The 61787-nt window shown below is 49.3% G+C and overlaps 1 protein-coding gene across 1 annotated transcript; it reads left to right on the top strand.

Annotated features, from left to right (window-relative positions):
- Positions 1–38149: 38149 nt before the first annotated feature.
- LOC129843514 (uncharacterized) lies at positions 38150–60345 on the top strand. The gene is made up of 2 exons (XM_055912273.1): positions 38150–38595; positions 59541–60345. The coding sequence occupies exons 1-2, from the start codon at positions 38150–38152 to the stop codon at positions 60343–60345; spliced, it is 1251 nt and encodes a 416-aa protein (XP_055768248.1).
- Positions 60346–61787: the final 1442 nt, after the last annotated feature.

Consider the following 61787-nt stretch of genomic DNA (forward strand, 5'->3'; position numbering starts at 1 on the left):
CTGCTGGAGCGCGTGCTACGGGTAGGTGCTGCTATGGTGACCAGCGAGCTGAGATAAGGGGGGACTTTACCTAGCAGGGTCTTGTAGATGACCTGGAACCAATGGGTTTGGCGACGAGTATGAAGCGAGCATTGTGCCCACTACACTACCTTGTGCCCACTACATTGTGCCCACTATCTTGTGCCCACTACCTTGTGCCCACTACCTTGTGCCCACTACACTACATTGTGCCCACTACACTACCTTGTGCCCACTACATTGTGCCCACTACCTTGTGCCCACTACATTGTGCCCACTACCTTGTGCCCACTACATTGTGCCCACTACATTGTGCCCACTACCTTGTGCCCACTACCTTGTGCCCACTACATTGTGCCCACTACACTACATTGTGCCCACTACACTACATTGTGCCCACTACACTACCTTGTGCCCACTACCTTGTGCCCACTACCTTGTGCCCACTACATTGTGCCCACTACGTTGTGCCCACTACCTTGTGCCCACTACATTGTGCCCACTACACTACCTTGTGCCCACTACATTGTGCCCACTACACTACCTTGTGCCCACTACACTACCTTGTGCCCACTACACTACCTTGTGCCCACTACACTACATTGTGCCCACTACACTACATTGTGCCCACTACACTACCTTGTGCCCACTACACTACCTTGTGCCCACTACCTTGTGCCCACTACACTACCTTGTGCCCACTACACTACCTTGTGCCCACTACATTGTGCCCACTACACTACCTTGTGCCCACTACATTGTGCCCACTACACTACCTTGTGCCCACTACCTTGTGCCCACTACATTGTGCCCACTACACTACCTTGTGCAAACTACATTGTGCCCACTACACTACCTTGTGCCCACTACACTACCTTGTGCCCACTACACTACCTTGTGCCCACTACATTGTGCCCACTACACTACCTTGTGCCCACTACCTTGTGCCCACTACACTACATTGTGCCCACTACACTACCTTGTGCCCACTACCTTGTGCCCACTACCTTGTGCCCACTACACTACCTTGTGCCCACTACACTACCTTGTGCCCACTACATTGTGCCAACTACACTACCTTGTGCCCACTACACTACATTGTGCCCACTACACTACCTTGTGCCCACTACACTACCTTGTGCCCACTACACTACCTTGTGCCCACTACACTACCTTGTGCCCACTACACTACATTGTGCCCACTACACTACATTGTGCCCACTACACTACCTTGTGCCCACTACCTTGTGCCCACTACACTACATTGTGCCCACTACACTACCTTGTGCCCACTACACTACCTTGTGCCCACTACACTACCTTGTGCCCACTACACTACCTTGTGCCCACTACACTACATTGTGCCCACTACACTACATTGTGCCCACTACACTACCTTGTGCCCACTACCTTGTGCCCACTACACTACATTGTGCCCACTACACTACATTGTGCCCACTACACTACATTGTGCCCACTACCTTGTGCCCACTACACTACATTGTGCCCACTACACTACCTTGTGCCCACTACCTTGTGCCCACTACACTACGTTGTGCCCACTACACTACCTTGTGCCCACTACACTACCTTGTGCCCACTACACTACCTTGTGCCCACTACACTACCTTGTGCCCACTACACTACCTTGTGCCCACTACCTTGTGCCCACTACCTTGTGCCCACTACACTACCTTGTGCCCACTACACTACCTTGTGCCCACTACACTACCTTGTGCCCACTACACTACCTTGTGCCCACTACACTACATTGTGCCCACTACACTACATTGTGCCCACTACACTACCTTGTGCCCACTACCTTGTGCCCACTACACTACATTGTGCCCACTACACTACCTTGTGCCCACTACACTACCTTGTGCCCACTACACTACCTTGTGCCCACTACACTACCTTGTGCCCACTACACTACATTGTGCCCACTACACTACATTGTGCCCACTACACTACCTTGTGCCCACTACCTTGTGCCCACTACACTACATTGTGCCCACTACACTACATTGTGCCCACTACACTACATTGTGCCCACTACCTTGTGCCCACTACACTACATTGTGCCCACTACACTACCTTGTGCCCACTACCTTGTGCCCACTACACTACATTGTGCCCACTACACTACCTTGTGCCCACTACACTACATTGTGCCCACTACACTACATTGTGCCCACTACACTACATTGTGCCCACTACACTACATTGTGCCCACTACACTACATTGTGCCCACTACACTACCTTGTGCCCACTACCTTGTGCCCACTACACTACCTTGTGCCCACTACATTGTGCCCACTACACTACCTTGTGCCCACTACACTACCTTGTGCCCACTACACTACCTTGTGCCCACTACATTGTGCCCACTACACTACCTTGTGCCCACTACACTACCTTGTGCCCACTACATTGTGCCCACTACACTACCTTGTGCCCACTACACTACCTTGTGCCCACTACATTGTGCCCACTACCTTGAGCCCAATACCTTGTGCCCACTACACTACATTGTGCCCACTACACTACCTTGTGCCCACTACACTACCTTGTGCCCACTACCTTGTGCCCACTACCTTGTGCCCACTACCTTGTGCCCACTACACTACCTTGTGCCCACTACACTACCTTGTGCCCACTACACTACCTTGTGCCCACTACACTACCTTGTGCCCACTACACTACATTGTGCCCACTACACTACATTGTGCCCACTACACTACCTTGTGCCCACTACCTTGTGCCCACTACACTACATTGTGCCCACTACACTACCTTGTGCCCACTACACTACCTTGTGCCCACTACACTACCTTGTGCCCACTACACTACCTTGTGCCCACTACACTACATTGTGCCCACTACACTACATTGTGCCCACTACACTACCTTGTGCCCACTACCTTGTGCCCACTACACTACATTGTGCCCACTACACTACATTGTGCCCACTACACTACATTGTGCCCACTACCTTGTGCCCACTACACTACATTGTGCCCACTACACTACCTTGTGCCCACTACCTTGTGCCCACTACACTACATTGTGCCCACTACACTACCTTGTGCCCACTACACTACATTGTGCCCACTACACTACATTGTGCCCACTACACTACATTGTGCCCACTACACTACATTGTGCCCACTACACTACATTGTGTCCACTACACTACCTTGTGCCTACTACCTTGTGCCCACTACACTACCTTGTGCCCACTACCTTGTGCCCACTACCTTGTGCCCACTACACTACCTTGTGCCCACTACACTACCTTGTGCCCACTACACTACCTTGTGCCCACTACATTGTGCCCACTACACTACCTTGTGCCCACTACACTACCTTGTGCCCACTACCTTGTGCCCACTACACTACCTTGTGCCCACTACATTGTGCCCACTACACTACCTTGTGCCCACTACACTACCTTGTGCCCACTACATTGTGCCCACTACACTACCTTGTGCCCACTACATTGTGCCCACTACACCACCTTGTGCCCACTACACTACCTTGTGCCCACTACATTGTGCCCACTACACTACATTGTGCCCACTACACTACCTTGTGCCCACTACATTGTGCCCACTACACTACCTTGTGCCCACTACCTTGAGCCCACTACATTGTGCCCACTACACTACCTTGTGCCCACTACCTTGTGCCCACTACATTGTGCCCACTACACTACCTTGTGCCCACTACCTTGTGCCCACTACACTACATTGTGCCCACTACACTACCTTGTGCCCACCACACTACATTGTGCCCACTACACTACATTGTGCCCACTACACTACATTGTGCCCACTACACTACATTGTGCCCACTACACTACATTGTGCCCACTACACTACATTGTGCCCACTACACTACCTTGTGCCCACTACACTACCTTGTGCCCACTACATTGTGCCCACTACACTACATTGTGCCCACTACACTACCTTGTGCCCACTACATTGTGCCCACTACACTACCTTGTGCCCACTACACTACCTTGTGCCCACTACATTGTGCCCACTACACTACCTTGTGCCCACTACACTACCTTGTGCCCACTACACTACCTTGTGCCCACTACATTGTGCCCACTACACTACCTTGTGCCCACTACACTACCTTGTGCCCACTACATTGTGCCCACTACACTACCTTGTGCCCACTACACTACCTTGTGCCCACTACATTGTGCCCACTACCTTGAGCCCACTACCTTGTGCCCACTACCTTGTGCCCACTACCTTGTGCCCACTATCTTGTGCCCACTACCTTGTGCCCACTACCTTGTGCCCACTACACTACATTGTGCCCACTATCTTGTGCCCACTACCTTGTGCCCACTACATTGTGCCCACTACACTACCTTGTGCCCACTACCTTGTGCCCACTACACTACATTGTGCCCACTACACTACCTTGTGCCCACTACACTACATTGTGCCCACTACACTACCTTGTGCCCACTACACTACCTTGTGCCCACTACACTACCTTGTGCCCACTACACTACCTTGTGCCCACTACACTACATTGTGCCCACTACACTACATTGTGCCCACTACACTACCTTGTGCCCACTACCTTGTGCCCACTACACTACATTGTGCCCACTACACTACATTGTGCCCACTACACTACATTGTGCCCACTACCTTGTGCCCACTACACTACATTGTGCCCACTACACTACCTTGTGCCCACTACCTTGTGCCCACTACACTACGTTGTGCCCACTACACTACCTTGTGCCCACTACACTACCTTGTGCCCACTACACTACCTTGTGCCCACTACACTACCTTGTGCCCACTACACTACCTTGTGCCCACTACCTTGTGCCCACTACCTTGTGCCCACTACACTACCTTGTGCCCACTACACTACCTTGTGCCCACTACACTACCTTGTGCCCACTACACTACCTTGTGCCCACTACACTACATTGTGCCCACTACACTACATTGTGCCCACTACACTACCTTGTGCCCACTACCTTGTGCCCACTACACTACATTGTGCCCACTACACTACCTTGTGCCCACTACACTACCTTGTGCCCACTACACTACCTTGTGCCCACTACACTACCTTGTGCCCACTACACTACATTGTGCCCACTACACTACATTGTGCCCACTACACTACCTTGTGCCCACTACCTTGTGCCCACTACACTACATTGTGCCCACTACACTACATTGTGCCCACTACACTACATTGTGCCCACTACCTTGTGCCCACTACACTACATTGTGCCCACTACACTACCTTGTGCCCACTACCTTGTGCCCACTACACTACATTGTGCCCACTACACTACCTTGTGCCCACTACACTACATTGTGCCCACTACACTACATTGTGCCCACTACACTACATTGTGCCCACTACACTACATTGTGCCCACTACACTACATTGTGCCCACTACACTACCTTGTGCCCACTACACTACATTGTGCCCACTACACTACATTGTGCCCACTACACTACATTGTGCCCACTACACTACATTGTGCCCACTACACTACATTGTGCCCACTACACTACCTTGTGCCCACTACACTACCTTGTGCCCACTACATTGTGCCCACTACACTACATTGTGCCCACTACACTACCTTGTGCCCACTACATTGTGCCCACTACACTACCTTGTGCCCACTACACTACCTTGTGCCCACTACATTGTGCCCACTACACTACCTTGTGCCCACTACACTACCTTGTGCCCACTACACTACCTTGTGCCCACTACATTGTGCCCACTACACCACCTTGTGCCCACTACACTACCTTGTGCCCACTACATTGTGCCCACTACACTACATTGTGCCCACTACACTACCTTGTGCCCACTACATTGTGCCCACTACACTACCTTGTGCCCACTACCTTGAGCCCACTACATTGTGCCCACTACACTACCTTGTGCCCACTACCTTGTGCCCACTACATTGTGCCCACTACACTACCTTGTGCCCACTACCTTGAGCCCACTACATTGTGCCCACTACACTACCTTGTGCCCACTACCTTGTGCCCACTACCTTGTGCCCACTACACTACCTTGTGCCCACTACACTACCTTGTGCCCACTACACTACCTTGTGCCCACTACACTACCTTGTGCCCACTACACTACATTGTGCCCACTACACTACATTGTGCCCACTACACTACCTTGTGCCCACTACCTTGTGCCCACTACACTACATTGTGCCCACTACACTACCTTGTGCCCACTACACTACCTTGTGCCCACTACACTACCTTGTGCCCACTACACTACCTTGTGCCCACTACACTACATTGTGCCCACTACACTACATTGTGCCCACTACACTACCTTGTGCCCACTACCTTGTGCCCACTACACTACATTGTGCCCACTACACTACATTGTGCCCACTACACTACATTGTGCCCACTACCTTGTGCCCACTACACTACATTGTGCCCACTACACTACCTTGTGCCCACTACCTTGTGCCCACTACACTACATTGTGCCCACTACACTACCTTGTGCCCACTACACTACATTGTGCCCACTACACTACATTGTGCCCACTACACTACATTGTGCCCACTACACTACATTGTGCCCACTACACTACATTGTGTCCACTACACTACCTTGTGCCTACTACCTTGTGCCCACTACACTACCTTGTGCCCACTACCTTGTGCCCACTACCTTGTGCCCACTACACTACCTTGTGCCCACTACACTACCTTGTGCCCACTACACTACCTTGTGCCCACTACATTGTGCCCACTACACTACCTTGTGCCCACTACACTACCTTGTGCCCACTACCTTGTGCCCACTACACTACCTTGTGCCCACTACATTGTGCCCACTACACTACCTTGTGCCCACTACACTACCTTGTGCCCACTACATTGTGCCCACTACACTACCTTGTGCCCACTACATTGTGCCCACTACACCACCTTGTGCCCACTACACTACCTTGTGCCCACTACATTGTGCCCACTACACTACATTGTGCCCACTACACTACCTTGTGCCCACTACATTGTGCCCACTACACTACCTTGTGCCCACTACCTTGAGCCCACTACATTGTGCCCACTACACTACCTTGTGCCCACTACCTTGTGCCCACTACATTGTGCCCACTACACTACCTTGTGCCCACTACCTTGTGCCCACTACACTACATTGTGCCCACTACACTACCTTGTGCCCACTACACTACATTGTGCCCACTACACTACATTGTGCCCACTACACTACATTGTGCCCACTACACTACATTGTGCCCACTACACTACATTGTGCCCACTACACTACATTGTGCCCACTACACTACCTTGTGCCCACTACACTACCTTGTGCCCACTACATTGTGCCCACTACACTACATTGTGCCCACTACACTACCTTGTGCCCACTACATTGTGCCCACTACACTACCTTGTGCCCACTACACTACCTTGTGCCCACTACATTGTGCCCACTACACTACCTTGTGCCCACTACACTACCTTGTGCCCACTACACTACCTTGTGCCCACTACACTACATTGTGCCCACTACCTTGTGCCCACTACACTACATTGTGCCCACTACACTACCTTGTGCCCACTACCTTGTGCCCACTACACTACATTGTGCCCACTACACTACCTTGTGCCCACTACACTACATTGTGCCCACTACACTACATTGTGCCCACTACACTACATTGTGCCCACTACACTACATTGTGCCCACTACACTACATTGTGTCCACTACACTACCTTGTGCCTACTACCTTGTGCCCACTACACTACCTTGTGCCCACTACCTTGTGCCCACTACCTTGTGCCCACTACACTACCTTGTGCCCACTACACTACCTTGTGCCCACTACACTACCTTGTGCCCACTACATTGTGCCCACTACACTACCTTGTGCCCACTACACTACCTTGTGCCCACTACCTTGTGCCCACTACACTACCTTGTGCCCACTACATTGTGCCCACTACACTACCTTGTGCCCACTACACTACCTTGTGCCCACTACATTGTGCCCACTACACTACCTTGTGCCCACTACATTGTGCCCACTACACCACCTTGTGCCCACTACACTACCTTGTGCCCACTACATTGTGCCCACTACACTACATTGTGCCCACTACACTACCTTGTGCCCACTACATTGTGCCCACTACACTACCTTGTGCCCACTACCTTGAGCCCACTACATTGTGCCCACTACACTACCTTGTGCCCACTACCTTGTGCCCACTACATTGTGCCCACTACACTACCTTGTGCCCACTACCTTGTGCCCACTACACTACATTGTGCCCACTACACTACCTTGTGCCCACCACACTACATTGTGCCCACTACACTACATTGTGCCCACTACACTACATTGTGCCCACTACACTACATTGTGCCCACTACACTACATTGTGCCCACTACACTACATTGTGCCCACTACACTACCTTGTGCCCACTACACTACCTTGTGCCCACTACATTGTGCCCACTACACTACATTGTGCCCACTACACTACCTTGTGCCCACTACATTGTGCCCACTACACTACCTTGTGCCCACTACACTACCTTGTGCCCACTACATTGTGCCCACTACACTACCTTGTGCCCACTACACTACCTTGTGCCCACTACACTACCTTGTGCCCACTACATTGTGCCCACTACACTACCTTGTGCCCACTACACTACCTTGTGCCCACTACATTGTGCCCACTACACTACCTTGTGCCCACTACACTACCTTGTGCCCACTACATTGTGCCCACTACCTTGAGCCCACTACCTTGTGCCCACTACCTTGTGCCCACTACCTTGTGCCCACTATCTTGTGCCCACTACCTTGTGCCCACTACCTTGTGCCCACTACACTACATTGTGCCCACTATCTTGTGCCCACTACCTTGTGCCCACTACATTGTGCCCACTACACTACCTTGTGCCCACTACCTTGTGCCCACTACACTACATTGTGCCCACTACACTACCTTGTGCCCACTACACTACATTGTGCCCACTACACTACCTTGTGCCCACTACACTACCTTGTGCCCACTACACTACCTTGTGCCCACTACACTACCTTGTGCCCACTACACTACATTGTGCCCACTACACTACATTGTGCCCACTACACTACCTTGTGCCCACTACCTTGTGCCCACTACACTACATTGTGCCCACTACACTACATTGTGCCCACTACACTACATTGTGCCCACTACCTTGTGCCCACTACACTACATTGTGCCCACTACACTACCTTGTGCCCACTACATTGTGCCCACTACACTACCTTGTGCCCACTACACTACCTTGTGCCCACTACATTGTGCCCACTACACTACCTTGTGCCCACTACACTACCTTGTGCCCACTACACTACCTTGTGCCCACTACATTGTGCCCACTACACTACCTTGTGCCCACTACACTACCTTGTGCCCACTACATTGTGCCCACTACACTACCTTGTGCCCACTACACTACCTTGTGCCCACTACACTACCTTGTGCCCACTACATTGTGCCCACTACACTACCTTGTGCCCACTACACTACCTTGTGCCCACTACATTGTGCCCACTACACTACCTTGTGCCCACTACACTACATTGTGCCCACTACCTTGTGCCCACTACACTACATTGTGCCCACTACACTACCTTGTGCCCACTACCTTGTGCCCACTACACTACATTGTGCCCACTACACTACCTTGTGCCCACTACACTACATTGTGCCCACTACACTACATTGTGCCCACTACACTACATTGTGCCCACTACACTACATTGTGCCCACTACACTACATTGTGTCCACTACACTACCTTGTGCCTACTACCTTGTGCCCACTACACTACCTTGTGCCCACTACCTTGTGCCCACTACCTTGTGCCCACTACACTACCTTGTGCCCACTACACTACCTTGTGCCCACTACACTACCTTGTGCCCACTACATTGTGCCCACTACACTACCTTGTGCCCACTACACTACCTTGTGCCCACTACCTTGTGCCCACTACACTACCTTGTGCCCACTACATTGTGCCCACTACACTACCTTGTGCCCACTACACTACCTTGTGCCCACTACATTGTGCCCACTACACTACCTTGTGCCCACTACATTGTGCCCACTACACCACCTTGTGCCCACTACACTACCTTGTGCCCACTACATTGTGCCCACTACACTACATTGTGCCCACTACACTACCTTGTGCCCACTACATTGTGCCCACTACACTACCTTGTGCCCACTACCTTGAGCCCACTACATTGTGCCCACTACACTACCTTGTGCCCACTACCTTGTGCCCACTACATTGTGCCCACTACACTACCTTGTGCCCACTACCTTGTGCCCACTACACTACATTGTGCCCACTACACTACCTTGTGCCCACCACACTACATTGTGCCCACTACACTACATTGTGCCCACTACACTACATTGTGCCCACTACACTACATTGTGCCCACTACACTACATTGTGCCCACTACACTACATTGTGCCCACTACACTACCTTGTGCCCACTACACTACCTTGTGCCCACTACATTGTGCCCACTACACTACATTGTGCCCACTACACTACCTTGTGCCCACTACATTGTGCCCACTACACTACCTTGTGCCCACTACACTACCTTGTGCCCACTACATTGTGCCCACTACACTACCTTGTGCCCACTACACTACCTTGTGCCCACTACACTACCTTGTGCCCACTACATTGTGCCCACTACACTACCTTGTGCCCACTACACTACCTTGTGCCCACTACATTGTGCCCACTACACTACCTTGTGCCCACTACACTACCTTGTGCCCACTACATTGTGCCCACTACCTTGAGCCCACTACCTTGTGCCCACTACCTTGTGCCCACTACCTTGTGCCCACTATCTTGTGCCCACTACCTTGTGCCCACTACCTTGTGCCCACTACACTACATTGTGCCCACTATCTTGTGCCCACTACCTTGTGCCCACTACATTGTGCCCACTACACTACCTTGTGCCCACTACCTTGTGCCCACTACACTACATTGTGCCCACTACACTACCTTGTGCCCACTACACTACATTGTGCCCACTACACTACCTTGTGCCCACTACACTACCTTGTGCCCACTACACTACCTTGTGCCCACTACACTACCTTGTGCCCACTACACTACATTGTGCCCACTACACTACATTGTGCCCACTACACTACCTTGTGCCCACTACCTTGTGCCCACTACACTACATTGTGCCCACTACACTACATTGTGCCCACTACACTACATTGTGCCCACTACCTTGTGCCCACTACACTACATTGTGCCCACTACACTACCTTGTGCCCACTACCTTGTGCCCACTACACTACGTTGTGCCCACTACACTACCTTGTGCCCACTACACTACCTTGTGCCCACTACACTACCTTGTGCCCACTACACTACCTTGTGCCCACTACACTACCTTGTGCCCACTACCTTGTGCCCACTACCTTGTGCCCACTACACTACCTTGTGCCCACTACACTACCTTGTGCCCACTACACTACCTTGTGCCCACTACACTACCTTGTGCCCACTACACTACATTGTGCCCACTACACTACATTGTGCCCACTACACTACCTTGTGCCCACTACCTTGTGCCCACTACACTACATTGTGCCCACTACACTACCTTGTGCCCACTACACTACCTTGTGCCCACTACACTACCTTGTGCCCACTACACTACCTTGTGCCCACTACACTACATTGTGCCCACTACACTACATTGTGCCCACTACACTACCTTGTGCCCACTACCTTGTGCCCACTACACTACATTGTGCCCACTACACTACATTGTGCCCACTACACTACATTGTGCCCACTACCTTGTGCCCACTACACTACATTGTGCCCACTACACTACCTTGTGCCCACTACCTTGTGCCCACTACACTACATTGTGCCCACTACACTACCTTGTGCCCACTACACTACATTGTGCCCACTACACTACATTGTGCCCACTACACTACATTGTGCCCACTACACTACATTGTGCCCACTACACTACATTGTGCCCACTACACTACCTTGTGCCCACTACCTTGTGCCCACTACACTACCTTGTGCCCACTACATTGTGCCCACTACACTACCTTGTGCCCACTACACTACCTTGTGCCCACTACACTACCTTGTGCCCACTACATTGTGCCCACTACACTACCTTGTGCCCACTACACTACCTTGTGCCCACTACATTGTGCCCACTACACTACCTTGTGCCCACTACACTACCTTGTGCCCACTACATTGTGCCCACTACCTTGAGCCCAATACCTTGTGCCCACTACACTACATTGTGCCCACTACACTACCTTGTGCCCACTACACTACCTTGTGCCCACTACCTTGTGCCCACTACCTTGTGCCCACTACCTTGTGCCCACTACACTACCTTGTGCCCACTACACTACCTTGTGCCCACTACACTACCTTGTGCCCACTACACTACCTTGTGCCCACTACACTACATTGTGCCCACTACACTACATTGTGCCCACTACACTACCTTGTGCCCACTACCTTGTGCCCACTACACTACATTGTGCCCACTACACTACCTTGTGCCCACTACACTACCTTGTGCCCACTACACTACCTTGTGCCCACTACACTACCTTGTGCCCACTACACTACATTGTGCCCACTACACTACATTGTGCCCACTACACTACCTTGTGCCCACTACCTTGTGCCCACTACACTACATTGTGCCCACTACACTACATTGTGCCCACTACACTACATTGTGCCCACTACCTTGTGCCCACTACACTACATTGTGCCCACTACACTACCTTGTGCCCACTACCTTGTGCCCACTACACTACATTGTGCCCACTACACTACCTTGTGCCCACTACACTACATTGTGCCCACTACACTACATTGTGCCCACTACACTACATTGTGCCCACTACACTACATTGTGCCCACTACACTACATTGTGTCCACTACACTACCTTGTGCCTACTACCTTGTGCCCACTACACTACCTTGTGCCCACTACCTTGTGCCCACTACCTTGTGCCCACTACACTACCTTGTGCCCACTACACTACCTTGTGCCCACTACACTACCTTGTGCCCACTACATTGTGCCCACTACACTACCTTGTGCCCACTACACTACCTTGTGCCCACTACCTTGTGCCCACTACACTACCTTGTGCCCACTACATTGTGCCCACTACACTACCTTGTGCCCACTACACTACCTTGTGCCCACTACATTGTGCCCACTACACTACCTTGTGCCCACTACATTGTGCCCACTACACCACCTTGTGCCCACTACACTACCTTGTGCCCACTACATTGTGCCCACTACACTACATTGTGCCCACTACACTACCTTGTGCCCACTACATTGTGCCCACTACACTACCTTGTGCCCACTACCTTGAGCCCACTACATTGTGCCCACTACACTACCTTGTGCCCACTACCTTGTGCCCACTACATTGTGCCCACTACACTACCTTGTGCCCACTACCTTGTGCCCACTACACTACATTGTGCCCACTACACTACCTTGTGCCCACTACACTACATTGTGCCCACTACACTACATTGTGCCCACTACACTACATTGTGCCCACTACACTACATTGTGCCCACTACACTACATTGTGCCCACTACACTACATTGTGCCCACTACACTACCTTGTGCCCACTACACTACCTTGTGCCCACTACATTGTGCCCACTACACTACATTGTGCCCACTACACTACCTTGTGCCCACTACATTGTGCCCACTACACTACCTTGTGCCCACTACACTACCTTGTGCCCACTACATTGTGCCCACTACACTACCTTGTGCCCACTACACTACCTTGTGCCCACTACACTACCTTGTGCCCACTACATTGTGCCCACTACACTACCTTGTGCCCACTACACTACCTTGTGCCCACTACATTGTGCCCACTACACTACCTTGTGCCCACTACACTACCTTGTGCCCACTACATTGTGCCCACTACCTTGAGCCCACTACCTTGTGCCCACTACCTTGTGCCCACTACCTTGTGCCCACTATCTTGTGCCCACTACCTTGTGCCCACTACCTTGTGCCCACTACACTACATTGTGCCCACTATCTTGTGCCCACTACCTTGTGCCCACTACATTGTGCCCACTACACTACCTTGTGCCCACTACCTTGTGCCCACTACACTACATTGTGCCCACTACACTACCTTGTGCCCACTACACTACATTGTGCCCACTACACTACATTGTGCCCACTACACTACATTGTGCCCACTACACTACATTGTGCCCACTACACTACATTGTGCCCACTACACTACATTGTGCCCACTACACTACCTTGTGCCCACTACACTACCTTGTGCCCACTACATTGTGCCCACTACACTACATTGTGCCCACTACACTACCTTGTGCCCACTACATTGTGCCCACTACACTACCTTGTGCCCACTACACTACCTTGTGCCCACTACATTGTGCCCACTACACTACCTTGTGCCCACTACACTACCTTGTGCCCACTACACTACCTTGTGCCCACTACATTGTGCCCACTACACTACCTTGTGCCCACTACACTACCTTGTGCCCACTACATTGTGCCCACTACACTACCTTGTGCCCACTACACTACCTTGTGCCCACTACATTGTGCCCACTACCTTGAGCCCACTACCTTGTGCCCACTACCTTGTGCCCACTACCTTGTGCCCACTATCTTGTGCCCACTACCTTGTGCCCACTACCTTGTGCCCACTACACTACATTGTGCCCACTATCTTGTGCCCACTACCTTGTGCCCACTATCTTGTGCCCACTATCTTGTGCCCACTACCTTGTGCCCACTACACTACCTTGTGCCCACTACACTACATTGTGCCCACTACACTACATTGTGCCCACTACCTTGTGCCCACTACATTGTGCCCACTACACTACCTTGTGCCCACTACATTGTGCCCACTATCTTGTGCCCACTACCTTGTGCCCACTACCTTGTGCCCACTACACTACATTGTGCCCACTACACTACCTTGTGCCCACTACATTGTGCCCACTACCTTGTGCCCACTACATTGTGCCCACTACCTTGTGCCCACTACATTGTGCCCACTACATTGTGCCCACTACCTTGTGCCCACTACCTTGTGCCCACTACATTGTGCCCACTACACTACATTGTGCCCACTACACTACATTGTGCCCACTACACTACCTTGTGCCCACTACCTTGTGCCCACTACCTTGTGCCCACTACATTGTGCCCACTACGTTGTGCCCACTACCTTGTGCCCACTACATTGTGCCCACTACCTTGTGCCCACTACCTTGTGCCCACTACATTGTGCCCACTACCTTGTGCCCACTACACTACATTGTGCCCACTACACTACATTGTGCCCACTACACTACATTGTGCCCACTACACTACCTTGTGCCCACTACACTACATTGTGCCCACTACACTACCTTGTGCCCACTACATTGTGCCCACTACACTACCTTGTGCCCACTACACTACATTGTGCCCACTACACTACCTTGTGCCCACTACACTACATTGTGCCCACTACACTACCTTGTGCCCACTACATTGTGCCCACTACACTACCTTGTGCCCACTACCTTGTGCCCACTACACTACCTTGTGCCCACTACACTACCTTGTGCCCACTACATTGTGCCCACTACACTACCTTGTGCCCACTACACTACCTTGTGCCCACTACACTACCTTGTGCCCACTACACTACATTGTGCCCACTACACTACATTGTGCCCACTACACTACCTTGTGCCCACTACACTACCTTGTGCCCACTACCTTGTGCCCACTACACTACCTTGTGCCCACTACACTACCTTGTGCCCACTACATTGTGCCCACTACACTACCTTGTGCCCACTACATTGTGCCCACTACACTACCTTGTGCCCACTACCTTGTGCCCACTACATTGTGCCCACTACACTACCTTGTGCAAACTACATTGTGCCCACTACACTACCTTGTGCCCACTACACTACCTTGTGCCCACTACACTACCTTGTGCCCACTACATTGTGCCCACTACACTACCTTGTGCCCACTACCTTGTGCCCACTACACTACATTGTGCCCACTACACTACCTTGTGCCCACTACCTTGTGCCCACTACCTTGTGCCCACTACACTACCTTGTGCCCACTACACTACCTTGTGCCCACTACATTGTGCCAACTACACTACCTTGTGCCCACTACACTACATTGTGCCCACTACACTACCTTGTGCCCACTACACTACCTTGTGCCCACTACACTACCTTGTGCCCACTACACTACCTTGTGCCCACTACACTACATTGTGCCCACTACACTACATTGTGCCCACTACACTACCTTGTGCCCACTACCTTGTGCCCACTACACTACATTGTGCCCACTACACTACATTGTGCCCACTACACTACATTGTGCCCACTACACTACCTTGTGCCCACTACACTACATTGTGCCCACTACACTACCTTGTGCCCACTACATTGTGCCCACTACACTACCTTGTGCCCACTACACTACATTGTGCCCACTACACTACCTTGTGCCCACTACACTACATTGTGCCCACTACACTACCTTGTGCCCACTACATTGTGCCCACTACACTACCTTGTGCCCACTACCTTGTGCCCACTACACTACCTTGTGCCCACTACACTACCTTGTGCCCACTACATTGTGCCCACTACACTACCTTGTGCCCACTACACTACCTTGTGCCCACTACACTACCTTGTGCCCACTACACTACATTGTGCCCACTACACTACATTGTGCCCACTACACTACCTTGTGCCCACTACACTACCTTGTGCCCACTACCTTGTGCCCACTACACTACCTTGTGCCCACTACACTACCTTGTGCCCACTACATTGTGCCCACTACACTACCTTGTGCCCACTACATTGTGCCCACTACACTACCTTGTGCCCACTACCTTGTGCCCACTACATTGTGCCCACTACACTACCTTGTGCAAACTACATTGTGCCCACTACACTACCTTGTGCCCACTACACTACCTTGTGCCCACTACACTACCTTGTGCCCACTACATTGTGCCCACTACACTACCTTGTGCCCACTACCTTGTGCCCACTACACTACATTGTGCCCACTACACTACCTTGTGCCCACTACCTTGTGCCCACTACCTTGTGCCCACTACACTACCTTGTGCCCACTACACTACCTTGTGCCCACTACATTGTGCCAACTACACTACCTTGTGCCCACTACACTACATTGTGCCCACTACACTACCTTGTGCCCACTACACTACCTTGTGCCCACTACACTACCTTGTGCCCACTACACTACCTTGTGCCCACTACACTACATTGTGCCCACTACACTACATTGTGCCCACTACACTACCTTGTGCCCACTACCTTGTGCCCACTACACTACATTGTGCCCACTACACTACCTTGTGCCCACTACACTACCTTGTGCCCACTACACTACCTTGTGCCCACTACACTACCTTGTGCCCACTACACTACATTGTGCCCACTACACTACATTGTGCCCACTACATTGTGCCCACTACACTACCTTGTGCCCACTACCTTGTGCCCACTACACTACATTGTGCCCACTACACTACATTGTGCCCACTACACTACATTGTGCCCACTACACTACATTGTGCCCACTACACTACATTGTGCCCACTACACTACATTGTGCCCACTACACTACCTTGTGCCCACTCCACTACCTTGTGCCCACTACCTTGTGCCCACTACACTACCTTGTGCCCACTACACTACCTTGTGCCCACTACACTACCTTGTGCCCACTACCTTGTGCCCACTACACTACCTTGTGCCCACTACACTACCTTGTGCCCACTACATTGTGCCCACTACACTACCTTGTGCCCACTACACTACCTTGTGCCCACTACATTGTGCCCACTACACTACCTTGTGCAAACTACATTGTGCCCACTACACTACCTTGTGCCCACTACACTACCTTGTGCCCACTACACTACCTTGTGCCCACTACATTGTGCCCACTACACTACCTTGTGCCCACTACACTACCTTGTGCCCACTACCTTGTGCCCACTACACTACCTTGTGCCCACTACCTTGTGCCCACTACACTACATTGTGCCCACTACACTACCTTGTGCCCACTACCTTGTGCCCACTACACTACATTGTGCCCACTACACTACATTGTGCCCACTACACTACATTGTGCCCACTACACTACATTGTGCCCACTACACTACCTTGTGCCCACTACACTACCTTGTGCCCACTACCTTGTGCCCACTACACTACCTTGTGCCCACTACACTACCTTGTGCCCACTACATTGTGCCCACTACACTACCTTGTGCCCACTACATTGTGCCCACTACACTACCTTGTGCCCACTACCTTGTGCCCACTACATTGTGCCCACTACACTACCTTGTGCAAACTACATTGTGCCCACTACACTACCTTGTGCCCACTACACTACCTTGTGCCCACTACACTACCTTGTGCCCACTACATTGTGCCCACTACACTACCTTGTGCCCACTACCTTGTGCCCACTACACTACATTGTGCCCACTACACTACCTTGTGCCCACTACCTTGTGCCCACTACCTTGTGCCCACTACACTACCTTGTGCCCACTACACTACCTTGTGCCCACTACATTGTGCCAACTACACTACCTTGTGCCCACTACACTACATTGTGCCCACTACACTACCTTGTGCCCACTACACTACCTTGTGCCCACTACACTACCTTGTGCCCACTACACTACCTTGTGCCCACTACACTACATTGTGCCCACTACACTACATTGTGCCCACTACACTACCTTGTGCCCACTACCTTGTGCCCACTACACTACATTGTGCCCACTACACTACCTTGTGCCCACTACACTACCTTGTGCCCACTACACTACCTTGTGCCCACTACACTACCTTGTGCCCACTACACTACATTGTGCCCACTACACTACATTGTGCCCACTACATTGTGCCCACTACACTACCTTGTGCCCACTACCTTGTGCCCACTACACTACATTGTGCCCACTACACTACATTGTGCCCACTACACTACATTGTGCCCACTACACTACATTGTGCCCACTACACTACATTGTGCCCACTACACTACCTTGTGCCCACTACACTACCTTGTGCCCACTACCTTGTGCCCACTACACTACCTTGTGCCCACTACACTACCTTGTGCCCACTACACTACCTTGTGCCCACTACCTTGTGCCCACTACACTACCTTGTGCCCACTACACTACCTTGTGCCCACTACATTGTGCCCACTACACTACCTTGTGCCCACTACACTACCTTGTGCCCACTACATTGTGCCCACTACACTACCTTGTGCAAACTACATTGTGCCCACTACACTACCTTGTGCCCACTACACTACCTTGTGCCCACTACACTACCTTGTGCCCACTACATTGTGCCCACTACACTACCTTGTGCCCACTACACTACCTTGTGCCCACTACCTTGTGCCCACTACACTACCTTGTGCCCACTACCTTGTGCCCACTACACTACATTGTGCCCACTACACTACCTTGTGCCCACTACCTTGTGCCCACTACACTACATTGTGCCCACTACACTACATTGTGCCCACTACACTACATTGTGCCCACTACACTACATTGTGCCCACTACACTACATTGTGCCCACTACACCACATTGTGCCCACTACACTACCTTGTGCCCACTACATTGTGCCCACTACACTACATTGTGCCCACTACACTACCTTGTGCCCACTACATTGTGCCCACTACACTACCTTGTGCCCACTACACTACCTTGTGCCCACTACATTGTGCCCACTACACTACATTGTGCCCACTACACTACCTTGTGCCCACTACCTTGTGCCCACTACACTACATTGTGCCCACTACACTACCTTGTGCCCACTACACTACATTGTGCCCACTACACTACATTGTGCCCACTACACTACATTGTGCCCACTACACTACATTGTGCCCACTACACTACATTGTGCCCACTACACTACCTTGTGCCCACTACCTTGTGCCCACTACACTACCTTGTGCCCACTACATTGTGCCCACTACACTACCTTGTGCCCACTACACTACCTTGTGCCCACTACACTACCTTGTGCCCACTACATTGTGCCCACTACACTACCTTGTGCCCACTACACTACCTTGTGCCCACTACATTGTGCCCACTACACTACCTTGTGCCCACTACACTACCTTGTGCCCACTACATTGTGCCCACTACCTTGAGCCCAATACCTTGTGCCCACTACCTTGTGCCCACTACCTTGTGCCCACTATCTTGTGCCCACTACCTTGTGCCCACTACCTTGTGCCCACTACACTACATTGTGCCCACTATCTTGTGCCCACTACCTTGTGCCCACTATCTTGTGCCCACTATCTTGTGCCCACTACCTTGTGCCCACTACACTACCTTGTGCCCACTACACTACATTGTGCCCACTACACTACATTGTGCCCACTACCTTGTGCCCACTACCTTGTGCCCACTACACTACATTGTGCCCACTACACTACATTGTGCCCACTACACTACATTGTGCCCACTACCTTGTGCCCACTACACTACATTGTGCCCACTACACTACCTTGTGCCCACTACCTTGTGCCCACTACACTACATTGTGCCCACTACACTACCTTGTGCCCACTACACTACCTTGTGCCCACTACACTACCTTGTGCCCACTACCTTGTGCCCACTACCTTGTGCCCACTACACTACCTTGTGCCCACTACACTACCTTGTGCCCACTACACTACCTTGTGCCCACTACACTACCTTGTGCCCACTACACTACATTGTGCCCACTACACTACATTGTGCCCACTACACTACCTTGTGCCCACTACCTTGTGCCCAATACACTACATTGTGCCCACTACACTACCTTGTGCCCACTACACTACCTTGTGCCCACTACACTACCTTGTGCCCACTACACTACCTTGTGCCCACTACACTACATTGTGCCCACTACACTACATTGTGCCCACTACACTACCTTGTGCCCACTACCTTGTGCCCACTACACTACATTGTGCCCACTACACTACATTGTGCCCACTACACTACATTGTGCCCACTACCTTGTGCCCACTACACTACATTGTGCCCACTACACTACCTTGTGCCCACTACCTTGTGCCCACTACACTACATTGTGCCCACTACACTACCTTGTGCCCACTACACTACATTGTGCCCACTACACTACATTGTGCCCACTACACTACATTGTGCCCACTACACTACATTGTGCCCACTACACTACATTGTGTCCACTACACTACCTTGTGCCCACTACCTTGTGCCCACTACACTACCTTGTGCCCACTACCTTGTGCCCACTACCTTGTGCCCACTACACTACCTTGTGCCCACTACACTACCTTGTGCCCACTACACTACCTTGTGCCCACTACATTGTGCCCACTACACTACCTTGTGCCCACTACACTACCTTGTGCCCACTACCTTGTGCCCACTACACTACCTTGTGCCCACTACATTGTGCCCACTACACTACCTTGTGCCCACTACACTACCTTGTGCCCACTACATTGTGCCCACTACACTACCTTGTGCCCACTACATTGTGCCCACTACACCACCTTGTGCCCACTACACTACCTTGTGCCCACTACATTGTGCCCACTACACTACATTGTGCCCACTACACTACCTTGTGCCCACTACATTGTGCCCACTACACTACCTTGTGCCCACTACCTTGAGCCCACTACATTGTGCCCACTACACTACCTTGTGCCCACTACCTTGTGCCCACTACATTGTGCCCACTACACTACCTTGTGCCCACTACCTTGTGCCCACTACACTACATTGTGCCCACTACACTACCTTGTGCCCACTACACTACATTGTGCCCACTACACTACATTGTGCCCACTACACTACATTGTGCCCACTACACTACATTGTGCCCACTACACTACATTGTGCCCACTACACTACATTGTGCCCACTACACTACCTTGTGCCCACTACACTACCTTGTGCCCACTACATTGTGCCCACTACACTACATTGTGCCCACTACACTACCTTGTGCCCACTACACTACCTTGTGCCCACTACATTGTGCCCACTACACTACCTTGTGCCCACTACACTACCTTGTGCCCACTACACTACCTTGTGCCCACTACATTGTGCCCACTACACTACCTTGTGCCCACTACACTACCTTGTGCCCACTACATTGTGCCCACTACACTACCTTGTGCCCACTACACTACCTTGTGCCCACTACATTGTGCCCACTACCTTGAGCCCACTACCTTGTGCCCACTACCTTGTGCCCACTACCTTGTGCCCACTATCTTGTGCCCACTACCTTGTGCCCACTACCTTGTGCCCACTACCTTGTGCCCACTACACTACCTTGTGCCCACTACACTACATTGTGCCCACTACACTACATTGTGCCCACTACATTGTGCCCACTACATTGTGCCCACTACACTACCTTGTGCCCACTACATTGTGCCCACTATCTTGTGCCCACTACCTTGTGCCCACTACCTTGTGCCCACTACACTACATTGTGCCCACTACACTACATTGTGCCCACTATCTTGTGCCCACTACCTTGTGCCCACTATCTTGTGCCCACTATCTTGTGCCCACTACCTTGTGCCCACTACACTACCTTGTGCCCACTACACTACATTGTGCCCACTACACTACATTGTGCCCACTACATTGTGCCCACTACATTGTGCCCACTACACTACCTTGTGCCCACTACATTGTGCCCACTATCTTGTGCCCACTACCTTGTGCCCACTACCTTGTGCCCACTACACTACATTGTGCCCACTACACTACCTTGTGCCCACTACATTGTGCCCACTACCTTGTGCCCACTACATTGTGCCCACTACCTTGTGCCCACTACATTGTGCCCACTACATTGTGCCCACTACCTTGTGCCCACTACCTTGTGCCCACTACATTGTGCCCACTACACTACATTGTGCCCACTACACTACATTGTGCCCACTACACTACCTTGTGCCCACTACCTTGTGCCCACTACCTTGTGCCCACTACATTGTGCCCACTACGTTGTGCCCACTACCTTGTGCCCACTACATTGTGCCCACTACCTTGTGCCCACTACCTTGTGCCCACTACATTGTGCCCACTACCTTGTGCCCACTACACTACATTGTGCCCACTACACTACATTGTGCCCACTACACTACATTGTGCCCACTACACTACCTTGTGCCCACTACACTACATTGTGCCCACTACACTACCTTGTGCCCACTACATTGTGCCCACTACACTACCTTGTGCCCACTACACTACATTGTGCCCACTACACTACCTTGTGCCCACTACACTACATTGTGCCCACTACACTACCTTGTGCCCACTACATTGTGCCCACTACACTACCTTGTGCCCACTACCTTGTGCCCACTACACTACCTTGTGCCCACTACACTACCTTGTGCCCACTACATTGTGCCCACTACACTACCTTGTGCCCACTACACTACCTTGTGCCCACTACACTACCTTGTGCCCACTACACTACATTGTGCCCACTACACTACATTGTGCCCACTACACTACCTTGTGCCCACTACACTACCTTGTGCCCACTACCTTGTGCCCACTACACTACCTTGTGCCCACTACACTACCTTGTGCCCACTACATTGTGCCCACTACACTACCTTGTGCCCACTACATTGTGCCCACTACACTACCTTGTGCCCACTACCTTGTGCCCACTACATTGTGCCCACTACACTACCTTGTGCAAACTACATTGTGCCCACTACACTACCTTGTGCCCACTACACTACCTTGTGCCCACTACACTACCTTGTGCCCACTACATTGTGCCCACTACACTACCTTGTGCCCACTACCTTGTGCCCACTACACTACATTGTGCCCACTACACTACCTTGTGCCCACTACCTTGTGCCCACTACCTTGTGCCCACTACACTACCTTGTGCCCACTACACTACCTTGTGCCCACTACATTGTGCCAACTACACTACCTTGTGCCCACTACACTACATTGTGCCCACTACACTACCTTGTGCCCACTACACTACCTTGTGCCCACTACACTACCTTGTGCCCACTACACTACCTTGTGCCCACTACACTACATTGTGCCCACTACACTACATTGTGCCCACTACACTACCTTGTGCCCACTACCTTGTGCCCACTACACTACATTGTGCCCACTACACTACCTTGTGCCCACTACACTACCTTGTGCCCACTACACTACCTTGTGCCCACTACACTACCTTGTGCCCACTACACTACATTGTGCCCACTACACTACATTGTGCCCACTACATTGTGCCCACTACACTACCTTGTGCCCACTACCTTGTGCCCACTACACTACATTGTGCCCACTACACTACATTGTGCCCACTACACTACATTGTGCCCACTACACTACATTGTGCCCACTACACTACATTGTGCCCACTACACTACCTTGTGCCCACTACACTACCTTGTGCCCACTACCTTGTGCCCACTACACTACCTTGTGCCCACTACACTACCTTGTGCCCACTACACTACCTTGTGCCCACTACCTTGTGCCCACTACACTACCTTGTGCCCACTACACTACCTTGTGCCCACTACATTGTGCCCACTACACTACCTTGTGCCCACTACACTACCTTGTGCCCACTACATTGTGCCCACTACACTACCTTGTGCAAACTACATTGTGCCCACTACACTACCTTGTGCCCACTACACTACCTTGTGCCCACTACACTACCTTGTGCCCACTACATTGTGCCCACTACACTACCTTGTGCCCACTACACTACCTTGTGCCCACTACCTTGTGCCCACTACACTACCTTGTGCCCACTACCTTGTGCCCACTACACTACATTGTGCCCACTACACTACCTTGTGCCCACTACCTTGTGCCCACTACACTACATTGTGCCCACTACACTACATTGTGCCCACTACACTACATTGTGCCCACTACACTACATTGTGCCCACTACACTACATTGTGCCCACTACACCACATTGTGCCCACTACACTACCTTGTGCCCACTACATTGTGCCCACTACACTACATTGTGCCCACTACACTACCTTGTGCCCACTACATTGTGCCCACTACACTACCTTGTGCCCACTACACTACCTTGTGCCCACTACATTGTGCCCACTACACTACATTGTGCCCACTACACTACCTTGTGCCCACTACCTTGTGCCCACTACACTACATTGTGCCCACTACACTACCTTGTGCCCACTACACTACATTGTGCCCACTACACTACATTGTGCCCACTACACTACATTGTGCCCACTACACTACATTGTGCCCACTACACTACATTGTGCCCACTACACTACCTTGTGCCCACTACCTTGTGCCCACTACACTACCTTGTGCCCACTACATTGTGCCCACTACACTACCTTGTGCCCACTACACTACCTTGTGCCCACTACACTACCTTGTGCCCACTACATTGTGCCCACTACACTACCTTGTGCCCACTACACTACCTTGTGCCCACTACATTGTGCCCACTACACTACCTTGTGCCCACTACACTACCTTGTGCCCACTACATTGTGCCCACTACCTTGAGCCCAATACCTTGTGCCCACTACCTTGTGCCCACTACCTTGTGCCCACTATCTTGTGCCCACTACCTTGTGCCCACTACCTTGTGCCCACTACACTACATTGTGCCCACTATCTTGTGCCCACTACCTTGTGCCCACTATCTTGTGCCCACTATCTTGTGCCCACTACCTTGTGCCCACTACACTACCTTGTGCCCACTACACTACATTGTGCCCACTACACTACATTGTGCCCACTACCTTGTGCCCACTACCTTGTGCCCACTACACTACATTGTGCCCACTACACTACATTGTGCCCACTACACTACATTGTGCCCACTACCTTGTGCCCACTACACTACATTGTGCCCACTACACTACCTTGTGCCCACTACCTTGTGCCCACTACACTACATTGTGCCCACTACACTACCTTGTGCCCACTACACTACCTTGTTCCCACTACACTACCTTGTGCCCACTACCTTGTGCCCACTACCTTGTGCCCACTACACTACCTTGTGCCCACTACACTACCTTGTGCCCACTACACTACCTTGTGCCCACTACACTACCTTGTGCCCACTACACTACATTGTGCCCACTACACTACATTGTGCCCACTACACTACCTTGTGCCCACTACCTTGTGCCCAATACACTACATTGTGCCCACTACACTACCTTGTGCCCACTACACTACCTTGTGCCCACTACACTACCTTGTGCCCACTACACTACCTTGTGCCCACTACACTACATTGTGCCCACTACACTACATTGTGCCCACTACACTACCTTGTGCCCACTACCTTGTGCCCACTACACTACATTGTGCCCACTACACTACATTGTGCCCACTACACTACATTGTGCCCACTACCTTGTGCCCACTACACTACATTGTGCCCACTACACTACCTTGTGCCCACTACCTTGTGCCCACTACACTACATTGTGCCCACTACACTACCTTGTGCCCACTACACTACATTGTGCCCACTACACTACATTGTGCCCACTACACTACATTGTGCCCACTACACTACATTGTGCCCACTACACTACATTGTGTCCACTACACTACCTTGTGCCCACTACCTTGTGCCCACTACACTACCTTGTGCCCACTACCTTGTGCCCACTACCTTGTGCCCACTACACTACCTTGTGCCCACTACACTACCTTGTGCCCACTACACTACCTTGTGCCCACTACATTGTGCCCACTACACTACCTTGTGCCCACTACACTACCTTGTGCCCACTACCTTGTGCCCACTACACTACCTTGTGCCCACTACATTGTGCCCACTACACTACCTTGTGCCCACTACACTACCTTGTGCCCACTACATTGTGCCCACTACACTACCTTGTGCCCACTACATTGTGCCCACTACACCACCTTGTGCCCACTACACTACCTTGTGCCCACTACATTGTGCCCACTACACTACATTGTGCCCACTACACTACCTTGTGCCCACTACATTGTGCCCACTACACTACCTTGTGCCCACTACCTTGAGCCCACTACATTGTGCCCACTACACTACCTTGTGCCCACTACCTTGTGCCCACTACATTGTGCCCACTACACTACCTTGTGCCCACTACCTTGTGCCCACTACACTACATTGTGCCCACTACACTACCTTGTGCCCACTACACTACATTGTGCCCACTACACTACATTGTGCCCACTACACTACATTGTGCCCACTACACTACATTGTGCCCACTACACTACATTGTGCCCACTACACTACATTGTGCCCACTACACTACCTTGTGCCCACTACACTACCTTGTGCCCACTACATTGTGCCCACTACACTACATTGTGCCCACTACACTACCTTGTGCCCACTACATTGTGCCCACTACACTACCTTGTGCCCACTACACTACCTTGTGCCCACTACATTGTGCCCACTACACTACCTTGTGCCCACTACACTACCTTGTGCCCACTACACTACCTTGTGCCCACTACATTGTGCCCACTACACTACCTTGTGCCCACTACACTACCTTGTGCCCACTACATTGTGCCCACTACACTACCTTGTGCCCACTACACTACCTTGTGCCCACTACATTGTGCCCACTACCTTGAGCCCACTACCTTGTGCCCACTACCTTGTGCCCACTACCTTGTGCCCACTATCTTGTGCCCACTACCTTGTGCCCACTACCTTGTGCCCACTACACTACATTGTGCCCACTATCTTGTGCCCACTACCTTGTGCCCACTATCTTGTGCCCACTATCTTGTGCCCACTACCTTGTGCCCACTACACTACCTTGTGCCCACTACACTACATTGTGCCCACTACACTACATTGTGCCCACTACCTTGTGCCCACTACATTGTGCCCACTACACTACCTTGTGCCCACTACATTGTGCCCACTATCTTGTGCCCACTACCTTGTGCCCACTACCTTGTGCCCACTACACTACATTGTGCCCACTACACTACCTTGTGCCCACTACATTGTGCCCACTACCTTGTGCCCACTACATTGTGCCCACTACCTTGTGCCCACTACATTGTGCCCACTACATTGTGCCCACTACCTTGTGCCCACTACCTTGTGCCCACTACATTGTGCCCACTACACTACATTGTGCCCACTACACTACATTGTGCCCACTACACTACCTTGTGCCCACTACCTTGTGCCCACTACCTTGTGCCCACTACATTGTGCCCACTACGTTGTGCCCACTACCTTGTGCCCACTACATTGTGCCCACTACCTTGTGCCCACTACCTTGTGCCCACTACATTGTGCCCACTACCTTGTGCCCACTACACTACATTGTGCCCACTACACTACATTGTGCCCACTACACTACATTGTGCCCACTACACTACCTTGTGCCCACTACACTACATTGTGCCCACTACACTACCTTGTGCCCACTACATTGTGCCCACTACACTACCTTGTGCCCACTACACTACATTGTGCCCACTACACTACCTTGTGCCCACTACACTACATTGTGCCCACTACACTACCTTGTGCCCACTACATTGTGCCCACTACACTACCTTGTGCCCACTACCTTGTGCCCACTACACTACCTTGTGCCCACTACACTACCTTGTGCCCACTACATTGTGCCCACTACACTACCTTGTGCCCACTACACTACCTTGTGCCCACTACACTACCTTGTGCCCACTACACTACATTGTGCCCACTACACTACATTGTGCCCACTACACTACCTTGTGCCCACTACACTACCTTGTGCCCACTACCTTGTGCCCACTACACTACCTTGTGCCCACTACACTACCTTGTGCCCACTACATTGTGCCCACTACACTACCTTGTGCCCACTACATTGTGCCCACTACACTACCTTGTGCCCACTACCTTGTGCCCACTACATTGTGCCCACTACACTACCTTGTGCAAACTACATTGTGCCCACTACACTACCTTGTGCCCACTACACTACCTTGTGCCCACTACACTACCTTGTGCCCACTACATTGTGCCCACTACACTACCTTGTGCCCACTACCTTGTGCCCACTACACTACATTGTGCCCACTACACTACCTTGTGCCCACTACCTTGTGCCCACTACCTTGTGCCCACTACACTACCTTGTGCCCACTACACTACCTTGTGCCCACTACATTGTGCCAACTACACTACCTTGTGCCCACTACACTACATTGTGCCCACTACACTACCTTGTGCCCACTACACTACCTTGTGCCCACTACACTACCTTGTGCCCACTACACTACCTTGTGCCCACTACACTACATTGTGCCCACTACACTACATTGTGCCCACTACACTACCTTGTGCCCACTACCTTGTGCCCACTACACTACATTGTGCCCACTACACTACCTTGTGCCCACTACACTACCTTGTGCCCACTACACTACCTTGTGCCCACTACACTACCTTGTGCCCACTACACTACATTGTGCCCACTACACTACATTGTGCCCACTACATTGTGCCCACTACACTACCTTGTGCCCACTACCTTGTGCCCACTACACTACATTGTGCCCACTACACTACATTGTGCCCACTACACTACATTGTGCCCACTACACTACATTGTGCCCACTACACTACATTGTGCCCACTACACTACCTTGTGCCCACTACACTACCTTGTGCCCACTACCTTGTGCCCACTACACTACCTTGTGCCCACTACACTACCTTGTGCCCACTACACTACCTTGTGCCCACTACCTTGTGCCCACTACACTACCTTGTGCCCACTACACTACCTTGTGCCCACTACATTGTGCCCACTACACTACCTTGTGCCCACTACACTACCTTGTGCCCACTACATTGTGCCCACTACACTACCTTGTGCAAACTACATTGTGCCCACTACACTACCTTGTGCCCACTACACTACCTTGTGCCCACTACACTACCTTGTGCCCACTACATTGTGCCCACTACACTACCTTGTGCCCACTACACTACCTTGTGCCCACTACCTTGTGCCCACTACACTACCTTGTGCCCACTACATTGTGCCCACTACACTACCTTGTGCCCACTACACTACATTGTGCCCACTACACTACCTTGTGCCCACTACACTACCTTGTGCCCACTACATTGTGCCCACTACACTACCTTGTGCCCACTACCTTGTGCCCACTACACTACATTGTGCCCACTACACTACCTTGTGCCCACTACCTTGTGCCCACTACACTACATTGTGCCCACTACACTACATTGTGCCCACTACACTACATTGTGCCCACTACACTACATTGTGCCCACTACACTACATTGTGCCCACTACACCACATTGTGCCCACTACACTACCTTGTGCCCACTACATTGTGCCCACTACACTACATTGTGCCCACTACACTACCTTGTGCCCACTACATTGTGCCCACTACACTACCTTGTGCCCACTACACTACCTTGTGCCCACTACATTGTGCCCACTACACTACCTTGTGCCCACTACACTACCTTGTGCCCACTACACTTCATTGTGCCCACTACACTACATTGTGCCCACTACATTGTGCCCACTACCTTGTGCCCACTACCTTGTGCCCACTACATTGTGCCCACTACATTGTGCCCACTACCTTGTGCCCACTACACTACCTTGTGCCCACTACACTTCATTGTGCCCACTACACTACCTTGTGCCCACTACATTGTGCCCACTACCTTGTGCCCACTACCTTGTGCCCACTACATTGTGCCCACTACATTGTGCCCACTACCTTGTGCCCACTACCTTGTGCCCACTACACTACATTGTGCCCACTACCTTGAGCCCACTACATTGTGCCCACTACATTGTGCCCACTACCTTGAGCCCACTACCTTGTGCCCACTACCTTGTGCCCACTACCTTGTGCCCACTACACTACATTGTGCCCACTATCTTGTGCCCACTACATTGTGCCCACTACCTTGAGCCCACTACCTTGTGCCCACTACCTTGTGCCCACTACCTTGTGCCCACTACACTACCTTGTGCCCACTACACTACATTGTGCCCACTACACTACATTGTGCCCACTACCTTGAGCCCACTACCTTGTGCCCACTACATTGTGCCCACTACCTTGAGCCCACTACCTTGTGCCCACTACCTTGTGCCCACTACATTGTGCCCACTACACTACCTTGAGCCCACTACATTGTGCCCACTACCTTGAGCCCACTACCTTGTGCCCACTATCTTGTGCCCACTACCTTGTGCCCACTACCTTGTGCCCACTACCTTGTGCCCACTACATTGTGCCCACTACCTTGAGCCCACTATCTTGTGCCCACTACCTTGTGCCCACTACCTTGAGCCCACTACCTTGTGCCCACTACCTTGTGCCCACTACCTTGAGCCCACTACCTTGTGCCCACTATCTTGAGCCCACTACATTGTGCCCACTACCTTGTGCCCACTACCTTTTGCCCACTACCTTGTGCCCACTACATTGTGCCCACTATCTTGTGCCCACTATCTTGTGCCCACTACCTTGTGCCCACTACCTTGTGCCCACTACATTGTGCCCACTACATTGTGCCCACTATCTTGTGCCCACTACATTGTGCCCACTACATTGTGCCCACTACCTTGTGCCCACTACCTTGTGCCCACTACACTACCCTGTGCCCACTACACTACACTGTGCCCACTACCTTGTGCCCACTACATTGTGCCCACTACACTACCTTGTGCCCACTATCTTGTGCCCACTACATTGTGCCCACTACACTACCTTGTGCCCACTACATTGTGCCCACTACCTTGAGCCCACTACCTTGTGCCCACTACCTTGTGCCCACTACACTACATTGTGTCCACTACACTACATTGTGCCCACTACATTGTGCCCACTATCTTCTGCCCACTACCTTGAGCCCACTACCTTGTGCCCACTACCTTGTGCCCACTACCTTGTGCAAACTACCTTGTGCCCACTACCTTGAGCAAACTACCTTGTGCCCACTACACTACATTGTGCCCACTACCTTGTGCCCACTACCTTGTGCCCACTACACTACATTGTGCCCACTACCTTGTGCCCACTACACTACATTGTGCCCACTACCTTGTGCCCACTACCTTGTGCCCACTACCTTGTGCCCACTACCTTGTGCCCACTATCTTGTGCCCACTACATTGTTGCCACTATCTTGTGCCCACTACCTTGTGCCCACTACCTTGTGCCCACTACATTGTGCCCACTATCTTGTGCCCACTACCTTGTGCCCACTATCTTGTGCCCACTACCTTGTGCCCACTACCTTGTGCCCACTACCTTGAGCCCACTACCTTGTGCCCACTACACTACATTGTGCCCACTATCTTGTGCCCACTACCTTGTGCCCACTACACTACATTGTGCCCACTACCTTGTGCCCACTACACTACATTGTGCCCACTATCTTGTGCCCACTACCCTGTGCCCACTACCTTGTGCCCACTACCTTGTGCCCACTACCTTGTGCCCACTACCTTGTGCCCATTACCTTGTGCCCACTATCTTGTGCCCACTACATTGTGCCCACTATCTTGTGCCCACTATCTTGTGCCCACTACCTTGTGCCCACTACCTTGTGCCCACTACCTTGTGCCCACTACCTTGTGCCCACTATCTTGTGCCCACTACATTGTGCCCACTATCTTGTGCCCACTATCTTGTGCCCACTATCTTGTGCCCACTATCTTGTGCCCACTACCTTGAGCCCACTACACTGTGCCCACTATCCTGTGCCCACTATCTTGTGCCCACTATCTTGTGCCCACCACATTGTGCCCACTACCTTGTGCCCACTACCTTGTGCCCACTACCTTGTGCCCACTACATTGTGCCCACCACATTGTGCCCACTACCTTGTGCCCACTACCTTGAGCCCACTACATTGTGCCCACTACATTGTGCCCACTACCTTGAGCCCACTACCTTGTGCCCACTACCTTGAGCCCACTACCTTGTGCCCACTACATTGTGCCCACCACATTGTGCCCACTACCTTGTGCCCACTACCTTGTGCCCACTACCTTGTGCCCACTACCTTGTGCCCACTACCTTGAGCCCACTACATTGTGCCCACTACCTTGTGCCCACTACCTTGTGCCCACTACATTGTGCCCACTACATTGTGCCCACTATCTTGAGCCCACTACCTTGAGCCCACTACCTTGAGCCCACTACCTTGAGCCCACTACCTTGTGCCCACTACCTTGTGCCCACTACCTTGAGCCCACTACCTTGTGCCCACTACCTTGAGCCCACTACCTTGAGCCCACTACCTTGAGCCCACTACCTTGTGCCCACTACCCTGTGCCCACTACCTTGTGCCCACTACCTTGTGCCCACTACCTTGTGCCCACTACCTTGTGCCCACTACCTTGTGCCCACTATCTTGTGCCCACTACCTTGTGCCCACTACCCTGTGCCCACTACCCTGTTCCCACTACCTTGTGCCCGGTACCTTGTGCCCGCTACCTTGTGCCCGCTACCTTGTGCCCGCTACCTTGTGCCCACTACCTTGTGCCCACTACCTTGTGCCCACTACCTTGTGCCCACTACCTTGTGCCCACTACCTTGAGCCCACTACCTTGTGCCCACTACCTTGAGCCCACTACCTTGAGCCCACTACCTTGTGCCCACTACCTTGAGCCCACTACCTTGAGCCCACTACCTTGTGCCCACTACCTTGAGCCCACTACCTTGAGCCCACTACCTTGAGCCCACTACCTTGAGCCCACTACCTTGAGCCCACTACCTTGAGCCCACTATCTTGTGCCCACTACATTGTGCCCACTACCTTGTGCCCACTACCTTGAGCCCACTACCTTGTGCCCACTACCTTGAGCCCACTACCTTGTGCCCACTACCTTGAGCCCACTACCTTGAGCCCACTACCTTGTGCCCACTACCTTGTGCCCACTACCTTGTGCCCACTACCTTGAGCCCACTACCTTGAGCCCACTACCTTGTGCCCACTACCTTGAGCCCACTACCTTGAGCCCACTACCTTGTGCCCACTACCTTGTGCCCACTACCTTGAGCCCACTACCTTGAGCCCACTACCTTGAGCCCACTACCTTGTGCCCACTACCTTGAGCCCACTACCTTGTGCCCACTACCTTGTGCCCACTACCTTGAGCCCACTACCTTGAGCCCACTACCTTGAGCCCACTACCTTGTGCCCACTACCTTGAGCCCACTACCTTGTGCCCACTACCTTGTGCCCACTACCTTGTGCCCACTACCTTGTGCCCACTACCTTGAGCCCACTACCTTGAGCCCACTACCTTGAGCCCACTACCTTGTGCCCACTACCTTGTGCCCACTACCTTGTGCCCACTACCTTGAGCCCACTACCTTGAGCCCACTACCTTGTGCCCACTACCTTGAGCCCACTACCTTGAGCCAACTACCTTGTGCCCACTACCTTGTGCCCACTACCTTGTGCCCACTACCTTGTGCCCACTACCTTGTGCCCACTACCTTGTGCCCACTACCTTGAGCCCACTACCTTGTGCCCACTACCTTGAGCCCACTACCTTGTGCCCACCACCTTGTGCCCACTACCTTGTGCCCACTACCTTGAGCCCACTACCTTGTGCCCACTACCTTGAGCCCACTACCTTGAGCCCACTACCTTGTGCCCACTACCTTGTGCCCACTACCTTGTGCCCACTACCTTGAGCCCACTACCTTGTGCCCACTACCTTGTGCCCACTACCTTGAGCCCACTACCTTGAGCCCACTACCTTGAGCCCACTACCTTGTGCCCACTACCTTGTGCCCACTACCTTGAGCCCGCTACTTTGTGCCCACTACCTTGAGCCCACTACCTTGTGCCCACTACCTTGAGCCCACTACCTTGAGCCCACTACCTTGTGCCCACTACCTTGTGCCCACTACCTTGAGCCCACTACCTTGTGCCCACTACCTTGTGCCCACTACCTTGTGCCCACTACCTTGTGCCCACTACCTTGAGCCCACTACCTTGTGCCCACTACCTTGAGCCCACTACCTTGTGCCCACTACCTTGCTTATAATGTGAAGAAATAATATCAACATTTTAAACTCTTGCGATGAGCCTCATTGTTTTTTTTAGGGGGGGGGGTGTAACCTAGGCAACAACATACTGCGTGTATGAATTTGGGATCTGGGAACTGTCCCAGAGTCTGTATGATATATAGGATATTTATTTCTTGCACGAAAAAAATTAAATAGATCAAATAGACGTTTTCTACTATATAGTAGATTGACGGAGGCTATTGATGTTGCTGTTGATGTGTTCAGTTCTTATAACATCTGCGGTAAATGTAATTTCTGTCATTCTGAGCACCTTGGGTGGACGCCCTAATAAGGAATACGAAACACAATGCATACGGGGTCCTGTAAAATGTATTAAATGTAAAAGTCATTAAATAAAATTAAAGGTAATTGAATTAAATTAAAGGTAATTTAAACACTACTGGTCAATTGTCTGGCGCCACATTTTTTTCCTAATAGAAACTCTGACACACACACTACAGACACACTACACACACTACACACACACTACACACACTACACATACCACACACACTACACACACTACACACACTACACATACCACACACACTACACACCCTACACACACACTACACACACCACACACACTACACACACTACACACACCACACACACTACACACACCACACACACTACACACACTACACACACCACACACACCACACACACTACACACACCACACACACCACACACACTACACACACCACACACATTACACACACTACACACACTACACACACTACACACACTACACACACCACACACACCACACACACTACACACACTACACACACCACACACACACTACACACACCACACACACCACACACACCACACACACTACACACACACTTTTCAGAAACGCACACACACACTTTTCAGAAACGCACACACACACTACACACACCACACACACCACGCACACTACACACACACTTTTCAGAAGCGCACACACACACCTTTCAGAAACGCACACACACAACACACTACACACACTGTACACACACACACACACACACACACACACACACACACACACACACACACACACACACACACACACACTACACATACCACACACACTACACACACTACACACACTACACATACCACACACACTACACACCCTACACACACACTACACACACCACACACACTACACACACTACACACACCACACACACTACACACACCACACACACCACACACACTACACACACTACACACACCACACACACCACACACACTACACACACCACACAAACCACACACACTACACACACCACACACACTACACACACTACACACACTACACACACTACACACACCACACACACCACACACACTACACACACTACACACACCACACACACTACACACACCACACACACCACACACACCACACACACCACACACACCACACACACTACACACACCACACACACCACACACACTACACACACACTTTTCAGAAACGCACACACACACTTTTCAGAAACGCACACACACACTACACACACCACACACACCACACACACTACACACACACTTTTCAGAAGCACACACACACACCTTTCAGAAACGCACACACACAACACACTACACACACACACACACACACACACACACACACACACACACACACACACACACACACACACACACACACACACACACACACACACACACACTCTGGCGATCTCTCCCCCTCCCTCCTTTTGCTCCTTCTTTCTCTCCCGTTCTTGTTCTATTGCTGAAAAAGCCATCTCACACATGATAAGTTACATTTTAATTAATTAGTGTAGACCTTGGTGGTTGCTTTCCAAGTTTGTTGCGTGCTCCGAAGGGGGTGGGGTGGACATTGATAGTCACATGTACCATGGCTGTGAGCAAAATCAGAGTATTTTGAGACTGCACTTGAGAGGTGCTTTAAATGAAGGTGGTATCCTGTGAGAACACTTTGATCAAGGGCGAGGTTATGTGTGTCAGTCCACTGTCTTGGAGCGGGATAGGAGGGTGACTGGGGATTCTTTCTCTCTCTCTCTCTCTCTCTCTCTCTCTCTCTCTCTCTCTCTCTCTCTCTCTCTCTCTCTCTCTCTCTCTCTCTCTCTCTCTCTCTCTGTCTCTGTCTCTGTCTCTGTCTCTGTCTCTGTCTCTGTCTCTGTCTCTGTCTCTGTCTCTGTCTCTCTCTCTCTCTCTCTCTCTCTCTCTCTCTCTCTCTCTCTCTGTCTCTTCAAATCTCTGTGTCTTTCTGTCTTCTCTCTCGCTGCTTCACCTTGACACACAGACACACACACACAGGTTGGAAAAAAACGTGATACACAGACAATGAATGCAATATTTTCCATATTGAAACTGAATATATAAAAATCGGCTCCAGAAAACACTTCATATAAATTATACGCAAACGTTTGCTTCCAACGTGAAACGTCGGAATTTCTGAAGCGAGTCACACCATACAAAATATGGATGTGGAGAACAGAATCGAGATGAGAACAGGAGATGAGAAAACTTTGTGACCACGTGAACCCCACCAGTTCCACAGTACCCCAGATGATAGTCTATCATGCGGAAACCACATGATAAGGGATTGTACCAAGAAAAGTAACATGAAATGTGTCAACTGTGGTAAGGACACAGAACGGAACAATGCTGGACAGAGGGAAGAGGGGGCGAGGGACAGGCGCCCTCGCTGGACAAAGGGAAGAGGGGGTGAGGGACAAGCGCCCTCGCTGGACAAAGGGAAGAGGGGGTGAGGGACAAGCGCCCTCGCTGGACAAAGGGGAGAAGGGACGAGGGACAGGCGCCCTCGCTGGACAAAGGGAAGAGGGGGCGAGGGACAGGCGCCCTCGCTGGACAAAGGGAAGAGGGGGCGAGGGACAGGCGCCCTCGCTGGACAACGGGAAGAGGGGGCGAGGGACAGGCGCCCTCGCTGGACAAAGGGAAGAGGGGGCGAGGGACAGGCGCCCTCGCTGGACAAAGAGAAGAGGGGGCGAGGGACAGGCACCCTCACTGGACAAAGGGAAGAAGGGACGAGGGACAGCACCCTCACTGGACAAAGGGAAGAAGGGACGAGGGACAGTATCCTCGAGGAGGCAATGTCGAAAAACGACTGTGGGAAAAGCCAACATTCCACCTGTGAAAATCAACGGCCCCTTCCAAGAACCTGTATATCAATTCCCAATTTAAAACAGAACCATAGCCTCATTGTAAAGGGCACAAAGGATAACCCACTCCACCAACAGCCCAATTTGGCGCGTGACCAAAGAAGTGCTGAGGATAACCCACTCCACCAACAACAGCCCAATTTGGCACGTGACCAAAGAAGTGCTGAGGATAACCCACTCCACCAACAGCAGCCCAATTTGGCACGTGACCAAAGAAGTGCTGAGGATAACCCACTCCACCAACAGCAGCCCAATTTGGCGCGTGACCAAAGAAGTGCAGAGGATAACCCACTCCACCAACAACAGCCCAATTTGGCGCGTGACCAAAGAAGTGCTGAGGATAACCCACTCCACCGACAACAGCCCAATTTGGCGCGTGACCAAGGAAGTGCTGAGGATAACCCACTCCACCAACAACAGCCCAATTTGGCGCGTGACCAAAGAAGTGCTGAGGATAACCCACTCCACTAACAACAGCCCAATTTGGCACGTGACCATGATAACAATGATAAGCCACCAGGTATAAACAACCTTGATGGGAAACTATTGATCATGGCAGTAGACTGTATTGCCACCCCCTATTTGCCGTAATCTTTAACCAAATCGAATCAAATCAAATTGAATTTGTCACGTGCGCTGAATACAATAGGTGCAGCCCTTACCGTAAATGCTTACTTACAAGCCCTTAATAACAAACAATGCAGTTCAAGAAATAGAGTTAAGAAAACATTTACTAAAACTAAAGTAAAAAATGTAATAAAAAAATAACACAATAAAAAGACAACAATAACTTGGCGGTACAGGGAGTAGCAGTACTGAGTCAGTGTGTGGGTTAGTCAAGGTCCTTTGTACATGTAGGTACAGTAGGGGTAAAGTTACTATGCATAGATAATAAACAGCGAGCAGCAGCTGTGTAAAACATGGCAGGAGAGGAAATCAATGGAAATAGTCTGAGTTATTAATTGTTCTTAGGGGGTTCTTCTTGGGGGTAGAAGCTGTGGACCTAGACTTGATGCCCCGGTACTGCTTCCCGTGCTGTAGCAGAAACAACAGTCTATGACTTGGGTGACTGGAGTCTTTGACAATTTTTTGGGAGCCTTCCTCTGACACCGCCTGGTATAGAGGTCCTGGATGGCAGGAAGCTTGGCCCCAGTGATGTACTGGGCCGTACGCACTACCCTCTGTAGCGCCTTACGGTTGCAGGCCGAGCAGTTGCCATATCAGGCAGTGATGCAATTGGTTAGAATGCTCTCGAGGGTGCAGCTGTATAACTTTTTGAGGATCTGGGGACCCATGTCAAATTTTTCAGTCTCCTGAGGGGGAAAAGATTTTGTCGTGCCCTCTACACGACTGTCTTGGTGTGTTTGGATTATGATAGTTTGCTGGTGTTGTGGACACCAAGGAACTCTCGACCCGCTCCACTACAGCCCCGTCAATGTTAATGTGGGCCTGTTTGGCCCTCCTTTTCCTGTAATCCACAATCATCTCCTTTGTCTTGCTCACATTGAGGGAGAAGTTGTTGTCCTGGCACCACAATGCCAGGTCTCTGACCTCCTCCCTATAGGCTGTCTCATCGTTGTCGGTGATCAGGCCTACCACTGTTGTGTCGTCAGCAAACTTAATAATGGTGTTGGAGTCGTGCCTGGCCACGCAGTCATGAGTGAACAGGGAGTACAGGGGGGGAGACTAAGCACACACCCCTGAGTGGCCCCAGTGTTGAGGATCAGCGTGGCAGATGTGTTGCTACCTACCCTCACCACCTGGGGGCGGCCCGTCAGGAAGTCCAGGATCCAGTTGCAGAGGGAGGTGTTTAGTCCCAGGGTCCTTAGCTTAGTGATGAGCTTTGAGTGTACTATGGTGTTGAGCTGTTGTCATTGAACAGCATTCCCACATAGGTGCTCCTTTTGTCCAGGTGGGAAAGGGCAGTGTGGAGTGCAATTTGAGATTGTGTCATCTGTAAATCTGCTGGGGTATGCAAATTGGAGTGGGTCTAGTGTTTCCGGGAGGATACCGTTGATGTGAGACATGACCAGCCTTTCAAAGCACTTCATGGCTACCGACGTGAGTTCCACGGGGCGGTAATCATTTAGGCAGGTTACCTTCGCTTTCTTGGGCACAGGGACTATGGTGGTCTGCTTGAAACATTTTGGTATTACAGACTCGGTCAGGGAGAGGTTGAAAATGTCAGTGAAGACACTTGCTACGGGACGGAAGTCATTCAGTGTAGTAGGATTCAATCTTAATCCTGTATTGATGCTTTGCCTGTTTGATGGTTCGTCTGAGGGCATAGCGGTATTTCTTGTAAGCTTCCGGATTAGTGTCCCGCTCCTTGAAGGCGGCAGCTCTAGCCTTTAGCTCGGTGCAGATGTTGCCTGTAATCCATGGCTTCTGGTTTGGAAATTTACGTACGGTCACTGTGGGAATGACGTCATCGATGCACTTATTGATGAAGCCGGTGACTGATGTGGTGTACAACTCAATGTCATTGGATGAATCCCGGAACATATTCCAGTCTGTGCTGCAAAACAGTCCTGTAGCTTAGCATCAGCGTCATCTGACCACTTCCGTATTGAGCGAGTCACTGGTACTTCCTGCTCTAGTTTTTGCTTGTAAGCAGGAATCATGAGGATTATGGTCAGATTTGCCAAATGGAGGGCGAGGGAGAGTTTGTACACGTGAATCTTTGTGTGGATTAAAAGTGGTCTAAAGTTTTTTTTTCTCCTCTGGTTGCACATGTGACATGCTGGTAGAAATGAGGTAAAACAGATTTAAGTTTGCCTGCATCAAAGTCCCCAGCCACTAGGGGTGCCGCTTCTGAATGAGCATCGGTTTGTGGTGGTAAATAGATGGCTACGAATAATAGAGATGAGAACTCTCTCGGTAGATAGTGTGGTCTACAGTTTATCATGAGGTACTATACCTCAGGTGAGCAATACCTCGAGACTTCTTTAATATTAGACATCGCGCACCAGCAGTTATTGACAAATAGTTACACACCCACGCCCCTCGTCTTACCAGACGTAGCTGCTCTGTCCTGCCAATGTGTCGAAAACCCAGCCAGCTCTACAATATCCTTGTCGTTGTTCAGCCACGCCTCTGTCAAACATAAGATATTACAGTTTTTTAATGTCCCGTTGTAAGGATAGTCTCGACCGTAGATCATCCCGTTTGTTTTCCAGTAATTGCAGGTTGGCCAATAGAACGGATGATAGAGGCGATTTACTCACACGCCTCACACGCCTCACAATCCGCACCCTGACCTTCTCGCTCGGGATATCTCTGACTTTTCTCCACTCAGATGACGGGGATTTGGGCCTTGTCTCCTGAAAGCAGTATATCCTTCACCTCGGAGTCATTAAAGAAAAATAATTATTTGCCCAGATCAAGGAGAATAATGTCCAGAAGCTCTTTTCGGTCACAAGAGACGAGAGCAGCAACTTTATGTACAAAATAAGTTAAAAACAATGAAAAAAAACTAACAAAATAGCACAGTTGGTTAGGAGACAGTTAAACGGCAGCCATCCCCTCTGACGCCATTACCAAACCCTAAAGGAGGGTGTGCGTCCACAGACGCCATTACCAAACCCTAAAGGGGGGTGTGTGTCCACAGACGCCATTACCAAACCCTAAAGGAGGGTGTGTGTCCACAGACGCCATTACCAAACCCTAAAGGAGGGTGTGTGTGTCCACAGACGCCATTACCAAACCCTAAAGGAGGGTGTGCGTCCACAGACGCCATTACCAAACCCTAAAGGAGGGTGTGTGTCCACAGACGCCATTACCAAACCCTAAAGGAGGGTGTGTGTCCACAGACGCCATTACCAAACCCTAAAGGAGGGTGTGTGTGTCCACAGACGCCATTACCAAACCCTAAAGGAGGGTGTGTGTCCACAGACGCCATTACCAAACCCTAAAGGAGGGTGTGTGTCCACAGACGCCATTACCAAACCCTAAAGGAGGGTGTGTGTCCACAGACGCCATTACCAAACCCTAAAGGAGGGTGTGTGTCCACAGACGCCATTACCAAACCCTAAAGGAGGGTGTGTGTCCACAGACGCCATTACCAAACCCTAAAGGAGGGTGTGTGTCCACAGACGCCATTACCAAACCCTAAAGGAGGGTGTGTGTCCACAGACGCCATTACCAAACCCTAAAGGAGGGTGTGTGTCCACAGGCGTCGAAAGGAAAGCTAAAGTAATTCCACTGCCGAAAAATAGTAAAGCACCCTTTGCTGGCTCTATCAGCCACCCAATCAGTTTTCTGCCTGTTTTTGACGGAGAGAATTGTGTTCGACCAAATACAATGCTATTTTTTTAGAGAACAAGTTAACTACTGTCTTTCAGCACACATATAGAGAAGGGACACACAACTTGTACTGCACTGACTCACATGACACATGATTGGCTCAAATAAATGGATAATAAGATGATTAGTTGGAGCTGTATTGTTAGATTTCAGTGTAGTCTTTGATGTTATTGATCATGAATTGTTATTGAAGAAACTCAAATTATATGGCTTTACATCACCTGCCAACATGGTTGGAGAGTTATTTATCCAATTGAACCTAGAAAGTTCCGTCCCTAGGATGGGCGCGTCACTTGAGTGGTTTGAGTCACAGACGTGCACACTATTAAAAGATGAGACTCTCACAAACACACTCATGTTTTGCTCTATGATGTTAGAAGTTAAGAGGTTCTTATACATAGAATATCATAGGAAATCTAAGAACATTACATTTGACACATTTAGCAGAAGCCTTTAACCAGAGTGACTTACAGTATTGACAGCATACATTTTCACTCTGGTCCCCCGTGGGAATCGAACCTACAACCCTGGCTTTGCAAGTGCCATGCTCTGCCAACTGAACCACATCGCAGTCCAGCACCACCAATGCCACCAATACATAGCATCTATACAACTGTAATAAGCACACAGTTGATGTCACAAAGTCCAAATTCCACACAGTTGATGTCACAAAGCTCCAAATTCCACACAGTTGATGTCACAAAGTCCAAATTCCACACAGTTGATGTCACAAAGCTCCAAATTCCACACAGTTGATGTCACAAAGTCCAAATTCCACACAGTTGATGTCACAAAGTCCAAATTCCACACAGTTGATGTCACAAAGCTCCAAATTCCACACAGTTGATGTCACAAAGTCCAAATTCCACACAGTTGATGTCACAAAGCTCCAAATTCCACACAGTTGATGTCACAAAGTCCAAATTCCACACAGTTGATGTCACAAAGCTCCAAATTCCACACAGTTGATGTCAAAGTCCAAATTCCACACAGTTGATGTCACAAAGCTCCAAATTCCACACAGTTGATGTCACAAAGTCCAAATTCCACACAGTTGATGTCACAAAGTCCAAATTCCACACAGTTGATGTCACAAAGCTCCAAAGTGTCTTTACATATAAGTGTCTTTACATACCGATTGTCTTTACATACCAAGTGTCTTTACATACCTTTACATACCGAGTGTCTTTACATACCTTTACACACCGAGTGTCTTTACGTACCAAGTGTCTTTACATACCGAGTGTCTTTACATACCTTTACATACCGAGTGTCTTTAGATACCTTTACATACCGAGTGTCTTTACATACCGAGTGTCTTTACACACTGAGTGTCTTTACGTACCAAGTGTCTTTACATACCGAGTGTCTTTACATACCGAGTGTCTTTACATACCGAGTGTCTTTACATACCGAGTGTCTTTACGTACCAAGTGTCTTTACGTACCAAGTGTCTTTACATACAGAGTGTCTTTACACACCGAGTGTCTTTACGTACCGAGTGTCTTTACATACCGAGTGTCTTTACATACCGAGTGTCTTTACATACCGAGTGTCTTTACATACAAAGTGTCTTTACACACCAAGTGTCTTTACATACCGAGTGTCTTTACATACCGAGTGTCTTTACATACCGAGTGTCTTTACATACCTTTACATACCGAGTGTCTTTACATACCGAGTGTTTTACATACCAAGTGTCTTTACATACCGAGTGTCTTTACATACCTTTACATACCGAGTGTCTTTACATACCAAGTGTCTTTACATACCAAGTGTCTTTACCTACCGAGTGTCTTTAAATACCAAGTGTCTTTACATACCTTTACATACCGAGTGTCTTTACATACCGAGTGTCTTTACATACCAAGTGTCTTTACATACCGAGTGTCTTTAAATACCAAGTGTCTTTACATACCTTTACATACCAAGTGTCTTTACATACCGAGTGTCTTTACACACCGAGTGTCTTTACATACCAAGTTTCTTTACATACCAAGTGTCTTTACATACCGAGTGTCTTTACATACCAAGTGTCTTTACATACCGAGTGTCTTTACATACCGAGTGTCTTTACATAACGAGTGTCTTTACATACCGAGTGTCTTTACATACCTTTACATACCGAGTGTCTTTACATACCGAGTGTCTTTACATACCGAGTGTCTTTACATACCTTTACATACCGAGTGTCTTTACATACCGAGTGTCTTTACATACCGAGTGTCTTTACATACCTTTACATACCGAGTGTCTTTACATACCGAGTGTCTTTACATACCTTTACATACCGAGTGTCTTTACATACCGAGTGTCTTTACATACCGAGTGTCTTTACATACCGAGTGTCTTTACATACCGAGTGTCTTTACATTCCAAGTCCTCATGCTTCAGGTGTAACATGTGCTTGCTTGGGTCGGCTATATTTCTGATGGGAGGCATTAGACCATTCTCCTTGTATGACTGGTGGAGAGACAGGTGTGTTCTACAGGTCTGATGGGAGGTATTAGACCATTCTCCTTGTATGACTGGTGGAGGAGAGACAGGTGTGTTTTACAGGTCTTTCTGATGGGAGGTATTAGACCATTCTCCTTGTATGACTGGTGGAGGAGAGACAGGTGTGTTTTACAGGTCTTTCTGATGGGAGGTATTAGACCATTCTCCTTGTATGACTGGTGGAGGAGAGACAGGTGTGTTCTACAGGTCTTTCTGATGGGAGGTATTAGACCATTCTCCTTGTATGACTGGTGGAGGAGAGACAGGTGTGTTCTACAGGTCTGATGGGAGGTATTAGACCATTCTCCTTGTATGACTGGTGGAGGAGAGACAGGTGTGTTCTACAGGTCTGATGGAGGTATTAGACCATTCTCCTTGTATGACTGGTGAGGAGAGACAGGTGTGTTCTACAGGTCTGATGGGAGGTATTAGACCATTCTCCTTGTATGACTGGTGGAGGAGAGACAGGTGTGTTCTACAGGTCTGATGGAGGTATTATACCATTCTCCTTGTATGACTGGTGGAGGAGAGACAGGTGTGTTCTACAGGTCTTTCTGATGGGAGGTATTAGACCATTCTCCTTGTATGACTGGTGGAGGAGAGACAGGTGTGTTCTACAGGTCTGATGGGAGGTATTAGACCATTCTCCTTGTATGACTGGTGGAGGAGAGACAGGTGTGTTCTACAGGTCTGATGGGAGGTATTAGACCATTCTCCTTGTATGACTGGTGGAGGAGAGACAGGTGTGTTGTACAGGTCTGATGGGAGGTATTAGACCATTCTCCTTGTATGACTGGTGGAGGAGAGACAGGTGTGTTCTACAGGTCTGATGGGAGGTATTAGACCATTCTCCTTGTATGACTGGTGGAGGAGAGACAGGTGTGTTCTACAGGTCTGATGGGAGGTATTAGACCATTCTCCTTGTATGACTGGTGGAGGAGAGACAGGTGTGTTCTACAGGTCTGATGGGAGGTATTAGACCATTCTCCTTGTATGACTGGTGGAGGAGAGACAGGTGTGTTCTACAGGTCTGATGGAGGTATTAGACCATTCTCCTTGTATGACTGGTGGAGGAGAGACAGGTGTGTTCTACAGGTCTGATGGGAGGTATTAGACCATTCTCCTTGTATGACTGGTGGAGGAGAGACAGGTGTGTTCTACAGGTCTGATGGGAGGTATTAGACCATTCTCCTTGTATGACTGGTGGAGGAGAGACAGGTGTGTTCTACAGGTCTGATGGGAGGTATTAGACCATTCTCCTTGTATGACTGGTGGAGGAGAGACAGGTGTGTTCTACAGGTCTGATGGGAGGTATTAGACCATTCTCCTTGTATGACTGGTGGAGGAGAGACAGGTGTGTTCTACAGGTCTGATGGAGGTATTAGACCATTCTCCTTGTATGACTGGTGGAGGAGAGACAGGTGTGTTCTACAGGTCTGATGGGAGGTATTAGACCATTCTCCTTGTATGACTGGTGGAGGAGAGACAGGTGTGTTCTACAGGTCTGATGGAGGTATTAGACCATTCTCCTTGTATGACTGGTGGAGGAGAGACAGGTGTGTTTTACAGGTCTTTCTGATGGGAGGTATTAGACCATTCTCCTTGTATGACTGGTGGAGGAGAGACAGGTGTGTTCTACAGGTCTGATGGGAGGTATTATACCATTCTCCTTGTATGACTGGTGGAGGAGAGACAGGTGTGTTCTACAGGTCTGATGGGAGGTATTAGACCATTCTCCTTGTATGACTGGTGGAGGAGAGACAGGTGTGTTCTACAGGTCTGATGGAGGTATTAGACCATTCTCCTTGTATGACTGGTGGAGGAGAGACAGGTGTGTTCTACAGGTCTGATGGGAGGTATTAGACCATTCTCCTTGTATGACTGGTGGAGGAGAGACAGGTGTGTTCTACAGGTCTGATGGGAGGTATTAGACCATTCTCCTTGTATGACTGGTGGAGGAGAGACAGGTGTGTTCTACAGGTCTTTCTGATGGAGGTATTAGACCATTCTCCTTGTATGACTGGTGGAGGAGAGACAGGTGTGTTCTACAGGTCTGATGGGAGGTATTAGACCATTCTCCTTGTATGACTGGTGGAGGAGAGACAGGTGTGTTCTACAGGTCTGATGGGAGGTATTAGACCATTCTCCTTGTATGACTGGTGGAGGAGAGACAGGTGTGTTCTACAGGTCTGATGGGAGGTATTAGACCATTCTCCTTGTATGACTGGTGGAGGAGAGACAGGTGTGTTCTACAGGTCTTTCTGATGGGAGGTATTAGACCATTCTCCTTGTATGACTGGTGGAGGAGAGACAGGTGTGTTCTACAGGTCTGATGGGAGGTATTATACCATTCTCCTTGTATGACTGGTGGAGGAGAGACAGGTGTGTTCTACAGGTCTGATGGGAGGTATTAGACCATTCTCCTTGTATGACTGGTGGAGGAGAGACAGGTGTGTTCTACAGGTCTGATGGAGGTATTAGACCATTCTCCTTGTATGACTGGTGGAGGAGAGACAGGTGTGTTCTACAGGTCTGATGGGAGGTATTAGACCATTCTCCTTGTATGACTGGTGGAGGAGAGACAGGTGTGTTCTACAGGTCTTTCTGATGGAGGTATTAGACCATTCTCCTTGTATGACTGGTGGAGGAGAGACAGGTGTGTTCTACAGGTCTGATGGGAGGTATTAGACCATTCTCCTTGTATGACTGGTGGAGGAGAGACAGGTGTGTTCTACAGGTCTGATGGGAGGTATTAGACCATTCTCCTTGTATGACTGGTGGAGGAGAGACAGGTGTGTTCTACAGGTCTGATGGGAGGTATTAGACCATTCTCCTTGTATGACTGGTGGAGGAGAGACAGGTGTGTTCTACAGGTCTTTCTGATGGGAGGTATTAGACCATTCTCCTTGTATGACTGGTGGAGGAGAGACAGGTGTGTTCTACAGGTCTGATGGGAGGTATTATACCATTCTCCTTGTATGACTGGTGGAGGAGAGACAGGTGTGTTCTACAGGTCTGATGGGAGGTATTAGACCATTCTCCTTGTATGACTGGTGGAGGAGAGACAGGTGTGTTCTACAGGTCTGATGGAGGTATTAGACCATTCTCCTTGTATGACTGGTGGAGGAGAGACAGGTGTGTTCTACAGGTCTGATGGGAGGTATTAGACCATTCTCCTTGTATGACTGGTGGAGGAGAGACAGGTGTGTTCTACAGGTCTGATGGGAGGTATTAGACCATTCTCCTTGTATGACTGGTGGAGGAGAGACAGGTGTGTTCTACAGGTCTGATGGGAGGTATTAGACCATTCTCCTTGTATGACTGGTGGAGGAGAGACAGGTGTGTTCTACAGGTCTGATGGGAGGTATTAGACCATTCTCCTTGTATGACTGGTGGAGGAGAGACAGGTGTGTTCTACAGGTCTTTCTGATGGAGGTATTAGACCATTCTCCTTGTATGACTGGTGGAGGAGAGACAGGTGAGTTCTACAGGTCTTTCTGATGGGAGGTATTAGACCATTCTCCTTGTATGACTGGTGGAGGAGAGACAGGTGTGTTCTACAGGTCTGATGGAGGTATTAGACCATTCTCCTTGTATGACTGGTGGAGGAGAGTCAGGTGTGTTATACAGGTCTGATGGAGGTATTAGACCATTCTCCTTGTATGACTGGTGGAGGAGAGACAGGTGTGTTCTACAGGTCTGATGGGAGGTATTAGACCATTCTCCTTGTATGACTAGTGGAGGAGAGACAGGTGTGTTCTACAGGTCTGATGGAGGTATTAGACCATTCTCCTTGTATGACTGGTGGAGGAGAGACAGGTGTGTTCTACAGGTCTGATGGGAGGTATTAGACCATTCTCCTTGTATGACTGGTGGAGGAGAGACAGGTGTGTTCTACAGGTCTGATGGGAGGTATTAGACCATTCTCCTTGTATGACTGGTGGAGGAGAGACAGGTGTGTTCTACAGGTCTGATGGAGGTATTAGACCATTCTCCTTGTATGACTGGTGGAGGAGAGACAGGTGTGTTCTACAGGTCTGATGGGAGGTATTAGACCATTCTCCTTGTATGACTGGTGGAGGAGAGACAGGTGTGTTCTACAGGTCTGATGGGAGGTATTAGACCATTCTCCTTGTATGACTGGTGGAGGAGAGACAGGTGTGTTCTACAGGTCTGATGGGAGGTATTAGACCATTCTCCTTGTTGGAACGGCAGAAGAGAGTCAGGCTGAGTTCTGCTGATGCTGAAAGACAAATTCTATAGAGTAATATTTTAGTATTTTTAGATGAGTCTTACCCAGACACACTTGGCAAGTTCATGTCGTGCTTCTACACCTGCATTGCTTGCTGTTTGGGGTGTTAGGCTGGGTTTCTGTACAGCACTTTGAGATATTAGCTGATGTAAGAAGGGCTATATAAAATACATTTGATTTGATTTGATTGATGTCAAAGAGAGGCTATAACCCCCCTCCCCAAGTCACAACTAGCTAAGTGGATGGGTCTCTATTGTCTACGTACACATGCACGTTTGTTATTAAGGCACGTGAGTAATTAATGTAGCGTTTAACCTGTCAAACTGTATTTCACATCTCATAATTTATGAGGGGGGGGGGGGGGGTGTGGCAGGAGGTAATACAATTTTGTGGAATTTACTCCGTTTTTTTTTTTTTACACCACGTGGTTTCACCCAAACATCCGGTTTGTGGGAGGCTGATTTGGGTTTTGGTAATTAGGAAGGGATGTGTTCTCCTCTCAATGTGGGCTTAGTTATGTTCATTAAGACTCTTAAGTTAGAGTGAATGAGATTTGGGTGCGGGGGGGGGGTTGTCTCTTTATAACATATTTACAGTCAAATCCGTGATTAGATTTTTACCTTCCCAACATAAATTGATGTCAAATGGATACATTTATGAGGTTAAAAAAAATAGAAAATGAAAATCCAAACAAATGTACATGCTATATGTGCAAGAGAACTTCAATGATCTGACCAAATCTGGCCTAATAATACTTTTTAAATCTTAGTGTAACATTATGTTCTTGTAAGTACACATACCTTTCTATAAAAATCAGCCCTTTTGGTAGGCCGTCACTGTAAATAAGAATTTGTTCTTTAAGGAAAGCTTTGACTATGTACAGACTCAGTGAGCATAGCCTTGCTATTGAGAAAGGCCGCCGTAGGCAGACATGGCTCTCAAGAGAAGACAGGCTATGTGCTCACTGCCCACAAAATGAGGTGGAAACTGAGCTGCACTTCCTAACCTCCTGCCCAATGTATGACCATATTAGAGACACATATTTCCCTCAGATTACACAGATCCACAAAGAATTCGAAAACAAATCCAATTTTGATAAACTCCCATATCTACTGGGTGAAATACCACAGTGTGACATCACAGCAGCAAGATGTGTGACCTGTTGCCACAAGAAAAGGTCAACCAGTGAAGAACAAACACCATTGAAAATACAACCCATATTTATGTTTATTTATTTTCCCTTGTGTACTTTAACCATTTTAACTATTTGTACATCGTTACAACACTGTATATAGACACAATATGACATTTATAATTTCTTTATTCTTTTGGAACTTCTTTGAGTGTAATGTTTACTGTTCATTTTTATTGTTTATTTCCCTTTTGATTATTATCTACTTCACTTGTTTTGGCAATGTTAACAAATGTTTCCCATACCAATAAAGCCCTTGAATTGAATTAAATTGTCACGATCGTTATAAGAATTGGACCAAGATGCAACGTGGTATGTTTCCATCCATTTTATTAGGAAGAGAAAACTCATAGAACAAAAACTATAAAGCGAACAAACGAAACGTGAAGCTAATATAATTCTCACGGGCAACTATTTATAGTCAAGATCCCACAAAGCACAATGGAGAAAATGGCTACCTAAATATGATCCCCAATCAGAGAAAACGATAAACAGCTGCCTCTGATTGGGAACCATACCAGGAACAACATAGATATATAATTCCCCTAGATAACCCACCCTTAATCACACGCCGACCTAACCAACATGGAGAATAAACAACTCTCTATGGTCAGGGCGTGACATGAATTGAGAGAGCAATGACGTGCTGCACATTTATGACGTTGTTTCGGGACCCGTTTTGGCTCTTGAGTGCTACTTTCAAAAATACAAATGAAGTATGTAAATCTTCCGGAAAGTTTCTTCTTCTCTCTCATTGGATCAGCTGAGAGAGGACGGTGGGGGTAGGAGACAGGAGTGATAGGGAGGAGAAGAAAAGAACAGAGAGACTGAGGAATATTTGCCCCACAGAGGAGAGAGGACGGTGGGGGTAGGAGACAGGAGTGATAGGGAGGAGAAGAAAAGAACAGAGAGACTGAGGAATATTTGTCCCACAGAGGAGAGAGGACGGTGGAGGTAGGAGACAGCAGTGATAGGGAGGAGAAGAAAAGAACAGAGAGACTGAGGGATATTTGTCCCAGAGAGGAGAGAGGACGGTGGGGGTAGGAGACAGCAGTGATAGGGAGGAGAAGAAAAGAACAGAGAGACTGAGGAATATTTGTCCCACAGAGGAGAGAGGACGGTGGGGGTAGGAGACAGGAGTGATAGGGAGGAGAAGAAAAGAACAGAGAGACTGAGGAATATTTGTCCCAGAGAGGAGAGAGGACGGTGGGGGTAGGAGACAGCAGTGATAGGGAGGAGAAGAAAAGAACAGAGAGACTGAGGAATATTTGTCCCAGAGAGGAGAGAGGACGGTGGGGGTAGGAGACAGCAGTGATAGGGAGGAGAAGAAAAGAACAGAGAGACTGAGGAATATTTGTCCCAGAGAGGAGAGAGGACGGTGGGGGTAGGAGACAGGAGTGATAGGGAGGAGAAGAAAAGAACAGAGAGACTGAGGAATATTTGTCCCAGAGAGGAGAGAGGACGGTGGGGGTAGGAGACAGCAGTGATAGTGAGGAGAAGAAAAGAACAGAGAGACTGAGGAATATTTGTCCCAGAGAGGAGAGAGGACGGTGGGGGTAGGAGACAGGAGAGATAGGGAGGAGAAGAAAAGAACAGAGAGGCTGAGCCAGAGTACTGGTCCACTAGTCTTGGTCATTAGGCTGCTCCAAAATGGCTTCTCATTTCCACATCATTTCCCCTGTTCAGATGTTCACAAACAGCATAAACACACCATTCTGGCTCAGCAGCAGAGACTTCAACTGAATAATCACCGGGGTGAGACTGTAACTATTAGAAAGACACCTCTGGGATATTATCTGTACATAGCGGTGTGAAAACTGTATACAGACGGTTTTCTGGAGGGCAAAGGACGCGTCTCAAATGGCACCCTATAGTCGGCCAGGCTCTGGTCTAAAAGTAGTGCACTATATAGGGAACAGGGTGCCATTGGGAACATGGACAAGATGTTTGCAGTGTGTAACCTAACATCCTGGTGCTTTTGGCTCTTGTTTTCCTCCTGATGTCTGGTTTAATTACCCAATTAGCCCAATAGTTTAGTCTGGTTGACATCGTTCCAAATGTCTGCAGGGGGGAGAGAGAGAGAGAGAGAGCCGGGTAAAGTTGATCCACCCTTGTTTCTAGGAAACCGTACATTAAACGAATCGTTTTGACCCGATATTTAGGAAGAGGTCATCATTTCAGGAAAGTCTGTGAAGGAAGAAAACCGTGAAAAGCAAGTTAGGTCCAAGAAACTCATTTTCACAAAGTCAAATTAATTTATTGTGTTAAGAGGTTTCATGTTGCTTGTGTCTAAACCAAAGGAGATCATTTTAAGATTGTTCTATAAATCAGCGGGGGTCTCTATAACCCTTAATATGAGGGCCTAAACCTAACATGAAAGTGCATCCTAATACTGTCAAAATGTTTGCCTTGGGGTACGTTGAGCCAATCAATGGCCATGGGGTACGTTGAGCCAATCAATGGCCATGATGTATGTTGAGCCAATCAATGGCCATGGGGTACGTTGAGCCAATCAACGGCCACGGGGTACGTTGAGCCAATCAACGGCCATGGGGTACGTTGAGCCAATCAATGGCCATGGAGTAAGTTGAGCCAATCAATGGCCATGGAGTAAGTTGAGCCAATCAATGACCATGTAGTAAGTTGAGCCAATCATTGACCATGGGGTACGTTGAGCCAATCAATGGCCACGGGGTACGTTGAGCCAATCAACGGTCATGGAGTAAGTTGAGCCAATCAATGGCTAATGCAAGGCATTATTGCTGGGATATGAGGTAACAACAGGGCCTGGCCTATGTTAAAAGTGTTAGGTGATAAGCCTGTGTTTAAATATGCTTAAAACGATTAAAAGACAAAAAAGCAATGTGTGATTGTGTTGAATTGTTTGGTAAAAAAAAGATAGACATGATTTTTTAACACGTATTGGTAATATTTCATTCAGTACAGAAATGTGTAGGTGGCTTCACTTACCCTGTCCTGTGGGTCAACATACCTCATAATCTGATGGACTAATCTGTGTTTGGTAGATGCCAGGAGAACTCTACCTGCCCCAATGCATAATGCCAACTGTAAAGTTTGGCGGAGGAGGTTTAATTGTCTGGGGCTGTTTTTCATGGTTCGGGCCCCTTAGTTCCAGTGAATGGAAATCTTAACGCTACAGCATACAATGACGTTCTAGACAATTCTGTGCTTCCAACTTTGTGGCAACAGTTTGGGGAAGGCCCTTTCCTGTTTCAGCATGACAATGCCCCCCGTGCACAAAGCGAGGACCACACAGAAACGGTTTGTTGAGATCGGTGTGGAAGAACTTGACTGGCCTGCACAGAGCCCTGACCTCAACCCCATAGAACACCTTTGGGATAAATTGAAACGGCGACTGCGAGCCAGGCCTAATCATCCAGAATCAGTGCCCGACCTCACTAATGCTCTTGTGGCTGAACGGAAGCAAGTCCCCGCAGCAATTTCCACGTCTAGTGGAAATCCATCCCAGAAGAGTGTGGAGGCTGTTATAGCAGCAAAGGGAGGGGGGACCAACTCCATATTAATGCCCACGATTTTGTAATGAGATGTTCGACGAAACTGGTGTCCACATACTTTTGGCCATGTAGTATATATGTAGATATCTTTGTTTTAAGGAACGTTATATTATGATGGAGTTTTTTGATGGATAACTGAATGTCAAAAGAAAAAGGGGTCTCAACTTAACCCAGTCTCCTCTAAATCCAATCATTACAGGAAGCTGTTCAATGGCACAGAACGGAGAGAGAGCTCCTGAAACATGCATGGATCATAATGAATATGTATACCTGACTAATTGAACCAATTAAATGGAGGGTTTTGTGTCCCATTCAGTATAAGTGCACTACTATTGACCAGGGCCCTAAGGCAGGGTAACATTTGGCCCGTAGCCTGAGATCATTTGTTTTGACGGAGAGAGTAGTCCAAACAGAAGCCTTAGAGAAAGAGAGGGAGGAAGAGAGGAAGGAAGGAAGAATGAAGAGAGGGAGGAAAAGAGGGAGGAAGAGAGGGAGGAAGGAGGAATGAAGAGAGGGAGGAAAAGAGGGAGAGAGGTAGGAAGAGAGGGAGGAAGAGAGGAAGGAAGAGAGGAAGGAAGGAGGAATGAAGAGAGGGAGGAAAAGAGGAAGGAAGAGAGGGAGGAAGGAGGAATGAAGAGAGGGAGGAAAAGAGGGAGAGAGGTAGGAAGAGAGGGAGGAAGAGAGGGGGAAGAGAGGGAGGAAGAGAGGGAGGAAGAGAGGGGGAAGAGAGGGAGGAAGAGAGGGAGGAAGGAGGAATGAAGAGAGGGAGGAAGAGAGGGAGGAAGGAAGAATGAAGAGAGGGAGGAAAAGAGGGAGAGAGGTAGGAAGAGAGGGAGGAAGAGAGGGAGGGAGAGAGGGAGGAAGAGAGGGAGGAACAGAGGGAGGAACAGAGAGAGGAAGAGAGGGAGGAAAAGAGGGAGAGAGGACGGAAGAGAGGGAGGAACAGAGGGAGGAACAGAGAGAGGAAGAGAGGGAGTAAAAGAGGGAGAGAGGAAGGAAGAGAGGGAGGAACAGAGGGAGGAACAGAGAGAGGAACAGAGGGAGGAGAGAGGAAGGGAGGGAGGAAGAGAGGAAGAAAGGGAGGAAAGTAGGGAGAGAGGAAGGAAGAGAGGAAGGACGAGAGGGAGGAACAGAGGGAGGAACAGAGGGAGGAGAGAGGAAAAGAGGGAGAGATGGAGGAGAGAGGAAAAGAGGGAAGATGGAGGGAGGAAGAGAGGAAGGAAGAGAGGAAGGAAGGAGGAATGAAGAGAGGGAGGAAAAGAGGAAGGAAGAGAGGGAGGAAGGAGGAATGAAGAGAGGGAGGAAAAGAGGGAGAGAGGTAGGAAGAGAGGGAGGAAGAGAGGAAGGAAGGAGGAATGAAGAGAGGGAGGAAGAGAGGGAGGAAGAGAGGGGGAAGAGAGGGAGGAAGAGAGGGAGGAAGGAAGAATGAAGAGAGGGAGGAAGAGAGGGAGGAAGGAAGAATGAAGAGAGGGAGGAAAAGAGGAAGGAAGAGAGGGAGGAAGAGAGGGAGGAAGAGAGGAAGGAAGGAGGAATGAAGAGAGGGAGGAAGAGAGGGAGGAAGGAAGAATGAAGAGAGGGAGGAAAAGAGGGAGAGAGGTAGGAAGAGAGGGAGGAAGAGAGGGAGGAAGGAGGAATGAAGAGAGGGAGGAAGAGAGGGAGGAAGGAAGAATGAAGAGAGGGAGGAAAAGAGGAAGGAAGAGAGGGAGGAAGGAGGAATGAAGAGAGGGAGGAAGAGAGGGGGAAGAGAGGGAGGAAGAGAGGAAGGAAGGAGGAATGAAGAGAGGGAGGAAGAGAGGGAGGAAGAGAGGGAGGAAGGAGGAATGAAGAGAGGGAGGAAGAGAGGGGGAAGAGAGGGAGGAAGAGAGGAAGGAAGGAGGAATGAAGAGAGGGAGGAAAAGAGGAAGGAAGAGAGGGAGGAAGGAGGAATGAAGAGAGGGAGGAAAAGAGGGAGGAAGGAAGAATGAAGAGAGGGAGGAAAAGAGGGAGAGAGGTAGGAAGAGAGGGAGGAAGAGAGGGGGAAGAGAGGGAGGAAGAGAGGGAGGAAGGAGGAATGAAGAGAGGGAGGAAGAGAGGGAGGAAGGAAGAATGAAGAGAGGGAGGAAAAGAGGGAGAGAGGTAGGAAGAGAGGGAGGAAGAGAGGGAGGGAGAGAGGGAGGAAGAGAGGGAGGAACAGAGGGAGGAACAGAGAGAGGAAGAGAGGGAGGAAAAGAGGGAGAGAGGACGGAAGAGAGGGAGGAACAGAGGGAGGAACAGAGAGAGGAAGAGAGGGAGTAAAAGAGGGAGAGAGGAAGGAAGAGAGGGAGGAACAGAGGGAGGAACAGAGGGAGGAACAGAGAGAGGAACAGAGGGAGGAGAGAGGAAGGGAGGGAGGAAGAGAGGAAGAAAGGGAGGAAAGTAGGGAGAGAGGAAGGAAGAGAGGAAGGACGAGAGGGAGGAACAGAGGGAGGAACAGAGGGAGGAGAGAGGAAAAGAGGGAGAGATGGAGGAGAGAGGAAAAGAGGGAAGATGGAGGGAGGAAGAGAGATTAAGGCAGAGAGGGAGGAACAGAGGAACCGGGCTCTGATGCTTCTATACCACAGCCTCCCATGAGTGTGCATGTGTGTGTGTCTTTGTGTCCTCTCTCCCTGTTCTCTCTCATGCCCCAGGTCGTATTTAAACAGACAAAAGGACTTTTCCATTTCCCTCCGACTGTCAGATAGTCTTACAATAAAAATGAACACAGGCACGTTCAGACAGCGTGCACGTATAACACATGCACTTTAAACAGTGTGCACGTATAACACAGGCACTTTAAACAGTGTGCACGTATAACACAGGCACGTTCAGACAGCGTGCACGTATAACACATGCACTTTAAACAGTGTGCACGTATAACACAGGCACTTTAAAACAGCGTGCACGTATAACACAGGCACTTTTAACAGCGTGCACGTATAACACATGCACTTTAAACAGAGTGCACGTATAACACAGGCACATTAAAAAGTGTGCACGTATAACACAGGCACATTAAACAGTGTGCACGTATAACACAGGCACATTAAACAGTGTGCACGTATAACACAGGCACTTTAAAACAGCGTGCACGTATAACACAGGCACTTTAAACAGCATGCACGTATAACACAGGGACTTTTAACAGTGTGCACGTATAACACAGGCACATTAAAACAGCGTGCACGTATAACACATGCACTTTAAACAGTGTGCACGTATAACACATGCACTTTAAACAGCGTGCACGTATAACACATGCACTTTAAACAGTGTGCATGTATAACAGTGGCACATTAAAACAGTGTGCACGTATAACACATGCACTTTAAACAGTGTGCACGTATAACACAGGCACATTAAAACAGTGTGCACGTATAACACATGCACATTAAAACAGCGTGCACATATAACACAGGCACATTAAAACAGCGTGCACGTATAACACAGGGACTTTTAACAGTGTGCACGTATAACACAGGCACTTTAAAAAGTGTACACGTATAACACAGGCACATTAAACAGTGTGCACGTATAACACAGGCACATTAAACAGTGTGCACGTATAACACAGGCACTTTAAAACAGCGTGCACGTATAACACAGGCACTTTTAACAGCGTGCACGTATAACACATGCACTTTAAACAGCATGCACGTATAACACAGGCACATTAAAACAGTGTGCACGTATAACACAGGCACATTAAAACAGTGTGCACGTATAACACAGGCACATTAAAACAGCGTGCACGTATAACACAGGCACTTTAAACAGCGTGCACGTATAACACATGCACTTTTAACAGCGTGCACGTATAACACAGGCACTTTAAACAGTGTGCATGTATAACACAGGCACATTAAACAACTTGTGCACGTATAACACAGGCACATTAAACAGTGTGCACGTATAACACATGCACTTTAAACAACTTGCACGCCAACAGAAGAACATTCAAACGATGCCCCTGATGTCCAAGGCTGTTGTATAAAGAATTAAGTATTTTCTCCATGGTACTGCATCCACGCAAGGTATTGTCTCCATAGTAACACGTAATGTCTTTCTCCATGGTAACATGTAAAGTCTTTCTCCATAATAACACACAAAACGTCTCTTTCCATGGTAACACGGAAGGTGTTGTCTCCATGGTAACACGTAAGGTCTTTTCTCCATGGCAACGCGTGAGGTCTTTTCTCCATGGTAACATGTAAAGTCTTTCTCCATAATAACACACAAAACGTCTTTTTCCATGGTGACACGGAAGGTGTTGTCTCCATGGTAACACGTAAGGTCTTTTCTCCATGGCAACGCGTGAGGTCTTTTCTCCATGGTAACATGGACGGTGTGTGAGATTCCTAGTATTAGGTCAAGATGGCTGCCATTAGTGCAGATGACTTCATCTGAAGAATATCAACAGTGTCATTTCAGAGTAAGTAAAATGGTATATTTGGTATGTTAAGTCCTTTAAGGTAGCTAGTGTGTTAATAAAATAATGGGTTTGGACAGGTATTCTGCTACTCGTGTAAACTTGTGTGGCATTGACAAACAAATGTGTGAAAGTTAGTGTATTTTCTGTAGGGAAGCTAATGATCAGAAATACATTCCTGGGACTGTTTACATTTATTTTATTTTATTATTACCATAGCATTTTTGTATGTTCTCTATAGTTATGTACATGAACATTTATAAATTGACCAACTTGGCCAAACTCCTGGCAGACTTGATGCAAAATATTGTGTAGTGAGTTAATTCTTCACTGGATCAGTCTTAAACTTTGCACACAAATTGCTGCAATCTTGTGGACAAACTCTAAATTACACCTAGGATCCTATCTTGATAATGTATATAAGGTTTTTTGTTTGTATTATATTTTACCATATCTAATGTGTTATATTCTGAGCTACAGGCAGTTAGATTTGGATATGTCATTTTAGGCGAAAATTTGAAAAAAGGGTCCAATTCTTATTAAAGAACAAAGTAAGAAACACATACAGAGAAATGATCATATTGATCACACAGGACTCATTCAAAATACAATTGGCAAACAGAAACAAAAAGAGGTGTGCTTTGGCCTCCAACTCTCCATTCCCCCCAGACCAACATCACCACCAACTCCCCCTTCCCCCCAGACCAGCATCACCTCCAACTCCCCATTCCCCCAGACCAACATCACCCCAACTCCCCATTCCACCCAGACCAACATCACCCCCAACTCCCCATACCCCCAGACCAACATCACCTCCAACTCCCCATTCCCCCCAGACCAACATCACCTCCAACTCCCCATTCCCCCCAGACCAACATCACCACCAACTCTCCATCCCCCCAGACCAACATCACCTCCAACTCCCCATTCCCCCCAGACCAACATTACCTCCAACTCCCCATTCCCCCAGACCAACATCACCTCCAACTCCCCATTCCCCCAGACCAACATCACCCCCAATTCCCCATTCCCCCCAGACCAACATCACCTTCAACTCCCCATTCCCCCCAGACCAACATCACCTCCAACTCTCCATTCCCCCCAGACCAACATCACCCCCAACTCCCCATTCCCCCAGACCAACATTACCTCCAACTCCCCATTCCCCCAGACCAACATCACCCCAACTCCCCATTCCCCCCAGACCAACATCACCCCAACTCCCCATTCCCCCAGACCAACATTACCTCCAACTCCCCATTCCCCCAGACCAACATCACCCCAACTCCCCATTCCCCCCAGACCAACATCACCCCAACTCTCCATTCCCCCCAGACCAACATCACCCCAACTCCCCATTCCCCCAGACCAACATCACCCCCAACTCCCCATTCCCCCCAGACCAACATCACCTCCAACTCCCCATTCCCCCCAGACCAACATCACCTCCAACTCCCCATATCTAGCCATTTGAGAGCACCCTTACCTGCCAATCTATATACTACGTCTCCGTAATCTAGCATGGGTAGGATGGTCATCTGAATCAGGGTTAGTTTGGCAGCTGGGGTGAAAGAGGAGCGATTACGATAGAGGAAACCAAGTCTAGATTTAACTTAAGCCTGCAGCTTTGATATGTGCTGAGAGAAGGACAGTGTACCGTCTAGCCATACTCCCAAGTACTTGTATGAGGTGACTACCACAAGCTCTAAACCCTCAGAGGTAGTAATCACACCGGTGGGGAGAGGGGCATTCTTCTAACCAAACCACATGACCTTTGTTTTGGAGGTGTTCAGAACAAGGTTAAGGGCAGAGAAAACTTGTTGGACACTAAGAAAGCTTCATTGTAGAGCAGGGGTGTCAAACTCAAATACCCAGTGGGCCAAAATGTAAAACCTGAACAAAGTCGCGGGCCAACATTGAACAAATGAACCTTTTAATATGGACCCAAACAAGTTTTGCTTTAACATTGAATATGGAACAAGCATCGCTTATTACCATACAATATATAATTTAATAGTGGAGACATGCAAAATCGAATTTCAAATGAAAAAACACATCAATGGCATTCATTTACTAAATAAATAAAATTTAAATAAAAATCGTATGCCTCTTTTCTATTTGCAGCCTTCTGATTTAAATACCAAAATAAACTTTTTCCACTGCCTAATAATTTTACAAATAAAATGATAATAAATCAATCAACCATTCAAGCCCATGCCTTGTAGCAAGAAAAAGTGCACAAAGAAAACGTTAATTATTGCACACTGATCTAATCTGTTTTCTGCCTTACTTTTCGCCATTTTTGGGACGGGATAGCGCGCTGACAGTTGTAGCGTCTATGTTGCTATGACTACTGTCACAGAGGAGAGAGGGCGTTTCTGGGTCCTGTCCTGATTGGCGCGCGAAAACAACAGCAGAGCATTATGGGATTCGTAGTATTAGCGGTGAATGCGCTGTATAATACCGGCGGGCCAGCTCTAGTAGTAATTTGGTATTGTCTCGCGGGCCAAATATAATTACCCCGCGGGCCAGAGTTTGACACGCATGTTGAAGAGCATTTAACACAAAATCCGGGGGAGGGGCCAGTAAGACATAAGACTGTATCATCTGCATATAAATGGATGAGAGAGCTTACTGCCTGAGCTATGTTGTTGATGTAAATTGAGAAGAGCCTGGGGCCTAGGATTGAGCCTTGGGGTACTCCCTTGATGACAGACAGTGGCTGAGACAGCCGATGTTCTGACTTTATACACTGCGCTCTCTGAGAGAGGTAGTTAGCAAACCAGGCCAAAGACCCCTCAGAGACACCAATACTCCATAGCCGGCCCACAAGAATGGAATGGTCTACCGTATCAAAAACTTTGGCCAAAGTGGTACCATGTAACAGTGGTACCATGTAACAGTGGTACCATGTAA

This window comes from Salvelinus fontinalis, unplaced genomic scaffold (assembly GCF_029448725.1).
Source record: "Salvelinus fontinalis isolate EN_2023a unplaced genomic scaffold, ASM2944872v1 scaffold_0152, whole genome shotgun sequence".
Taxonomy (NCBI): domain Eukaryota; kingdom Metazoa; phylum Chordata; class Actinopteri; order Salmoniformes; family Salmonidae; genus Salvelinus; species Salvelinus fontinalis.

Excerpts from the sequence above, each read along its gene's own strand:
- LOC129843514 (XM_055912273.1), top strand. The coding sequence starts at position 38,150 with ATGCTGGACAGAGGGAAGAGGGGGCGAGGGACAGGCGCCCTCGCTGGA. Across the intron at positions 38,596-59,540 it reads GGGACAGTATCCTCGAGGAG|ACCAACATCACCACCAACTC; the intron begins GCAATGTCGAAA and ends CATTCCCCCCAG.